Source organism: Heloderma suspectum, chromosome 6 (assembly GCF_057233095.1).
Source record: "Heloderma suspectum isolate Gila_16-S chromosome 6, 16-S_ref, whole genome shotgun sequence".
NCBI classification, from domain to species: domain Eukaryota; kingdom Metazoa; phylum Chordata; class Lepidosauria; order Squamata; family Helodermatidae; genus Heloderma; species Heloderma suspectum.
Window position 1 is genome coordinate 112,784,600 of NC_139463.1, and position 72,089 is coordinate 112,856,688.

Below are 72,089 nucleotides of genomic sequence, written 5' to 3' on the forward strand. Positions count from 1 at the left end.
TCATCCATGTGCATCTGGCACTGAATGTCCACTACCCTCTTGATTAATTTGCCACAACATGGTACCCAAGGATTCATGTGCCCAAATTTATCTGGAATTAAAATTTAATTTTATTCAGCTGATCACCTTCATCCGAAAGCATGAAGCTATCTTGGAGTTCTCTGGCCATCATCCTATTGTGTCCCTTTCCCCCAAATGGTAAATCCTACACAGACTTCAAAATAAAAATGCCTATGTCTCTGCAGAGGAACATTATATAAAAGAGAAGGCATATTAAACATCTTTGAGTGATAGAAAGGTAGGTGTCTGGCTGCTCGGTTTGACAATAACAAAGTTTCTGCCCATAACAGTATTTCAGGTACTATCAAGAATGCAATGGTTTCTTTACAAATGAATGAATGAATGAATGAATGCAGGTTTTATCATTAACTTTCTTCTTCTTCTTCTTCTTCTTCTTCTTCTTCTTCTTCTTCTTCTTCTTCTTCTTCTTCTTCTTCTTCTTCTTGATGATGATGCTTGTAAGTCAAAAGCCAGTCTGATGGAGGGAAGGGGTTTAGTGGAAATTGTGCCAGATTCAGATATGTTAGTTTGAGGAGTTAAGCCAGGTGGGGAAGCAGAGGAGGAAAGATAAGTGCTGACTCCTGCAGGCATGAAAGAACCCTGTAGTAGCCATTTGACTTCTGGCTTAGGTGCCTGATGTAGGATAATCAACAGTAGCTATTCCACGGAAAGTTCAAGAAAGCATTCAAGTCACAAATCAATATTATTGCAATGTTTAAAGGATTAGAAAACAGTGATGTGAAGAAATAAAGAATGGAGTATGTGTTTCTAATAAAGATATCTCACTGGGAACTGTGAAGGGAGGCAGGAGTGTAAGCCCATTTCTATGCCATGTCAAGATGCAATGGGCAAATGTCCTTCCAGCTTCTATGTATGTATGTATGTATGTATGTATGTATGTATCTATCTATCTATCTATCTATCTATCTATCTATCTATCTATCTATCTATCTATTACGTTTATATCCTGCCTTTTTTCCTCCTTAAGGAACCCAAAGCGGCGTACATAATCTTCCTCCTCTCCATTTTATCCTCACAACAACAGCCCAACCCACCCTGTGAGGTGGGTTGGGCTGAGAGTCTGTGACTAGCCCAAAGTCACCCCATGAGCTTCCATGGCTGAGTGGGGACTAGAACCCAGATCTCCCAGCTCTGCACATTGTAACACACACAGCTAATATTGCAGGTTGGCCATGAGTGGAATCTCCTTCATAAACTTATTTCTATAATCTATGGTTTTGTAATGCCATCCCACCAATAGAAACTCAAGGAAAAATGGAATCAGATTTGTTTCTACTTATTGAAGACACACATGGAAACATGGATTGAATCTGCACTGATGATGACAAATGTTACAATTTTACAACTATCTGAGTACACACACACATACACATGTGGCAAGACAGAAAGAGAAACAATTGTTTTGCTTTGAAGATCTCTTTTCTCATCTTATATTCTTTATTTCCCTTAGCTCATATATGGCTCAGCTCCAGTGACAAATAAAAACATCCAAGGAGTTTTCTTCCATCAGATGTTCCCAAATGGGGACCATCAATATAATGGAATTCTCCAGTTGCTGCTACATTTCAAGTGGACATGGATTGGGGTACTTTTTATAGATGATGAAAGTGGAGAGAGGTTAGTACGGAATGTGCTTCCCATGTTTTCCCAGAATGGTATTTGCTTTGAATTCATACAAGAATTCCCAGAAATTTCTTTTACCAGTAACTTTGAACATATTCTAGAGAAATGGATTGACCTAGTCAAGGTTATTATGGGGAACACTGCCAATGCTGTAGTCATACATGGTGAAATTCAGACTATGATATTTTTGAGAATGTTCCCCATAGTACCAAAATATGAGGACAAACCAATGAAGACAAAAGGTAACATCTGGATTATGACAGCTCAGATGGATTTCACTTCACTTCCCTTTCAAAGAAACTTGGACATAGACTTCATCCATGGTGCTCTCTCCTTTGCAATTCACTCAAATGAGGTGTTAGGATTCCAGAAATTTCTTCAGGTCAGAAACCCTACCTTGGAAAAAGAAGATGGGTTTATCAGGGAAGTCTGGGAAGATGCATTTGAATGTTCCTTCACTAATTCCACCATAGATGAGAATGTAGGGAAAATCTGCACTGGGGAGGAGAAGCTGGAAACCCTTCCTGGGTCTGTTTTTGAAATGACCATGACTGGCCACAGCTACAGTGTCTACAATGCTGTCTATGCAGTGGCACATGCTTTGCATACCATGCATTCATCCAAATTCAAGTACAGAAAAATGGCAGAGAGTCAAAATCAGAAGCTTCTGAATCAAGAACTGTGGCAGGTAATGTCCGAAGGAGACCAGTGAAGGAGATTCACCATATCTCTGTATGCAACAATGGGCCCTAGATAGTTTGGAAAACTCTCTGTGTCTCCCGTCTAGAGTTTTGGCATTGAACTACTAGGTCTGTCATAGGTTGCTTTCTCAGTCATTTTCTGCTACTCCTACTTGCATTAGTACTGTAGTGGACTTGATTATTTTGGTCATGCCTGATGTTGACAGTTAATTATAACTAATCTTAAAGTATTATATGCATCTGGCTGTATGAACGCATAACGCTTTAAGATCATAATTTCTTTGTAATGTTTGTGTTTGTTTGAAAATGTAAATACTAGAGCTGTGCACAAATCTCTCAAAATTCTCCAGCCTACTTGTGGGCAAAGAACCTGGGGAGGCAATTTCACCGAACTTCTTCAGCGGGAGGAGAAATTCTCAAAAGTTTGCAACAGGCTCACCATTGACATGGATTATGGCACATCTTCCTTATGTTTACACAATGGATTTGGGCTTGCTTTTGTGGGTGGCCATAATTAGGGGTGGCAGAGAATTCTGCTGTGGACTCAAATGAGGCTGGATTCCAGAGAATCCAACCTCCAAATTCTATGGTAGAATGGCACCACTTACCTCCAGCTCTGGAGGATTTCGTGCAGAGAGGCTCTCCAGCTCCCTATACAAGGCAATACACTAGCAGCGTAAACGGCTGTATTTAGGTCAAAATCAGTGCTTTACAGCCACAAGTGGTGTCCAATATGCCATTTGCATCTGTATTTGTCCCAGCGATAGGCTAATGGCAGCCACCATTAGTGTATCACCTTGTATAGGGAGCTGGAGAGCCACTCTGCAAACTGCCCTGGATATGGAGCAGCTCACGTAGCCTATCACGGGGGCGTTTTTTTTTTTTTTAACTTTTGAGTTTGCGGCCAGGCGAGGCGGGAAGCCTCCTCCCCGGCCTGAATTTCGGCTGGGCGAGGCAAGAAGCCTCCCCCCCGGCCTGAACTTCACGGGGGGAGCAGCGAAGTGCCTCCCCCCCACCGCGAACAAGCTTCGAGGACAGGTAAGTCACTTTCGTCCACCCCTAACTGGAATACAGCAATTGAAGGATATAACTTGTTCAAAAAGAACAGGAGGAACAGAAAGGGAGGTGGGGTTGCACTGTATGTGAAAAATACATATCTCTGCACAGAAATACAGGAGGAGGAGCTTGGTAGCCCCATCGAGAGCATCTGGGTTGAAATAAATGGAGCAAAGAATAAAAGGAACCTAGTGGTCAGAGTCTACTACTGGCCACCCAATCAAGGAGAAGACAAGGATGAAAATTTTGAAAAGCAAATAGCCAATGTGTTAAGGAAGCATGATGTAGTAGTAATGGGAGACTTCAATTTCCCCAATATTTGTTGGGAGACAAATTCTGCAAAACATGGCCCCTCCAGGAAAATCCTGACTTGTGTGGCGGATAACTTCCTCCTACAGAAAGTAGAGGAAGGAACTATAGGATCGGCTATCCTTGACTTGATCCTAACCAACAGAGTGACTTAGTGGATAAAGTAGCAGTTAGGGATGGGGGAGAATTTCTCGCCGAAACTTCGGGGAGAAATTATCCGCACCCCCCCACCCCCCCCGGGATGGGACTTACCTTTCCCGAATGTCGCTCCCGGTGGCGGGTCGCAGCGGCGGTTCGGCAGGTCTTCGACAGGGGCGGGGGCGGCAGCCTGTCTTTCGACTGGCTGCCGCTGCCGCCATTCCAAGAAAAGTAAAAAAAAAAAACCAACGCCCCCGTGATAGGCTACGTGACGATTAACGTAGCTATCACGGCTAGATTTGCAAAGTCAGCCATGATAGGCTACGTAAATTGTCACGTAGCCTATCACGGGTGACTTAAGAAATGAAAAAGCACGTACGGCTAATGGCGGCCCCCATAGGGAGCCGCCATTCGCATTCCTTATTTGGTCGCTGTAGTCTACGTAAAGATTATGTAGACTACGGTGACCAAATAAGAAACGCGAATGGCGGCTCCCTATGGGGGCCGCCATTTGCATATGCGCTTTTTTTTTTTTAAGTCACCCATGATAGGCTACGTGACAATTTACGTAGCCTATCACGGCTTACTTTGCAAATCTAGCCATGATAGGCTACGTTAATCATCACGTAGCCTATCACGGGGGCGTTTTTTTTTCTTTTATTGGAATGGCGGCGGCGGCAGCCGGTCAAAAGACGGGCTGCCGTTCCCGCCCCGGACGAAGACCTGCCGAACCGCCGGCCGGACCCGCCGCCAGGAGGGACATTCGCCAAAGGTAAGTCCTGTCCCGGGGGGGGGGTGTGGGGGGTGCGGAGAATTTCTCCCCGAAACTTGTTCGGGGGGCCGAACATGTTGGTTCGGCCCCCCGAACCAACATGTTTCAGGGAGAAATTCTCCGCCAACCCTAGGAACACCTCATTACTTTGAATGAGTTCAAATCTCCAGGGCCAGATGAACTGCATCCTAGAGTCATAACGGAACTGGCAGAAGAACTCTCAGAACCGCTGTCTATTCTCTTTGAGAAATCATGGAGGACGGGGGAAGTGCCAGATGACTGGTGGAGGGCTAACGTTGTCCCTATCTTCAAAAAGGGTAAAAAGGAGGAACCAGGGAACTACAGACCAGTCAGTCTGACATCAATCCCTGGGAAAATTCTGGAGCAGATCATAAAGCAATCCATCTGGAAGCACCTTGACAACAATGCCGTGATTACTCGAAGCCAACATGGATTTGTCAAAAACAAGTCCTGCCAGACGAATCTGATCTCATTTTTTGATCAAGTAACATCCCTTGTAGACCGTGGGAATGCTGTAGACATCATATACCTCAACTTCAGCAAAGCTTTCGACAAAGTGCCCCATGATATCCTGATGAGCAAACTAGCTCAAAGTGGGCTAGATGAAACAACGATCATGTGGATCCACAGTTGGCTACAGAATCGGACTCAAAGAGTGCTTATCAATGGGACCTTCTCAAGCTGGGGAGAGGTAACGAGTGGGGTACTGCAGGGCTCAGTCCTGGGCCCAGTGCTCTTCAACATTTTTATTAATGACTTGGAGGAGGAGGTGCAGGGAATGCTGATCAAATTTGCAGATGACACAAAATTGGGCAGGATAGCTAATACTTTGGAAGACAGAAACAAAATTCAAAGTGATCTGGATAGACTGGAGCGCAGGGCAGAAAACAACAGAATGGCATTTAATAGGGACAAATGCTAAGTTCTGCACCTAGGAAAAAGAAACCAAATGCACAGTTACAAGATGGGGGATACGTGGCTCAACCACACTACGAGCGAGAAGGACCTTGGAATTGTTGTCGATCACAAGCTGAATATGAGCCAACAATGTGATGTGGCTGCAAAAAAGGCAAATGCTATTTTGGGCTGCATTCACAGAAGCATCGCTTCCAAATCCCGGGAAGTACTAGTTCTCCTCTACTCAGCACTGGTTAGGCCTCATCTGGAGCACTGTGTCCAGTTCTGGGCACCACACTTTAAGAAGGATGCAGACAAACTGGAGAGGGTTCAGAGGAAGGCAACGAAGATGATCAGGGGACTGGAAACAAAGCCCTATGAAGAAAGACTGAAAGAACTGGGCATGTTTCGCCTTTAGAAGAGAAGACTGAGGGGAGATATGATAGCACTCTTCAAGTACTTGAAAGGTTGTCACAGAGAAGAAGGCCAGGATCTCTTCTTGATCATCCCAGAGTGCAGGACACGGAATAATGGGCTCAAGTGACAGGAAGCCAGATTCCGGCTGAACATCAGGAAAAACTTCCTGAGTGTCAGAGCAATACGACAATGGAACCAATTACCTGGGGAGGTGGTGGGCTCTCCCACACTGGAGGCCTTCAAGACGAGGCTGGACAGCCATCTGTCGGGGATGCTCTGACTTGGATTCCTGCATTGAGCAGGGGGTTGGACTCGATGGCCTTGTAGGCCCCTTCCAACCCTACTATTCTATGATTCTATGATTCTATGTAGCCTATCATGGCTAACCCCCCCCCACACACAAAAACAGCATATGCAAATGGTGGTGGTTCCAGCAGCTGCCATTTGTGTTCCCTGTTTTTCACTGTTCTAGCCTACGTAAATATTTACGTAGGCTGTTACGGCGAAAAAAGGGGGAACTCAAATAGTGTATTGGATGCTATTTGCGTTCCTTTTTTTTATCTTGCCATAATAGCCAATGTAAATATTTACGTAGGCTAGAACAGCAAAAAAAAGGAACACAAATATAGCACCCACTATGCTATTTGCGTTCCCCTTTTTTTTCGCCATAAGAGCCTATGTAAATATTTATATAGGCTAGAACAGCGAAAAATAGGGAACGCAAATGGCGGCAGCCGTAGCCGCCGCCGTTTGCATACGCTGGTTTTTTTTGGGGGGGGGTTAGACATGATAGGCTACGTAAATACTTACTTAGCCTATCACAGCTGCAAGGACGCCAATAGCAGCTGCAGCTAGGGATGTCAGAGAATTTCGCCACGAATCATAGGGAGTCTAAATGCCAGCGCATTCAGCCCCCCAAAATTGGTGGAGAAACGGTCTGCCCCCCCCCGGGACGGGACTTAACCTGGGTGGATCCTCCTGGCGGCCGCGGCTCCGGCGGTGGTTCAGCGGCGGTACGGCGGCGGCGGTGGCCGGTCTTCCGACTGGCTGCCTCCGCCGCCATTTCCAGTAAAAAACAACAACAACAACAAAAATGTGATAGACTACGTAAAGATTTATTTAGCCTCTCATGGCAAGATTTTTAAAAAACACCATGATAGGCTACGTAAATGTTTACGTAGCCTATCACGGCTGAGTAAAAAAAAACAAAAAAAACCCCGCGCGTACGGAAATGGCAGTGCCCACGGGCGCCGCCATTTCCATTCCTTATTTTGGCACGTCTAGTCTATGTAAACATTTACATACGCTATGGCAAAAATAAGGGCAACGCAAATAGTGTAGCGTCTACGTAGTCTATGTAAATGTTTATGTAGACAAGAGATGCCAAAATAAGGAACGCAAATGGCGGTGCCCATGGGCACCGCCATTTGTGTATGCGTGGTTTGTTTGTTTGTTTTACTCAGCCGTGATAGGCTAAGTAAACATTTACGTAGCCTATCACGGCTGACTGCAGGGATGCAAACGGCGGCGGCTATGGCCGCCGCCATTTGCGGCCCGGCCGGCCAGGATTCGGGGTTGGAGGGACGGAGCACCTCCCCCCCAGCCAGAATTTTGTGGGGGAGGGACGGAGCGCCTCCCCCCTGCCAGAATTTTGGGGGGAGGGACGGAGCACCTCTCCCCCCACTGCGAATCAAATTTCGTTCAACGTAAGTGAGTTTCGTACATCCCTAGGTGCAGCAGCCCAGCTGCAGCCGGCCAGGAGACCAGCCTCTGCCAGAACTGCCACCAAATCCTCTGCATCCGGCCCAGGTAAGTTCCATCCCTGGGGATTCCATGGGGGGGCGGGGCAGGGGGCCGTTCCGCCACGGATTCTGGGGGGGCGGATTCTAAAGAATCTGGCCTCACTGGAATCCATGGCAGAATTCTCTGCCATCCCTAATTTTTTACTGTTAATTCTAATGAGAAAAGGTGAAATGGAATGGCTTCTAGGAACACTTTTGGCAGTGTTGAAAAGCAACCTTTATTTTGGCAATGTTGTGGGGTGTTGTCAAAAAGGGATGGAAGTATGAGTCCATTGAGATTGAAGCAAATGAGAAGTAGTGTTCTCAGTTCAAATGGGCACATTTTCCCCACAGGGACATTTGCATCTTCTGGAATATCTTTATTAATTGCACTTTTTTGCTATTTTAATTTAGCTCCATCACTATCTAAGAAGGGTCTCATTCAACAACTCTGCTGGAGAAAAGGTTTCCTTTGACCAAAATGGGGAGTTAGTATCTGCATTTGATATTATCAACTGGGTCACATTCCCAAACCAGTCCTTTCTTAGAGTCAAAGTTGGAAAAGTAGATCCCTTTGCTCCCCTAGACAAGCAATTTGCTACCTTTGTGGATGCCATGATATGGCCCAGCATGTTCAATCAGGTAGGGGCTGTACACCTTTTGGAGTGTATCAGATCATTTCCTAATATTTGAATAAGTAGTCTACCATTAAGGTACTTCATATACTTTTCTGTCAATTATATAAACATCCATGCAAATCGATGAAGAATAAACAAAATAAAACTAAATAACTTTGCCAAGTTGTGTCAAATGGTGGAAAATTACAGAAAAACAGGGAAGAAAGCCATTCCATCAAAAATATTACTGGATTTATCCAATTTGCACCTCTTGAGACTTTCAGCAAGCCAAGACCAGGTTATATTCCCAGATCTGCATTTTTGTGAACTTGCTGATACAGTATGTCTTGGGGAAAATGTACATATTATTAGGGAAAAGTACACACAAAATGCAGGTACACAGAACAGCATGTCAACAATATAAAGTTGTGTGTGTCTGAGGGGGCATGTATAGGTTAAAAATGGGAAATTAAACACACACATAAAACTGTCTTTCACCCATCATGATGCTCTAGCCCCTGCATCTATCCTTCTGAAATTGTACCAGTTACTTACTCAGGGGCATTTCTTTAGTGTATACATAGCATAGTATTCAGTGATAGTTAATGGGGATTTCCCAAAGCAAGACTTTGTTTTGAACCCAGACAGGCAGACTCTGGGCTAGTCCAAGATTAACCAGGCAGTTTTCCAGAGAACTGAATAAGAGTCTAGGCTGAATCTTGTGGCTGATACACATCTCTAGATGTAATATCGTATGGACAGTAACAAAAGAGCTTCCAAAAGCTTTTTGGATGCCAAATGCTTTCCATGGGTTATACTGTTATGCCATTTCAGCAGCATATTGTGCAACATCGCTAGGAGTATTGTCATTTTGTCAGGCCAGCATAATAAATATTTGTGTGTGTGTGTGTGAGTGTGTGTGTGTGTGTGTGTGCGCACACACACACACATGTATTTATGTGTGTGGGCATGTACATATGTGCGTGTGCACACGTGAGTGACCCTTGACCTGCCACCTGACATCGTATGTAGCCCTAGGAGTCAAAATGTTTGTGCACCCATACTGTTGATCAACTAGTAAAATATAATGTGCTAGCAATATTCTTTCATTCTTAACATATCCCATATTTCATTTTCACACAGGTACAACCTGTTTCTCTCTGCAATGACAATTGCCATTCTGGTTATAGAAAGGCAAAAAAGGAAGGGAAACCATTTTGCTGCTATGATTGCCTTCCCTGTCCAGCAGGGAAAATTTCCAACAAGAATGGTAAGATATGTCATGAACATGGTTTATTTTTCTAGTTCATTTTTAGTTTTAAATGGTTTGTCCATGATCTATCAGATACAAGTCCGGGTATATCAACGTTCATTTCCCTGAAGGTTAAGTAAATGTTCATAAGTCAGGGGAGCTCCTGGTAACTGGAGAAGACCTGAAATAATAATTGCTCTTTATGTGCTATTCTGTATAGCACCACATTTCACAGAAAGAAACAAACAAATAGAAAATGATTTCATGCTAGGGATAGACGAAAGTCCCTTACCTTGTCCCGCAGCTTTCTTCGGGGGGGGGGGAGGTGCTCCGTTTCTCCCCCTGAAATTCTTGGCGGGGGGGAGGCACCCCGTCCCTCCCTGCCGAAATTCTGGCTGGGGGGGAGGTGCCCCATCCCTCCCTGCTGAAATTCTGGCCGGGGGGGGAGTGCCCCGCCTCTCTGGCCACGAAAGACAAAAAGTAAAGTAAAAAAAAAAAAAGTGATAGGCTACGTAAAGATTTATGTAGCCTATCACGGCTAGATTTTCAAAAAACACCATGATAGGCTATGTAAATATTTACGTAGCCTATCACAGCTGACTTTAAAAAAAAAAAAAAGCTCGTATGCAAATGGCGGCGCCCATGGGCACCTCCATTTGCGTTCCTTATTTGGGCACGGCTAGTCTATGTAAAGATTTACATAGACTACGGTGAAAATAAGGGCAAAACTATTTGTGTTCCCCTTATTTTCGCCGTAGTCTACATAAATCTTTACGTAGACTACCCGTGCCAAAATAAGGAACGCAAATGGCGGCGCCCATGGGCGCCGCCATTTGCGTACGCACTTTTTTTTTTCTTCCAAAGTCAGCCGTGATAGGCTATGTAAAGATTTACGTAGCCTATCACGGTGTTTTTTGAAAATCTAGCCATGATAGGCTACGTAAATCTTTACGTAGCCTATCATGTTTGTTTGTTTTTTTTTACTTTACTTGGAAATGGCGGTGGCAGCAGCTGGTCGGAAGACCGGCCTCCACTGCTGCCGCACCGCTGCCGCACCGCCGCCGGGACCCGCCGCCGCGAGGGACATTCGCACGAGGTAAGTCCCATCCCTAGGGGGGTGGGGGGGCGGACCATTTCTCCACCAATTTCGGGGGGGCCGAATGCATTGGCATTCTGCCTCCCGGAGATTCATGGAGAAATTCTCCGACATCCCTATTCACGCAATATTCCTTCAAGATACGGGTAGTGATAGCTCTTGCTTCCTGAAAGCAGTGCAAATATACCTTCAGTGGTCTCATTTGGAGCTTTCTAATAATGCTTAATTGCTGCAATAGGCCTTCAAGAGAGAAAAAGAGAGACAAACCCACATCTTTTCTTCCAGGCACTTCAAGAACTTGTTTAATGCTTTACTATTTTATTCTGCTGCTGGCTTTAATTTGCTTTTATGTGTAGTAATAATTTTATTATGTGATGCTGATTTTATCTTAATTTTATTCTGCACTGCTTTTATTTTTACTTTAATGTTTGTGTGTGTGCGTTTAAATTAGGGATGGCGGAGAATTCCACCATGGATTTCAGTGAGGCTGAATGCACTAGCATTCAGAACCCCCGAAACCCGTGGTGGAACAGCCTCCCACCCCCCGCCACCCTGCAGCATCCCCCCAGGATGAAGCTTACCTGGGGTGGATGGAGAGGCGGCTCCGACAGTGGCTCCGGCGGCTGCAGCAGCAGCTGGTCTCTCAGCCGGCTTCTGCGGCCGCAAATGGTGGCCATCATAGTGGCCACCATTTGTGTCCTTCCAGGCTGCTGTGATAGGCTACGTAAGTATTTACGTAGCCTATCACGGCAAAGAGAAAGGACACAAACGGTGGCCGCTATGCCATTTGTGCCCCTGCTCTTTCCGTGATAGGCTATGTAAGTATTTACATAGCCTATCATGGCAAAGGCAGCCACACAAATGGCGGCTACTACGCCATTTGCATGGCTGCCTTTGCCATGATAGGCTATGTAAATACTTACGTAGCCTATCACGGCAGCCTGGAAGGATGCAAATGGCAGCCGCTACGATGGCCACCATTTGCGGCTGCAGCAGCCCGGACACAGCTGGAACTCTGGCTGCAGACGGCCCTGGCCAGCAGCTCCACAGAGCTGCCATGGAGCGGAGCTGTCCAAGGAGGATTCCAGGGGGAGAGACGGAGTGCCTCCCCCCCACCGTGGATGCCCCTGCGTGGAGCCAGGTAAGGGATTCGTACATCCCTAGTTTAAATGTACTGTACACCACCTGGAGAACTTCAGTTACTGGGCACTTTAAAAGTAACACTATCAATAAAGAAATAAACATTTTCTTTTTCAGACATGGATGACTGCTTTCAATGTCTAGAAGGTTTTTACCCAAACCATACCCAAGATGTATGCATTCCAAAAGAGATACACTTCTTGTCATACGAACAACCTTTAGGACTCAGTTTGGCAATATGTTCTCTCTCCTTTTCTTTCATGACAGTTTTAGTGTTTGGGATCTTCATTAAGCACCAGGAGACTCCTATTGTAAAAGCCAACAACCGTAATATCACCTATACCCTCCTTGTTTCCTTGCTTCTCTCTTTCCTTTGTGTTTTCTTATTCATTGGCCGACCTGACAAGGTTGCATGCCTGTTTCAACAAACTGCTTTTGGCATTATCTTTTCAGTGGCAGTTTCTTGTGTGTTGGCCAAAACCATCACTGTGGTCCTTGCTTTCATGGCCACCAAACCAGGGTCCAGCATGAGGAAATGGATGGGGAAAAGTTTGGCAACCTTCATTGTTTTTCCCTGCTCCCTTATCCAAGCTGCTATTTGTACTGTGTGGCTGGCAACATCTCCTCCATTTCCAGATTTTGACATGCACTCAATGGCTGAAGAAATTGTACTACAATGCAATGAAGGCTCTCCTATACTGTTTTTCTGTGTCTTGGGCTTCATGGGTTTCCTGGCCATTGTCAGTTTCACTGTGGCTTTTCTAGCCAGGAAATTACCTGACAGTTTTAATGAAGCCAAATTTATCACCTTTAGCATGTTGGTGTTTTGCACTGTTTGGTTGTCATTTGTTCCAACTTACCTGAGCACCAAAGGAAAATACATGGTGGCTGTGGAGATCTTCTCCATCTTAGCCTCCAGTGCTGGATTACTGTGTTGTATCTTTTCCCCCAAATGCTTCATCATTTTGTTGAGGCCCCAGTTAAACAGCAAAACACATATATTAAAGGGAAAGCATTAAAAAATCTCAAACATATGGCCCTTATAAAGCAGAAATTAACTGTGAGGCACACTGCAAGCAAAAATTGAAAGTTTTCTCCATCTATTCCTTCCCATCAAGTCAGACCCTAAACTACATCCCTGATTTCGGAAGGCTTGAAGTTTAGTTGGGTTACTGAGTTGCTCTTTCTCTCTCATTACCTTATTAGAATTAGTCAATTTGAGCTTGAGCCAAGATGGACTCAAGGCCTGTACATACAGGGCTTTCCTCTAGCCCATGATACATTTCTCACAGCTTATTTCAAACATCTTGACATTAACATCATAGAACTTACATTACACAGTTGTTACTTTAAGATAAAACACAATAAAAATGAACGTGTTGACATTTTCTGTATTTTGCTATTTATTTTCTCAAGTCCAACCCCACAAAAGAAGAGCCACATGACAATTAAATGATATTCAAGTGAAGATGAAATCTGTAACAGATCAGTTGGAGCCTGCAAAGAACTGGGATGGGGATTATTAGTTTACATCTCTCTAATCTCAGACTTCACTCTGCACCTTTGGATGGAGAGACCCAACATTTCCTATGGCCCTGGGATGCCCTTCCAGGGAACACAGAATTGCCATATAAAGGGAATTTCAAGTTTGTGAATTAACCAAAATTATCACTCCCCACTGAGGTTTGATTACAACAACACCAGTTACCCAGTTTTGGTAAGGATGTATGAAAGTCACTTACCTTTTCGATGGGGTGATTCATGGTGGGGGGGAGGTGCTCTGCACCTCACCCCAAAATCCTAATCTTGCCGGCTCCGCTCCGCAGCAATTCCGTTAGCCGCCAGCCGGGTGCATTCTCAGGCGTCATGTGGAGCCTGAGTATGCAAATGACGGAAGCTACAACGGCCGCCATTTGCGTTCCTGTTTTTTTGCCGTGATAGGCTACGTAAATATTTACTTAGCCTATCACGGCAAAAAAAGGGAATGCAAATGGCGGCAGCTACGGCGGTCACCATTTGCATTCCTTTTTTTCGTCATGATAGGCTACATATATATTTACATAGCCTATCACGGCGAAAGACAGGGGCGCAAATGGCGTCCCTGCGTTAGCTGTGATAGGCTACCTAAGTATTTAAGTAGCCTATCACGGCAAAAATAGGGAAGCGAATGACAGCTGCAGATGCAGCCGCCATTCGCAAAGCAGTGCGAATGGCACCAGGTAAGTGCCCCGTTTTATGCGCATTTCGCGGGGTGGTTGGGTGGGGGGCTTTGTTCCACCACAGATTTTGGGGGGCTGAGTGCACTGGCATTCAGCCTCACTGAGATCCGTGGTGGAATTCTCTGACATCCCTAAGTTTTAGGGAAAACACTTATTGCCTTGCCTTTTCAAAGCAGGTTGGTGAGATTTGGGACTGCATACAACTGGTGTGAGAGCAGATGAGAAAAGAGTGGCTAACAACCTACCATGTCCTCTTAAAGTGGCCTGGCCTATGGAAGGTTGATGCAGGCAAACTATTTAGGAAAGAGGCCTATCTCCACAACTTTTACTATCCTATGCATATCAACTCAAAAGTAAGTCCTACTGAGTTCAATAGGACTTACTCCCAGGTAAGTGTGTATGGAATTGTAGCCTTAATGTCTTCATTTCTGGTTACAGTCCTAACCTACGTTTCATTCATTAAGGCTTACTGTATTCAATTAACTACAAGAGCTGTGCATGGACCCCCCGATCCAACTCAGCCGCTGCTTCAGCGACATCTGAATTCTTTTTTTAGCTGTGCCCTGGATCTTTTGAGCTGTCCTAATAGCCATTTTTTTTTTACATTTTCCCTTTGAATTGCATTGGAAAACAGAAACTTCCATAACCTTTTTTAGTTTGCGTGGTAACTACATGAAATTTGGAGACCTGGTAGCCCCCACAGAGCTGATTGAACCTGCCCAATTTCAGGCAGTTAGGTTCAGTGGCTGCTGTGGTAGTCACAGGTGAAACTGGCTATTTTCAAGAAAATCTGTCAAAGCAAAGATCTATTTTGTGTGTGTGCTTCCACAGAAGTGCATAGAGGTTGGGGACCTGGCGGTCCCTATAGAGCTGACTGAATCTGCCAGATTTTGGGCAGTTAGGTCCAGTGGCTTTTGTTCTAGTCACAAGTAAAATTTGCTGTTTTCAAGAAAATCTGTCAAAGCAAAGAGAGAGAGAGAGAGAGAGAGAGAGAGAGAGAGAGGTAGAGGTAGAGGTAGAGGTAGAGGTAGAGGTAGAGAGATGGATGGATGGATAGATATATATAGATAGATGATAGATAGATAGATAGATAGATAGATAGATAGATAGATAGATAGAGCTTCCACATACATGTATGGAATTTATATGCTATCAATAGCCTAAGCTCTCTGGGTGGTTCATACCCCCCCAACACACCACAGATCAACCCACTGATAGGGTTCCCCCCATTCTTGATACACAGTTCTTATGAACACGTATTTTCCGAAACTGCAACTTTATAATTTTATTGCATCAAGAAATAATTTTATTTCTTTCAAAAAGAAGTTGGAAACCTCCTGGTTCATAAATACTAACTGCAGAAAAATGAAACTTGGATTAAAGTTCACTTAGTGTTTGATATCCATTCAACTTTGTTTTAAAATGTATATAATCTTTAGCTCATCTATGGCTCTTCTCCCATGGTGAATAATGATATCCACATTGCTTTCTTCCACCAAATGTTGCCAAATGGAGTTCAACAATATAATTATATTCTCCATTTACTCCTGCATTTTAACTGGATGTGGATTGGGGTGCTTTTTCTGAATGATGAAACTGGAGAGAGATTTGTACAAAACATCCTTCCCATATTTGCTCAGAGAGAGATTTGCTTTGATTTTATAGAAAAATTCCACATACTAATCTTCTCTAGTGAGTTCACTGAAATGGTGAAAGAAGGTTTTGAAACAGCCAGCACTGTTATGAAAAGTGCTGCCAATGCTGTGGTTGTGCATGGTGAAATTCATACCATTATGGAGATGTGAATCCTACCCAAGGTGGCAGAAATGGAAGATATACCAATGTCAGTTAAGACAAAAGTCTAGATTATGACAGCCCAGGTGGATTTCACATAATTTTCCTTTCAAAGGAGTGGGGGACATAAACTTCCTCCATAGTGCTGTATCCTTTGCAATTCACTCAAAGGATCTTCTAGGGTTCCAGGCATTTCTTCAGATGAGAAACCCAACCTTGGAAAAAAGAAGATGGATTTATCAGGATTTTCTGGGAAGAGGCATTTAACTGCTCTTTCCCCCATTCTTCTTTAGACAAGAAAGCAGGGGAATTCTGTAGTGGAGAGGAAAAGCTAGAGATTCTTCCTGGGTCTGTTTTTTGAAATGAGCATGACTGGCCACAGCTACAACATCTTCAATGCCATCTATGCTGTTGCACATGCTGTGCATACCATGCATTTATTCAAATTCAAACACAGAGCAATGGTGGATGTTGTAAGTTTGAAATGTCTGAATTCACAGCCCTGCCAGGTAATGTCCTCATCTGATTCATGCAAAAGCGTTCACCATACACATGGGTACAACAGTAGATCCTTCACTGTATAGAAAACTATCTCTATGGGCTTCTCCACACAGAGGCGTTCCTGTGTGGGGGGAGGGGAGGCGACCACGGAACTGCCGTTATGATGCTTCCCATGCTCCTTCTGGCCTCCCCCCTAGGGTTGTACGAAAGTCACTTATCTTTTCGTGGATGTGATTCGCAGTGGGGGGGAGGTGCTCGATTCCTCCCCCCAGAATCCTCGATGGGGTGGAGGCGATCCGGTCCTCCCCCCCAGAATCCTACCTGGCCGACTCCACTCCACGGCGGCTCCACAGAGCAGCTGGCCAGGGCCGTTCGCAGCCGGAGTTCTGGCCACAGACTGGCTGCTGTGGACGCAAATGGCGGCCACTGAAGCGGCCGCCATTTGCATCCAGTCAGGCTGCTGTGGTAGGCTACATAAGTATTTACATAGCCTATCACGGCAGGCAAAACAACAACAGCAACAAAAACAGCATACACAAATGGTGGCAGCTACGGCCGCTGCCATTTGCATTCCCTATTTTTCGCCGTTTTAGCCTACGTAAATATTTACGTAGGCTATTACGGCGAAAAATAGGGAACACAAATGGCGGCCACCATAGCCACCACCATTTGCGTACGCTGTTTTTTGTGGGGGGATTGCTTGCCATGATAGGCTACATAAATACTTACATAGCCTATCACGGCAAACAGCAGACGCTAATGGCAGCCGCAGCAGCCGGTCGAAAGACCAGCCATCACTGCCACTGCCGCCGGAGCCGCTGCCGGAGCGCCGCCGCCGGAGCCGCTGCCGGAGCAGCTGCCGCCGGAGCAGCTGCCGCCGGAGCAGCCACCACTGGAACATCCGCCCCAGGTAAACTTTGTCCCGGGGAGGAATCCACTGGGGGGTGGGGGGGAGGCTGTTCCACCACAGATTTCGGGGGGCCGAATGCCAGTGCATTTAGCCTCACTGAAATCCATGGCGGAATTCTCTGCCATCCCTACTCCCCCCTGCCTTCTCCTCTGAGGTGCCTTAATTAGACAGCCAAAATCAGCTGTCTAGCTGCAAATGCAGGGCAGCCGGTGTGCAGAGAGAAGATCCCCTCCACGTTCCACCCACCGTTAGGGATGGCGGAGAATTTCTCCACGAATCTCCAGGAGCCGAATGCCAATGCATTCGGCCTCCCGAAATTGGTGGTGAAATTCTCCGCCCCCCCACCCCCCCTGGGATGGGACTTACCGCCTTCGAATGTCCCTCTCGGCGGCGGGTCCCGGCGGTGTTTCGGTGGCGTTTCGGCGGGGGCAGGGGCGGCAGCCGGTCTTCCGACCGGCTGACACCGCTGCCATTACAAAGTAAATTAAAAAAAACCAACCACACACACACATGTGATAGGCTACGTAACGATTTACGTAGCCTATCATGGCTAGATTTCCAAAGTCAGCTGTGATAGGCTACGTAAATCGTTACGAAGCCTATCACGGGTGACTTTGAAAAAAAAAAGCGCGTACTCAAGTGGCGGCGCCCATGGGCGCTGCCATTTGTGTTCCTTATTTGGGCCTGGGTAGGCTACATAAAGATTTACGTAGACTACAGCGAAAATAAGGGCAACGCTATTTGCATTGCCCTTATTTTCGCCGTAGTCTACGTAAACCTTTACGTAGACTACCCCTGCCCAAACAAGGAATTTAAATGGTGGTGCCCGTGGGCGCCGCCATTTGCATACGCGCTTTTATTTTTCAAAGTCACCCATGATAGGCTACGTAATGATTTGCGTAGCCTATCATGGCTGACTTTGGAAATCTAGCCGTGATAGGCTACGTAAATCATTACGTAGCCTATCACGTCTGTGTGGGGTTTTTTTAAATTTACTTTTTTATTTCGCAGCAGGGGAGATGGGGCGCTCCTCCCCGGCCTGAATTTCGGCAACAAGGAATGGGGCGCCTCCCCCCCCAGCCTGAATTTCAGCCAGGCAGGGCGGGGCACCTCCCCCCCCGGCCTGAACTTTGGGGGGAGAACCGAAGCGCCTTCCCCCCACCGCGAAGCAAGCTGAGGGACCAGGTAAGGGACTTTTGTCCATCCTTACCCACTGTGCATTGGATAGTCTGCTGCCTCTGAGTTCAGAGGCAGCCAAGTATCCCCATATGATTGTGTGCTAAGCCTTTCTGTATTGCCCAAGGAATCCTCCTATGACTTGACTCATGCCAGTTTGTTGTAAGCAAGCACAATTTATGAGTTTGCAGAACTTCATTACTGATCCTGGGGCACATCTATTAAGGCATTAAGCTTTGTGGAGCCTGAGCCAGGATTAGTTAATCATTTTAAAATGTAGATGTTTCTTTAAAAGAAAGAAAGAAAGAAAAAGTATTGCAAGTAGGGATAGCGGAGAATTCCGCCGGGGACTTAAATGAGGCTGGATCCTTTGGAATCTGGCATCTGGAATCCATGGTGGAACGGCTCACTTACCTCCACTCCAGGAGGATTCTACGCAGAATGGCACACTGGCTCCAGAGCGCAGGCGATACAGTAATGGAGGCCGCCATTACCGTATTGCTGTGAGGAATACAGCTGCAAATGGCATAGTGGACACCACTTGCAGCTGTAAAGCCCTCAGTTTAACCTAATTGCAGCCGTTTATGTCTGTATTTAGGTAAAAAAACAAGGCTTTACGGCTGCAAGTGGCGTCCACTACTCCATTTACAGCTGTATTCCTCCCAGCAATACAGTAATGGCAGCCACCATTACTGTATCACCTGGGTTATGGAGACAGAGTGCAGCTCTGTGGAATCCTCCTGATGCAGAGCCACTCCAGAGGATTCCAGGGGGGAAGAATGGATCACCTCCCCCCGGGGCGGATTCCCTCAGAGACCGGAAGGTAGGGAATCCGCCCATCCCTAGTTGAGAGCAGAGATGGGTAATAAAGAGACTGACACAAATGCTTGGATGCAAATCAGGCCACTTCATTCATTCATTCATTTATTCATTCATTCATTCATTTCATTTTTATACTGCCCAATAGCCAAAGCTCTCTATTTATTGAATATCTGCAAAGGGGAAAACCTAGGACAGGTGCTAAATTGTGTCAGTTACTAGCTGACACTGCAATGGGCTAAAAGCATTCACAGCCTGTAGAGTGGAGTGTCAACATCTCCACCCCATGGGGCTACCCTTTAGGGGGAGGTAGACCTTTCCCATCTCTGCCCCCTGGGCCACAAAACACTGGGTGGGTGAGGTGAGTCGGCCTCACAGGTAACCCTTATCCCTGGATGGGCCACAAAATCCAGAGTGGAGGTCTCAGGAGTCACCTGTCACCAGAACAGTGCCTCTGAATACTCACCATCCCTATTCTCCTCCCCACTGCCCATCCAATCAGCTCTTTGAAAATGCTACCACAACTTCTTAAGAATTAAACCTGATTCACCTAAGGACTAACCCACCCCATTTACAGTGTGAAGTAGGCAAAAAGACACACAGACCAGGCCAATTGGACGATGAGCCAAAAAAATCCTACTTGGTCCCCAAAAGGGTGACCAGTTAAACTCACACTGAATAAGGGAGGGCAGGAGGAAGCCACATGTCCAAGGGGAGTTTGGAAGGGGCATGGAGGGCTAAAAGACACCTCTCTGTCCCCTCCCACCTCTGGTGGTCTGAGCTCCAGGCGGCCAATAGCTGCCAAGCGCATCTCCTCTCCCTTCCCCGTCCACAATGCCCCCCCCGGGCCCAAGCCAGACAGACATGGGGTAGGCCATTTGTCTGCAGTGAGGTCAGAGGGGAATGAAACACAGAAAGTACAGAGAGTTCCACCTACCAACCACTCCATGTTTTTTATAGATGTGCAACTGAGGATAATCCCTTATGCATTTGATGAAGGTTAGTGTAGTCCATTACAGTTTATGCTGTTATAATTTTGATAGACTTTAATGTGCCAGAAAACTTGATACATTTTTTATTCCTGCAATGAATACCCCTCCGGAAACTACCAGTAAAACTACCTTCCCTGAAGCATTTAAATGGACTAGTACTCGGTGTGAACCATGATTATCCTGTTGTATATATTGTTTTTCTTAGTATACATCCTCATTCATTCCTTCCCCTTCTCTGTCCCATTTAGCTCCACCAGTTTCTGAGGTATGTCTCATTTAACAATAGTGCAGGCAAAGGGATTTCCTTTGACCAAAATGGGGAATTAGTTGCTGGATTTGATATTATCAACTGGGTCATATTCCCAAATGAGTAATTTCTTAGAGTCTTAAATTTCTTAAAGTTGGAATAATAGACCCACAGGCTAGGGATGTACGAAACCCCGCTTACCTGGCTCCACCAGGTTCCGCTGGGGGGGGGGGGAGGTGCTCCATCCCTCCCCCCGGAATCCTGGCCGGCCGGATCCACTCTGTGGGGATTCCGCGGAGCCGCCAGCCGGCTCCGCCAGCAGCCAGACATCTGGCCACTGGCTAGCAGGGACATAAATGGCAGCGGCTGTAGCCACTGCTGTTTGCATCCCTGAATTCAGCCATGATAGGCTACGTAAAGACTTACATAGCCTATCACGTCTGGATTAAAACAAAAAAAAGCGTACACAAATGGCGGCGGCTATGGCTGCCGCCATTTGTGCTCCTAATTTTTGGCCATCTTAGTCTATGTCCGCTACGCTATTTGCGTTCCCCTTTATTTTTGCCGTCTTAGGGACGCTATTTGCGTTTCCCCTTATTTTCGCCGTCTTAGTCTATGTAAATATTTACATAGACTAAGACGGCCAAAAATAAGGAACGCAAATGGCGGCGGCCGTAGCCTCCACCATTTGCATACGCGTTTTGTTTTGTTTTTAACCCAGATGTGATAGGCTACGTAAGTCTTTACGTAGCCTATCACGAATGGGGGGGGAGACTGCAAATGGCGGTGGTGGTGGCAGCCAGTCAGAAGACCAGCCACCGCCGCCGAAGCCACCGCTGGAGCCGCCACCACCATCTGGAACATCCGCCCCAGGTAACTCTCATCCCGGGGGGGATCCACGGCGTGGCAGGGGGGTGGCAGGCCGTTCCGCCATGGAGTTTGGAGGGCCGAATGCACTGGCATTCGGCCTCACCGAGATCCATGGCAGAATTCTCTGACATCCCTACCACAGGTTCCTCTAGACAAGAGGATCACCATTCAAATTGACACCATTGTGTGGGCCAGCAAGTTTAACCAGGTAAGGGCCATTCCTGAGTAAATCCAGACATTTTCTCAAGAATTGGTGCATTGTTCAAATACTGAAACAGAGATCTCTCAGGGTCAAACTAGATATGACAGGAGAGAACTATGGAAGTGAGCAAATGTTTAAATTGATGCCAAATATGCCCACAGGCAGGAGAGCATGTCACACACAGACACAGACAGTGGGGTTCATCCAGGTTTAGTCATACTTAGAGTGTACCCACTGAAATGAATGGGGCAGATTACTCATGACTAACCTAAACCCCACTGATTTCTATGGGTCTACTCTAAGCGTGACTACTCTGGATCAAATCCAGTGTCTGAAATGTTCAAAATATTTAAGTAACACTGTCATCTTTTTTGGGACATGCTTTTGAATACTTAGCACAACCCTATGCAAGTTCAGCCCAGTGCCCAGTATATTGGACAATTGTCTAATTCTCCTGATAAACTACATGGTGTTCAAGGTTTTGCACTCATTCGTTTTTCTTAGCATATTTTAATATAAATGGAAAAAAGTTAAACATAGAAGTAATGGAATCATTTTGTGCAGTAACAGAGAACCATTTTGTAGTATTACTTGTTAACCATCAAGATAATTCATTAACACAAAGAAAAGCAGGTAAGTCATGAAACTACATCTATGTTAATTCAACATTTAACAAAACATTTAACACTTAAGATTAAAATATTAACTATCTTAGAGAAATTGTATTTGGAAAATGTGTGTGCTGCTTTTCTGTTTACACAGCTTGCATGATATGTGTTGAAAAATGGTAACCATTCCTGAAACCATTTACAGGATCCAGACGTTTCTATTGATGTTCCTCCATCTAATACTGATCTTCCACTAGGAGGAAAGAAAATATCATCCCACTTTTGTTATGCTTACAAGGAAAGGAATTTCCACATCTGGCTTAGCCACAGAAACAACTTTACCTAGGGTTGGCGGAGAATTTCTCCCCGAAACTTCGGAGGGCCGAGCGCCAACGTGTTTGGCCCCCCGAACAAGTTTCAGGGAGAAATCCTCCGAACCCCCCCCGCCCCCCACCCCCCCCCGGGACGGGACTTAACTTCGCCGAATGTCCCTCCCGGTGGCGGGTCCGGCTGGCGGTTGGGCGGGTGTTCGAGTGGGGCGGGAGCGGCAGCCGGTCTTTCGACTGGCTGCCGCCGCCGCCATTGCAATAAAAGAAAAAAAAAATGCCCCCTGATAGGCTACGTAACGATTCACGTAGCCTAGAACGGCTAGATCTGCAAAGTCAGCCATGATAGGCTACGTCAATCGTCACGTAGCCTATCACGGGTGACTTTAAAAAAAAAAAAAGTGTGTACGGATAATGGCGGCCCCCATAGGGAGCCGCCATTCCCGTTCCTTATTTGGTCGCTGTAGTCTACGTAAAGATTTACGTAGACTACGGCAAAAATAAGGGCAAGGCAAATAGCGTTATTTTCCTTATTTTCTCCGTAGTCTACGTAAACATTTACATAGACTACAGCGACTAAATAAGGAACGCGAATGGCGGCTCCCTATGGGGGCCGCCATTATCCGTACGCGCTTTTTTTTTTTTTTTAAAGTCACCCGTGATAGGCTATGTGACGATTGACGTAGCCTATCACGGCTGACTTTGCAGATCTAGCCGTGATAGGCTATGTGAATTGTCACGTAGCCTATCAGGGGGCGTTTTTTTTTTTTTTTTTAACTTTCGCGTTCGTGGCCGGGCGAGGCAGCAAGCCTCCTCCCCGGCCTGAATTTCGGCTGGGCCGAGGCGGGAAGCCTCCCCCCCGGCTTGAATTTCGGCCAGGCCGAGGCGGGAAGCCTCCCCCCCGGCCTGAACTTCGTGGGGGGAGCAGCGAAGCGCCTCCCCCCCACCGCGAACGGCCTTCGAGGACAGGTAAGGGACTTTCGTCCACCCCTAACTATACCTTTTCCAGTTTTCTTACCACAGAATACCTTTTCTGTTATTCTTACCTGAATACCATAGAAAAACAAAATTACCAGATGACACTATCTGGGTCCCAACCCGGGTGTTCCATTAGTTCTAGTACAGGCTCAATTCAAATAGGGATGTACAAGAATTTTAATAATGCTTGAAAAAGTGGTGAAAATGCCTAACTCATAAACCTGAACATGAGCACAAGTGCAATTACAACTTGGGGGCGGGGGGGGGAGTGTGCACATTCTAAAGCTCGTGATTGTGTTCACAAAATGCATCATTTTTAAAAAAAATGCACGTATTAAAAGGCACGTTTCAAAAAGGATGCATTTTCACAATTTAATCAAGGGAGGAAAGCACACATTTTGGTGCACACATGGAAAAGTGTGCATTTTCCATATTTGAAAATGTGCACGTTTATGTTTTGGAAAAATGAAACAAACCAAAACAAACAAACAAACAAACAAACATGATTCCGTTTGCAAGCAAGAATGAGGTGAAACAAACATTGGAGTAGGAAAAGGTGAGGCTTTGTTGTTGTTTATTCGTTCAGTCGCTTCCGACTCTTCGTGACTTCATGGACCAGCCCACGCCAGAGCTTCCTGTTGGCCGTCACCACCCCCAGCTCCCCCAAGGTCGAGTCCGTCACCACCAGAATATCATCCATCCACCTTGCCCTTGGTCGGCCCCTCTTCCTTTTGCCTTCCACTTTCCCTAGCATCAGCATCTTCTCCAAGGTATCCCGTCTTCTCATGATGTGGCCAAAGGACTTCAGTTTTGCCTTTAATATCCTTCCCTCAAGTGAGCAGTCTACCTTGATTTCCTGGAGTATGGACTGGTTTGATCTTCTTGCAGTCCAAGGCACTCTCAGAATTTTCCTCCAGACCAGCAGCACCACAGTTCAAAAGCATCTATCTTCCCTTGCTCAGCCTTCCTTATGGTCTAGCTCTCGCAGCCATAGGTTACTACGGGGAATACCATGGCTTTCACTATGTGGTCCTTTGTTGTCAGTGTGATGTCTCTGCTCTTCTCTATTTTATCAAGATTTGTCAATGCTGTCCTCCCAAGAAGAAAATGTCTTCTGATTTCCTGGCTGCATTCAGCATCTGCAGTAACCTTTGTGCCTAGAAAGACAAAGTCTGTCACTGCCTCCATGTTTTCTCCCTCTATTTGCCAGTTATCAATCAAGCTGGTTGCCATAATCTTGGGTTTTTTGAGGTTGAACTGCAACCCAGCTTTTGCACTTTCTTCTTTCACCTTCGTCATGAGGTTCCTCAGTTCCTCCTCGCTTTCAGCCATCAAAGTGGTATCATCTGCATATCGGAGATAGTTAATGTTTCTTCCAGCGATTTTAACTCCAGCCTTGGTTTCATCAAGCCCAGCACGTCACATGATGTGTTCTGCATACAGATTGAATAGGTAGGGTGAGAGTATACAACCCTGCTGTACTCCTTTCCCAATCTTAAACCAGTCCGTTGTTCTGTGGTCTGTTCTTACTGTTGCTACTTGGTCATTATACAGATTCCTCAGGAGGCAGACAAGATGACTTGGTATCCCCATACCACCAAGAACTTGCCACAGTTTGTGATGATCCACACAGTCAAAGGCTTTAGAATAGTCAATAAAACAGAAATAGATGTTTTTCTGAAACTCCCTGGCTTTCTCCATTCTCCAGCGGATATTGGCAATTTGGTCTCTAGTTCCTCTGCCTTTTCTAAACCTAGCTTGTACATCTGGCAATTCTCATTCCATGAATTGCTGGAGTCTACCTTGTAAGATCTTGACCAGCATGTGAAAGAAGTGCCACTGTTTGATAGTTTGAACATTCTTTGGTGCTTACCTTTTATTGGTATGGGGATATAAGTTGATATTTTCCAAACTGTTGGCCATTCTTGTGCTTTCCAACTTTGCTGGCATATGGCATGCATCACCTTGACAGCATCATCTTGCAAGATTTTAAACAGTTCAGCTGGGATACTGTCATCTCCTGCTGCCTTGTTATTATCAAAGCTTCTTAAGGCCCATTCAACCTGACTCTTCAGGATGTCTGGCTCTAGCTCACTGACCACACCGTCAAATCTATCCCCCATATTATTATCCTTCCTATACAGATCTTCCGTATATTCTTGCCACCTTTTCTTGAGCTCTTCTGCTTCTGTTAGGTCCTTGCCATCTTTGCTTTTGATCATACCCATTTTTGCCTGGAATTTACCTCCGATGTTTCTAATTTTCTGGAAGAGGTCTCTTGTCCTTCCTATTCTATTATCTTCTTCCGCTTCTGCGCATTGCTTGTTTAAAAATAATTCCTTATCTCTTCTGGCTAATCTCTGGAATTTTGCCTTTAATTGGGCATATCTCCCCCTATCACTGTTGCCTTTTGCTTTCCTTCTTTCTTGGGCAGCTTCCAGTGTCTCAGCAGACAGCCATCTTGCCTTCTTGGTTGTCTTTTTCTTAGGGAAGGCGGAGAATTTCTCCCCGAAACTTCGGGGGGCCGAGCGCCAACGTGTTCGGCCCCCCAAACAAGTTTCGGGAAGAAATCCTCTGCACCCCCCCACCCCCTGCACCCCCCTCCCGGGACGGGACTTACCTTCACCGAATGTCCCTCCCAGTGGCTGGTCCGGCCGGCGGTTCAGCGGGTGTTCGAGCGAGGCGGGAGCGGCAGCCGGTCTTTCGACCGGCTGCCGCCCCCGCCATTGCAATGAAAGAAAAAAAAAAACACCCCCTGATAGGCTACGTGACAATTCACGTAGCCTATTACGGCTAGATTTGCAAAGTCAGCCATGATAGGCTACGTGAATCGTCACGTAGCCTACCACGGGTGACTTTAAAAAAAAAAAAAAAAGACTGTACGGATAATGGCGGCCCCCATAGGGAGCCGCCATTCCGTTCCTTATTTGGTCGCTGTAGTCTACGTAAATGTTTACGTAGACTACGGCGAAAATAAGGGCAACGCTATTTGCGTTGCCCTTATTTTCGCCGTAGTCTACGTGAACATTTATGTAGACTACAGCAACTAAATAAGGAACACGAATGGCGGCTCCCTATGGGGGCCGCCATTCGCGTACGCGCTTTTTTTTTTTAAAGTCACCCGTGATAGGCTATGTGACGATTCACGTAGCCTATCATGGCTGACTTTGCAGATCTAGCCGTGATAGGCTACGTGAATTGTCACGTAGCCTATAGGGGGCGTTTTTTTGTTTTTTGTTTACTTTTGCGTTCGCGGCCGGGCGAGGCGAGGCGCCTCCTCCCCAGCCTGAATTTCGGCCGGGCGAGGCGGGAAGCCTTCCCCCCAGCCTGAATTTCGGCCGGGCGAGGCAGGAAGCCTCCCCCCCGGCCTGAACTTCGCGGGGGGAGCAGCGAAGCTCCTCCCCCCCACCGCGAACGGCCTTCGACGACAGGTAAGTGACTTTCCTCCACCCCTACTTTTTCTTTGGGATGTTTTTTGTTGCCACCTCCTGAACAATGTTGCAAACTTCTGTCCATAGTTCTTCCAGAACCCTATCTACTAAATCTAGTCCCTTAAATCTATTCTTCACCTCCACTGCATATTCATGAGGAATATTAGTGAGTTCATATCTACCTGATCTGTGGTCTTCCCTATTCTCTTTAGTCTGATTCTAAATTGTGCAATAAGAAGTTCGTGATCTGAACTACAATCAGCTCTAGGTCTTGTTTTTACTGACTGCATAGATGTCCGCCATCTTTGGCTACAAAGGATGTCGTCAATCTGATTTCAGTGTCGATCGTCTGGTGAAGTCCATGTATAAAGTCGTCCCTTAGGTTGTTGGAAGAGAGTGTTTGTTATGCATAGTGAGTTGTCTTGGCAAAATTCTATCAGCCTTTGTCCTGCTTCATTTTGTTCTCCCAGACCATGCTTGCCTGTAATTCCAGGTGTCGTTTGACTACTCACCTTAGCATTCCAGTCTCCTATAATGAAAATAAGATCTTTGTTTAGCGTACTATCCAGTAGGTGCTGCAGATCCTCATAGAACTGATCTACTTCTGATTTTCAGCATCTGTGGTTGGGGCGTATATTTGGATCACTGTGATGTTAAATGGTTTACCCTGAATTCGAATTGAAATCATTCTGTCATTTTTTGGATTGTATCCAAGCACTGCTTTAGCCACTTTATTATTAATTATGAAGGCTACTCCATTTCTTCTGTGGTCTTCTTGTCCACAGTAGTAGATCTGGTGGTCATTTGATGTGAAGTGGCCCATTCCAGTCCATTTCAGTTCACTGACACCCAAAATGTCTATATTTAATCTTGACATCTCCCCAATAACCACATCCAATTTGCCCTGGCTCATAGAGCAGTCATCTGAAAATGATGTCATTATGCCATCACAGCATCTATTTCTTCTTAAATATATATTTCTTATTTGTAGACATGCCAGTGTGATGCAAACTACCATACCATTCTGTTATTTCATTTATGGACAGACACAGCCCCTTTTTCTGTGTAATGACAGTTGCCATCCAGGTTATAGCAAGACAAAGAAGGAAGGGAAGCCATTTTGCTGCTATGGTTGCCTTCCATAACCAGAAGGGAAGATTTCCAACCAGAAAGGTAGGAAATATATTATACAGTATACATAAACTATATTAGGTATGGTCATGTATGTGCACATTAGAAACTCATTACCCTGATGTTTACATTGTTGTCTAAACCATTTAGAAGTGGCTAATAAAAGGATACTGTCTAATACAGCATCCCTCAACATGGCACCTTCCAGATGTGTTGGAATACAATTCCATCATTGGCTATGACGGCCGGGGGTTATACGAGTTGTAGTGCAGAACATCCAGAGGGCACCACGTGTGGGAAAGCTGGTCTAATATTACCACTTAGATATGTGAGGCCTTGTGTATAGCACCTAACATGGTGTGGTGGGGCAGGAAGAATTCAGCATATCCAGAAATGATGGAGGTCAGGATAATTCCCAGATGGTTTTATCCAAGGAGATATACCAGACGTTTAGCCCCTCATTTTTAAACAATGTGTTAGTGCATGCTTATATCTTTGCACTGCTGCTGGCTTTTATCTTCAAAAAGGGTAAAAAGGAGGAACCTGGGAACTACAGACCAGTCAGTCTGACATCAATCCCTGGGAAAATTCTGGAGCAGATCATAAAGCAATCCATCTGGAAGCACCTTGACAACAATGCCGTGATTACTCGAAGCCAACATGGATTTGTCAAAAACAAGTCCTGCCAGACAAATCTGATCTCATTTTTTGATCAAGTCACCTCCCTTGTAGACCGTGGGAATGCTGTAGACATCATATACCTCGACTTCAGCAAAGCTTTCGACAAAGTGCCCCATGATATCCTGATGAGCAAACTTGCTCGAAGTGGGCTAGATGAAACAACGATCCGGTGGATCCACAGTTGGCTACAGAATCGGACTCAAAGAGTGCTTATCAATGGGACCTTCTCAAGCTGGGGAGAGGTAACGAGTGGGGTACCGCAGGGCTCAGTCCTGGGCCCAGTGCTCTTCAACATTTTTATTAATGACTTGGAGGAGGAGGTGCAGGGAATGCTGATCAAATTTGCAGATGACACAAAATTGGGAGGGATAGCTAATACTTTGGAAGACAGAAACAAAATTCAAAGTGATCTGGATAGACTGGAGTGCTGGGCAGAAAACAACAGAATGGCATTTAATAGGGACAAATGCCAAGTTCTGCACCTAGGAAAAAGAAACCAAATGCACAGTTACAAGATGGGGGATACGTGGCTCAACCACACTACGAGCGAGAAGGATCTTGGAATTGTCGTCGATCACAAGCTGAATATGAGCCAACAATGTGATGTGGCTGCAAAAAAGGCAAATGCTATTTTGGGCTGCATTAATAGAAGCATCGCTTCCAAATCCCGGGAAGTACTAGTTCCCCTCTACTCAGCACTGGTTAGGCCTCATCTGGAGTACTGTGTCCAGTTCTGGGCACCACACTTTAAGAAGGATGCAGACAAGCTGGAGAGGGTTCAAAGGAGGGCAACAAAGATGATCAGGGGACTGGAAACAAAGCCCTATGAAGAGAGACTGAAAGAACTGGGCATGTTTAGCCTTGAGAAGAGAAGACTGAGGGGAGATATGATAGCACTCTTCAAGTACTTGAAAGGTTGTCACAGAGAAGAAGGCCAGGATCTCTTCTTGATCATCCCAGAGTGCAGGACACGGAATAATGGGCTCAAGTGACAGGAAGCCAGATTCCGGCTGAACATCAGGAAAAACTTCCTGAGTGTCAGAGCAATACGGCAATGGAACCAATTACCTGGGGAGGTGGTGGGCTCTCCCACACTGGAGGCCTTTAAGACGAGGCTGGACAGCCATTTGTCAGGGATGCTCTGACTTGGATTCCTGCATTGAGCAGGGGGTTGGACTCGATGGCCTTGTAGGCCCCTTCCAACCCTACTATTCTATGATTCTATGATCTTGGTTTCATCTTTGAGTTTATTCTCCCTAAACTTACTGTTTTATATTATGTTTTACTATTTTATTGCATTTCTTGGTTTTGTTCTGTGAACCACTCAGAGAGCTTTGGAAAATAGGTGGTATTGAAATGCAATTTAGAAAACAGAAAATAAATCTTCATTCATGGAGATCAGCTTCCCATCTTCACATTCAGTCCAAGACTAACATTGCTTGTGACCATAGCTGGTTGATACAGGCATACTTGGAAATACTTGTTGAAGCTGATCAGATATGTCAACCTACAATTCATGTTGTGACCTTAGCTGAATATGGCTTCTGTTGTATAGTGAGAACAAAGCACAAGACTAGCTAACAATAACAAGGCTTTAATAACTGTCCAACAAATAAACAGTAGTTAACCTTAAATCTGTAGGAGACATCTAGGTCTTGCTGAGGTCTAGTCCAGCCTGCCAGGAGAAGAGCTGTTGTCTGCTTAGCCACTTGCTCGGAACTGAAGCCCTACCCCAGTAGTCATGTGATAAGCCTCTAACAACTGTAGGAGGGGGAAATCATTTAAAGGGGCAGTACACCTCAATTACACAACACCCCTCCCCCTTAGACTGGATAGTCAGACAACCATGCTGGCTGACTATCTCTGAGGTCTTTCCATCAGCCTTGTCAATTCAGGGTTCTCCGGGGCCACTGGCTGTGTAAAACCATTCAATGGTTCAATGTCTTCTCTTCCTGCTAGTATGGCAGGTGGTACCTCATCATCAACTGGATCAGAAGAACAAGCCCCAGCTACATCGGCGTTAAGTGGAACTGGACTGGTACTTGTGGTATTTCCCACAGACCGTCTGTGTAGTTGGTCTGTGTGTTTCCTCCAATACTCTCTGTCTTCAGTCTGCACAGAAACGGGCCCTGTGCATTGTTCAATTATGGCCGGAACCCACCAAGGATCATTTCCATAGTTCCTGGCAAAAACAGGTTCCTGAAGAGAGAAAAAAGTGTAGATTAGAGGATGCTAAGGCAGAATCCAACCCCTCTTCCTTTCTCAGCTGCTAGTCTCTAGTTAGGTCAGGGTTGATCAGATCTAGACATGTTCTAAGGTGCTGGCCCATAAAGAGTTCAGCGAGACTAGATACTGTTGACAGACAGGGTGTAACATGCTGAGTGTACAGGAACCTTGCCAGCCTGGTTTCCCAGTCTCCCGTCAAAATTCTTTTCAATGCATCCCTTGTGGTCTGCACCATTTTCTCAGCTTGGCCATTTGCCTGGGGTCTGCGCAGCGCGGCCGACTGTGACAGCCCTAATGTGGTTGTGACTTGCAAATTCTTGGAACTCACTGGAGGTGAAAGCTGTCCCATTGTCAGACACAATGGTGTCCTGTAGTCCCTGTGTTGCAAACAGCTTCCTGAGGGTCATTATGGCAGCCCTTGAAGTGATATTCGGAACAACCACAACTTTGAGCCATTTGAAATCAAGTCTACCACAGTCTGGAAATATTTGCCTTGAAAAGGCCTGGTAAAATCAGTATGGATGCACAGCCATGGGTTCTTTGTTGTTTCCCAGGGGAAAATTGGTGCCTTAGGTGGATTGTGGCATGTAGTTTGACAGGTGCTGCACCTCCTCATGGTATTTTCTATGTCATCATCCATCTGTGGCCATCACACATAGCTCCTGGCTAGAGCTTTCATTCAGACTCTGCCTGGGTGTGCAGCATGTAGGGTTTTCAGAATCACCTGCCTTCCTCTTTCTGGCACTACGAACCCATAGAAGGCAACCTTTATGAGCCGACAGTTCATGTCGGTGTGATGCGAAAGGTCTAAACTGTTCAGCCAATTTCTCAGGCGGCCAACCCCTTAGCACACAGTTGAGTATACATGCCAGGAGTGGATCTTTTGCTGTAATTCGAGCTATCTGTGATGCTTGAAGAGGAGGATCAGACATGGATTCAAGCCTGAGGACCTCAGCTGGGGGAGGAGTGGAACAGCCACAATGGCAAACAGCTCAATCCATCTGCATTAGCAATTGTCTTCCCGGGTCTGTATGTAAGCCTGAAACCATATGTGTGTAGCATAACACTCCAGCGCTGCATGCAGGGAGAAAAAAAGTAAGTGGTGTTGACTTGTCTTTCATGAAGAGGCCTAGAAGAGGCTAGTGATCAGTGTGGGTTTCAAAAGGGTGACCATAAACATAATTGTGGAACTTTTTAATTCCCGCAATGACAGCCAAAGCTAGGGGTGTCGTGAACATTCATTTCCTGCTTCGTGTTTGACGATCATCTTGCAGTTTAGCCTCCCGAACTGGAGTTCACGAATGCTCCCTCTCACCCGGCACTGTTCAGCTGCAGCTGAGCAATCCCCCGAAGTCTCAGGCACTATGGCGCTCCTGTTTGCATGCTTTCCCTGGCCTTCACCGAGCACGTGCTCAGCAAACCACTCCAGTGGCTATCCCTTCAATTTTTTAGGGATGGCAGAGAATTCCACCACGGATCTCATTGAAGCTGAATGCCAGTGCATTCGGCCCTCCAAAATCTGTGGCGGAATGGCCTGCCACCCCCCTGTCCCCCCACTGATCCCCCCCGGGACGAGACTTACCTGGGGTGGATCTACTGGGTGGCGGCGGCTCCGGTGGCGGCTCCGGCGGCAGCGGCTGCAGCAGATGGTCTTCCGACCAGCTGCCGCTAGGGGTGGACGAAAGTCACTTACCTTTTCTCGCAGCTTGTTCGCGGTGGGGGGGAGCGCTTCGCTGCTCCCCCCACGAAGTTCAGGCCGGGGGGGGAGGCTTCCCGCCTCGCCCGGCTGAAATTCAGGCCGGGGGGGAGGCTTCCCGCCTCGCCCGGCCGAAATTCAGGCCGGGGAGGAGGCTTGCCGCCTCACCCGGCCGCCAACGCGAAAGTTAAAAAAAAAAAAAAAAAAAAGCCCCCTGATAGGCTACGTGACGATTCACATAGCCTATCACGGCTAGATCTGCAAAGTCAGCCGTGCTAGGCTACGTGAATCGTCACGTAGCCTATCACAGGTGACTTAAAAAAAAAAAAAAAGCGCGTACGCGAATGGCGGCCCCCATAGGGAGCCGCCATTCGCGTTCCTTATTTAGTTGCTGTAGTCTACGTAAATGTTTACGTAGACTACGGCAAAAATAAGAGCAACGCAAATAGCGTTGCCCTTATTTTCGCCGTAGTCTACGTAAACATTTACGTAGACTACAGTGACCAAATAAGGAACGGGAATGGCGGCTCCCTATGGGGGCCGCCATTATCCGTACACACTTTTTTTTTTTTTTTTTTTAAGTCACCCGTGATAGGCTACATGACGATTGACGTAGCCTATCACGGCTGACTTTGCAAATCTAGCCGTGATAGGCTACGTGAATCGTCACGTAGCCTATCAGGGGACGTTTTGTTTGTTTTTGTTTTATTGCAATGGCGGGGGCGGCAGCTGGTCATTTATGTAGACTAAATGTAAACATTTATGTAGACTAAGATAGTGAAAATAAGGGGAACGCAAATAGCGTAGCGGACAAATAAGCGTTGCCCTTATTTTTGCCATAGTCTACGTAAATCTTTACGTAGACTACCCAGGCCCAAATAAGGAACGCAAATGGCGGCGCCCATGGGCACCGCCATTTGCGTACGCGCTTTTTTTTTTCAAAGTCACCCGTGATAGGCTACATAACGATTTACGTAGCCCATCATGGCTGACTTTGGAAATCTAGCCGTGATAGGCTACGTAAATCGTTACGTAGCCTATCACGGGTGTGGTTGTTTTTTTTTTTTAAGTCACTTCTTTATTTTGCAGCCGGGGAGACGGGATGCTTCTCCCCGGCCTGAATTTCAGCCGGGCGAGGCGGGAAGCCTCCCCCCCCGACCTGAATTTCAGCTGAGAGAGGCAGGGCACCTCCCTCCCCGGCCTGAACTTCGGGAGGAGAACCGAAGCGCCTCCCGCCCACCACGAAGCAAGCTGTGGGACCAGGTAAGTGACTTTCGTACATCCCTACGTAGCCTATCACGTGTTTTGTTTTGTTTTTTACTGGAAATGGTGGCGGTGGCAGCCGGTCGAAGACTGGCCGCCGCAGCCACTGCCGCCGAACCGCCGCTGAACCGCGGCCGGAGCCGGTGCCGCCAGGAGGATTCGCTCAAGATAAGTCCTGTCCCGGGGGGCGGGGCGGGGGAGCAGACAGTTTTGCCACCAATTTCAGGGGGCTGAATGCGCTGGCATTCAGCCTCCCCGAGATTCGTGGCGAAATTCTCTGACATCCCTAGCTGCGGCTGCAAATGGCGGCTGCTACGCCGGCCACCATTCGTGTCCCTGCTAAGCCGTGATAAGCTACATAAGTATCTACGTAGCCTATCACGGCTAACTCAGGGATGCCATTTGTGTTCCTGCCTTTTGCCATGATAGGCTACATAAATATATATGTAGCCTATCACGGCTACGGCAGGGACGCAAATGGCAGCTGCTACGGCGGCCGCCATTTATGGCCGCAGCCCAGCAGCGGATGGAGGTCCGTCTGCAGTCGGCCCTGGCCAGCAGCTCCACGAAGTCGCTGCAGAGCGGAGCCAGCCAGGGAGGATTTGGGGGGGGGGACAGAGTGCCTCTCCCCCGCACCGCAGATGACCCCAGTGGAACAAGGTAAATGTTTCGTACACCTCTAACTGTCACACGTTTTTGCAGCTCCATATCTTCACAACGGTTGCTTTTGGACTTAGTGCTCAGTTGGGGGAGGACTAACTTTGCTCTGGCCACCATTTTGGAGTGATGGGTAAGCACATACCTCTCATGCCTTGTAAGTGCAAACCATCACAAGAGTGCCAGGCTGGGGAACTGCCAAACAGTTGGTGTGGAAATGAAGGAGCACAGATCACCCATATTTTACCCAACGAAGGATGGACAGACACAACAGAATGCTCAAAATACACAACAGCCAATGAAGTGTCACACCCCCAGGCTCACGGGACTATGCAGCAGTGCATGAAAGTATAATGACAAAGAAAAAAGGAGCACAGTGCATTCTGTTGGGGAAGTACGCGGTAAATTGTGAGTGTATCCAAGCGGAAGGTAATTCGAAGCTGAAATGCTGCTCAGTTGCGATGAAGGGTGAAAGCAGTGTCATGGAGATGGGGACCATGGCAGAGTAGGCTCTGCAACCTCCATAATACTGGCAGTCATAAACAAAGTACCCCTAAGAGAAATTTGGCTTTAGTCAAAGGGCGGGAAACTCTGCTCTTAACAAAAGAGAATACTCAGAAGGTTAAGGTAAGAACTCAAGTCAAGATCTGGTATTACCAAAGCAATCTAAATGGCAGAGATGCAAAAAAAAAAAGCAATCACACAACAACAACAACAACAACAAACCCAAGGCAGGTGAAAGGTAAAATTAATTTTACATGCAAGTGATTTTCCATCCTGATTAAAATAAAGACATTTCAGGTGTAAGAACAGATTTAGTTTGCAAATACTGTCATGAGGGTTTTTTTTGTTTTGTTTTTCTTTTTCTTCCCAAAATAGCTCAGATACCTCCCCTTACAATGGAGCACTCATCACAAGATCCAAGCAGTTATTTGAGAAGGGTCACAGATATGTCTTTTAGATATTCACATATCAGATATCATTCAGAGCTTTTTCACAGTTATGATTTATTTCTACCAGACACAATACAGAGGACTTCCATGCAAATACAAGCATCTTTTCTATTTCAGACATGGATGTTTTGAATGCCCTGCAGATCAGTATCCTAATAATGAGAAGGATGGGTGCCTTCTAAAACAAATAACCTTCCTCTCTTCCACAGAACATCTGGGGATAACTTTAGCTGCTTTTGCTCTCTCCTTTTCCTTCATCACAGCTTTGGTGCTTGGAATCTTCATGAAGTACAGAGAAACTCCCATAGTCAAAACCAACAACTGGAACCTCAGCTTCACTGTCCTCATCTCCCTCCTGCTCTCTTTCCTTTGTGCTTTGTTATTCATTGGCCAACCTGAAAAGTTGGCATGCCTCCTTCGACAAACAGCTTTTGGCATGATCTTCTGAGTGGCGGTTTCTTGCATTTTGGCCAAAACCACCATTGTGGTTCTAGCTTTCATTATAGCCACCAGGCTAGGGTCCAGTGTGAGGAAATGGGTCAGGAAAGGGTTGCCTAACTACATTGTCCTTTCATGCTATTTCATTCAAGCCATGATTTGCAGTGTATGGCTGGCAATTTCTCCCCCTTTCCAGACTTTGACACAAACTCCATGGCCAAAGAAATTGTACTAGAATGTAATGAAGTTTCAGCTGTAGGGGTGTCAGAGAAATCTGCTGTGGATTCAAATGAGGCTGGATTCTTTGGAATCCGGCCTCAGGAATCCGCAGCAGATTGGGACCACTTACCTCTGCTCCAGGAGGACTGGAGGCGGAACGGCACTCAGCTGCTTCTTCCAGCCAGAGCCATTCGCCTCCTCCCTGTCCCTGCCGATTGACATTAAAAAAGTCTTAAAAAAAAAAAAAGATGGCGATCGGGAGGATGTGCCCATAGACTTATATGCAAATTGAGTCATGAATCGTGAGTATAAGTCTATGTGTCCATAGGCTTATATGCAAGGTTCATGACTCTATTTGCATATAAGTCTATGGGCACTTCCTCCGGATCACCATCTTTTTTTTAAGACTTTTTTTAAAAGGCAATTGGCAGGGACAGGGAGGAGGTGAATGGCTCTGGCTGGCAGGAGGGAAGGTAAGCACCCCCAAGCCAGTCCCCCCCCCCGAATCCGAGTGGAGCAGAACCTCTCTGGAGGATTCTGGGGGGGAGGAATGGATCGCCTCCCACCCCCCACAGATTACCCACCAGAACAGATGGTGGGGAATCTGTACACCCCTATTCAGCTGTCATGTTTTACTCTGTCCTGGGCTTTATGGGGTTCCTAGCCATTATCAGCTTCACTGTAGCTTTCCTAGCCAGGAAATTACCAGACGGCTTTAACAAAGCCAAATTTATCACCTTCAGCATGTTAGTCTTCTGCAGTGTGTGGCTGTCCTCTGTTCCAACCTACCTGAGTACCAAGGGAAAACATAAGGTGGCAGTGGAAATCTTCTCCATATTGGCTTCCAGTGCTGGGTTACTTGGTTGCATCTTCTCTTTCCCAAATGAACTGGAGAGGAGCTGACCAGGAGACGACAGCTTATAACCAGAAAAAAAAATACAGAATAGATAAGTGCCTATCTGTTAGAATTTGCCAGTAATGAAGTGATATTGTATTTACTACATGTACTTAGAAATTAGAGATACTGACTTCCAGATCATTGCCACAGTTGGACAGGGATCCCATGAGATGGTGGGGAAATGGACACTGGGGTGCTTCAGAAACAAAAATTCTCAATTTCAAACAGGAGAATGCCACCACAAGCTGAGCCCCAAGCCTTGTATACTCTGTGCCTGATTTATAGCATCCCAAAATAGCACTCGCCTTCATGGATCACTGCCTTCTTGTGGCGAAGGGGCTTGCGTAACTCAGTGAAGCCATAAGCTATGCCGTGCAGGGCCACCCAAGATGGACAGATCATGGCAGAGAGTTCTGACAAAATGTGGTCCACTGGAGAAGGAAATGGCAACCCACTCCAGTATTCTTCCCAAGAAAACCCAAAGGAACATATCACAAGGCTAAAAGATATGACGCCGGAAGATGAGCCCCTCAGGTTGGAAGGTGTCCAATATACTACTGGGGAAGAGCAGAGGGTATTTCCAAGTAGCGCCAGAAAGAGTGAAGCGGCTGGGCCAAAGCCGAAAGGACACTCAGCTGTGGATGTGTCTGGTGGTGAAAAGAAAATCCGATGCTGTAAAGAACAATATTGTTTAGGAACCTGGAATGTCAGATCAATGAATCAAGGTAAGCTGGAGGTGGTCAAACATGAGATGGCAAGATTGAACATCGACATCTTGGGAATCAGCAAACTAAAATGGACAGGCATGGGCGAATTTAATTCAGGTGACCATCATATCTACTATTGTGGCCAAGAATCCCTTAGAAGAAATGGAGTAGCACTCATAGTCAACAAAAGGGTGGGAAAAGCAGTACTGGGGTACAATCTTAAAAATGATAGAATGATCTCAGTACAAATCCAAGGCAAACCATTCAACATCACAGTAATTCAAGTCTATGCCCCAACCACTGAGGCCGAAGAAGCTGAGGTTGATCGGTTCTATGAAGACCTCCAACACCTTCTAAAACTAACACCAAAAAAAGATGTCCTCTTCATCATAGGGGACTGGAATGCTAAAGCAGGAAGTCAAGAAATCACCGGGATAACTGGCAGGCATGGCCTTGGTGTACAAAATGAAGCAGGACAAAAGCTAATAGAGTTTTGCCAAGAGAACACTCTGATCATAGCAAACACTCTTTTCCAACAGCATAAGAGACGACTCTACACATGGACATCACCAGATGGTCAATATCGAAATCAGATTGATTATGTCCTTTGCAACCAAAGATGGAGAAGCTCCATACAGTCAGTAAAAACAAGACCTGGAGCTGACTGTGGCTCAGATCATGAGCTGCTTCTTGCAAAATTTCGGCTGAAATTGAAGAACGTAGGGAAAACCACTAAACCATTCAGGTATGACCTAAATCATATCCCTGATGAATATACAGTGGAGGTGAGGAATAGATTTCAGGGATTAGACCTGATTAGACAGAGTGCCTGAGGAACTATGGACGGCGCTCCGTAACATTGTTCAGGAGGCAGCAACGAAATCCATCCCCCAAAAGAAGGAAGGCAAGAAAGACAAGTGGCTGTCTGATGAGGCTTTACAAGTAGCTGAGGAAAGAAGGGAAGCAAAAAGCAAGGGAGAAAGGGGAAGATATATCCAACTGAATGCAGAGTTCCAGAGAATAGCAAGGAGAGACAAGAAGGCCTTCTTAAATGAACAATGCAAGGAAATCGAGGAAAACAACAGAATGGGAAAGACTAGAGATCTCTTCAAGAAAATTGGAGATCTCAAGGGAACGTTTTGTGCAAAGACGGGCATGATAAAGGACAAAGAAGGCAGGGACCTAACAGAAGCAGATGAGATTAAGAAGAGGTGGAAAGAATACACAGAAGAACTATACAGGAAAGATCTTAATGTCCTTGATAGCCATGATAGTAATGTCCCTGATAGCCATGATAGTGCGGTCACTGAACTTGAGCTGGACATCCTCGAGAGTGAAGTCAAGTGGGCCTTAGGAAGCATTAGTAACAACAAAGCTAGCGGAGATGACAGTATTCCAGCTGAGCTATTTAAAATCCTAAAAGATGATGCTGTTAAAGTGCTGCATTCAATATGCCAACAAATTTGGAACACTCAGCAATGGCCGCAAGACTGGAAAAGGTCAGTTTACATTCCATTTCCAAAGAAGGGCAACGCCAAAGAGTGTTCAAACTACCGCACAATTGCACTCATTTCACATGCCAGCAAGGAGATGCTCAAAATCCTACAAGCTAGGCTTCAGCAGTATGCGAACCGAGAACTACCGGAAGTACAAGCTGGGTTTCAAAGAGGCAGAGGAACTAGAGATCAAATCGCCAACATTCGCTGCATCATGGAGAAAGCAAGAGAATTCCAGAAAAAACGTCTATTTCTGCTTCATTGACTATGCTAAAGCCTTTGATTGTGTGGATCACAACAAACTGTGGCAAATTCTTAAAGTGATGGGAGTACCAGACTACCTTACCTGTCTCCTGAGAAACCTGTACGAGGGTCAAGAAGCAACAGTAAGAACCGGACATGGAACAACCGAGTGGTTCAAAATTGGGAAAGGAGTACGACAAGGCTGCATATTGTCACCCTGCTTATTTAACTTATATGCAGAGTACATCATGAGAAATGCCGGGTTGGATGAATCACAGGTTGGAATTAAGATTGCTGGGAGAATTATCAACAACTTCTGAGATGCAGACGATACCACCCTAATGGCAGAAAGTGAAGAGGATCTGTAGAGCCTCTTGTTGAGGGTGAAAGAGGAGAGTGCAAAAGCTGGTTTGAAACTCAACATTAAAAAAACTAAGATCATGGCATCTGGCCCTATCACTTCCTGGCATATAGAAGGGGAAGAAATGGAAGCAGTGACAGATTTTACTTTCTTGGGCTCCAAGATCACTGCAGACGGTGACTGTAGCCATGAAATTAAAAGACGCTTGCTCCTGGGGAGGAAAGCTCTGGCAAACCTAGACAGCATAGTAAGAAGCAGAGACATCACCTTGCCAACAAAGGTCCGTCTAATCAAAGCTATGGTTTTCCCAGTAGTAATGTATGGCTGTGAGAGCTGGACTATAAGGAAGGCTGAGCGCTGAAGAATTGATGCTTTCGAACTGCAGTGCTGGAGAAGACTCTTACGAGTCCCCTGGACTGCAAGGAGGTCAAATCAGTCAATCCTAAAGGAAATCAACCCTGAGTGCTCATTGGAAGGACAGATAATGAAGCTGAAGCTCAAATATTTTGGCCACCTAATGCAAAGAGAAAACTCTCTGGAAAAGACGCTGATGCTGGGAAAGACTGAAGGCAAAAGCAGAAGGGGACGGCAGAGGATGAGATGGCTAGATAGCATCACCGATGCAATGAATATGAACCTGAGCACACTCCGGGAGAGTGCGCAGGACAGGAAGGCCTGGCGTGCTATGGTCCATGGGGTCACGAAGAGTCGGACACGACTGAACGACTGAACAACAACAACAACAAAATAGCACTATTCCTCCCAACATCAAATATAGCACTCCATCTTTCTTATCTCCTTGGTACTTTTGCCAAATCTACAATGACAAAGGGGAGCAGTGGCATGTACTTTGTTGTAGAAGATTTAAACCTGAAGTAGTTGAGCCGATTTCAATGGATCAACTAGTTCCGTTATTCTCTAAATAGATATCATTTCCTAAGTCCTGTCCAGGACTTCTGCAGAATCAGTAACACTTACATATTTCAGCCAGCTAGGAATACCTCTGCTTTGTTAATACAGGCTTTATGGAGAAATAGGGTGAGTGTAGGGTGGTGAGAGGTACTTGAGAGGGGAAATATTGGGCAGATAATGATGTAGGCAATTTTAAGGCAGTTGTCATATCAGGCATATCAAAGAATATAGCTAAAATGGCTGTCTGAACCAAAGTGTCATTTCTGACCTATTACTGAAAGGAAGCATGACCTTGGAAAAAAGAGAACATTACAAGCAACATTCTTGCTCAGTAGGGTTCATACCCAAGACATGTCAAAACTACAAAAGACAAGTTGTGAAATCTATAGAAGTGTAAAATTCAAAAGAAAAGAAAAGAAATGTCATCAAATATGAATGCATATGAAGATGTGGGATTAAAGCTGTCAAGTGGCCAATCAGAGTACAGTAAGCAATTTCATCACATATTACATTTTTGTGTAGAACTATCAAAGCAAAGGGAAGATACGGGTGGGGACAGGGATTAATCTCTGGTGGCAGAAATCTGCATTGGTAATTTTTGCACTCTGCTTCATCTCATTTTCTTTTCCTATTGTAACCTTTGCCAATAAATACCATGGTATCAATTTCTTTTTATAATTGCCTTAAATACACTGATGGTCTTTGTGGTAATAGATGCTTAAGATATAGTCTATGGACATCTATTCATAAAGTAGCTGCATTGAGTGTAAAATGAGTGAGTCCTTCTCAGAATCAGAAAAACACACACATCTGTATGGACCTAGATATTGGCTGCCTTCACCCAAAAGAAAAACCAAACCAAACCACAGTCCTACCATTGTGGAGCCTTTCTGCATTTACAGTGGGCTCCTAGACGGCGACCATGTGATTGCTGACGGGAGTTCTTTTTTAAAAAAAACAATGTTCCATAGAACTCAATGAAACAGAGCAATCTAGTGGCAGTTTTAATAGCACACAATCCAATGTATTTTAATGCTTCAGTATTTCTGGATCTATTCAACAGGGAATAACAAGGAAATACCTCTGGATGTCCCCTGGAGGTAGACAATATCATGAAAAGGACCCACAAACATCCGTGAGGGAGCAATCTCAATTGCAGGATAAAACCTTCTTGTGAAGAAGCCCATAGACAGGAAATAGGAGCCTGTCAAGATAACAAGAGGCCTGATTAATTGGATTTATTATCCATAAATTATTTATCTTACAATGATATTTGCCCAGATGGGTTTGTTAAATATATATTATTTGAGTACCATTGCCCACTACATCTCTCATTCTCAATCTTGGGTCTTATACTGACTTTATGTTTAAATAACGCACATACACTTTTAGGGTATACCAAAGAATTAACAGAAAGAGGAACTCCATTGCTCTTCTTCCTTTTTGGGAGTCTTATTACAACTTTACAAGTAAAGCAGAGCTATGAAAACTGTGGGCCTTCTAATTTCTTCAGGAGATCTCAGACATGTTCACGTTAACATGAGGGACTGGGACTTCTATACGGGACTTGGAACGTCAGCTGATACACACACAGAGAGACAAACACACACAAACTGCAGTGCAGCATATTCAGTCTCTTGCATGGCGTGTTCTTAACTCTGATGCCATTGAATAAACCAGGGTTGTGCAGGCACATTTCCTTAGCTGTTGTTGTTGTTTTACCAGAACCATGAGAGCCACCAACCAGAGCTAGGTGTAGAAGCCATACACCTAGAATTAAAAACAAAAACACACTCTGAGCCAAGGAGAGCAGAACTGAGGCCACCATCATTCACACAAAATCCCATTTCTGTTTAGCCCAAGCTTTCTTTATCTCAGCCAACTTTAGGTGGAAATGGTGATGCTCTTGTTGTTCTTGTTGTTCTTGTTGTTGTTGTTATAGAATTTGGAGTCCATAACCCTGGCCTATCTATTGTAAATTACCCAGAGTTCTACCTGGAGATGCCGGTATACCCAGTCCACCTCTGTAAAAAAGAAAAGACATCCATTTAAATATGAATTATATTCAGCTGGGATTAATTCTCTAGTACAAGGGTATTCCAGTGTTGAAGAGAACCCATTAAGAAGACCCATTTCCTTGTCTTTGGGACTGTGAGCCCAAACCTGGTTCACAAATTGGATGGTGAAGATTACACTGAGCTTTGGTTCTCCCAGATACGTTGGATTTGGCTTGGAAGACAGATGTGGATCCAGTAGAAACAGGAGAGGGATGGACAACTACCTGTCCATTCATTTCCAGAATCAATTTAGAATGCTGGTTTTGTCCTTTAAAGCTCTAGATTCTTTGTGAACAGCTTACTTGAAGGATTCCCTGCACCCCTGTGAACCTGCATAGTCCCCCATAACAGTTGACCTCAGATGCCTTCTTCTATGGTTCACCATGAAGAACTGTCAGATTGGTGGGTCCCACAACAGGGCCTATTCAGTAGTGGCCCAAGATCTTTGGAAGTGCCTCCTCCTGAAGTGTGCATAGGCCCCACATTGATTATTTGAAAATGGATTCTTTTGTGCATTTTATCAATTTAATGTGTGAGTGTGTGTGTGTGTGTGAGAGAGAGAGAGAGAGAGAGAGAGACTGAGAGAGGAAGAGCATTATTGACCATACTTTTGGAAGATACAGTGTATGACAATATGACCACACAAGTTACAAATAATAACACCTTAACAAAGAAATTAAAGTAATTAAAAATGAAAACCATTATCACTATCAATGCTTGATTTTCAAATGGGCTGCTTTTATTCTCCTGAGCATGAGATAAAATGAGGGGAAGGGATCTCCAGGCATGAGAAAATACATTAGGATGGTTTTTAGCATGTTATTTTATATATACTATTTTGTATCTGTGGTCCAAAAGGAACATAAACATAAGAATGTGAGAAGAGGCATTTTTAAAAAAGCCTGAAAAGATGCTAATAGTTACTACGACTTCTTTTATTTCTTTTTTTAACCATTAGGGTACAGAGATTTCCTGGAATATGATGTGGGACAGTTTAAACCTCCCCCCCCCCCGAACAGGGCCACACACACTTACAATAGACTAAAAAATCAGCTAACCTTCAGTTACATGCTAAACAATTAGCCAATTAGCATAACATGTAGTTAGTCTCTAAGGCCTCAGTTTTCATGAGGTGGACCAGAGAAGACTCTGGCTGAGATGTGATAATCATGTTTTGTTTCACAATGTCACACAGAACCTTTGGTTCTGAATATGTGATTAACTCCCCTGTTATTATCAAATTAATCATAATTACATCTATTGCTTCTATACATCTGCCAGTTCCCAGGGAGTTCTAGTGGCCATATGCAAAACTATGAACCTAGACTGGAGCATTTTTCTTAATATGTTTGTCTATAGTCACACAGGACTCTGTCAGTTTTATCACTGCTTCTTAGCACAACAGAGTTCTGACTCTGGGTCAGCTGAATGTGTGATCATTCCAGTGAATCTTTACTACTTAGGAGCACTTGAATAAAAATGCAAGAACAGATGAACTGTAGTCTAAAATGGAGATTTTTTTTTTCCAGATGGCCATATTTCTAGTATTAATTCTGCTGCCCCAAGTGTTAGGCAAACATCCAATTGTTCAATGTTCCATCAGAGACCATTTTACAATTCTGCACAAATCTTATCAATCAGGGGACCTTATCATTGCTGGCATTATGTCTCAGGTCTATATATATTCAAATACCATCACATTTGAAAAACATCCATCTCTGGATCTTTCTGATAACCATATGTAAGTAGTTTGGTATTTTAACCATATCACACAACAATAATGAATATATTTCCACATTTTCCATATTGCTGCTGCTGCTGCTACTGCTACTACTAGTACAACTGCTACTAGTATTACTACTACACATCTTTTTTATTCTCAGTAATTCTGGTATCTTCTGGCCAAGGGGGAACCAGATGTTCATCCTGCCTTTCTGTGAGTTGCTTCCATATTTGAAGAATTTCCTGGCTATACCACAATTCTCATCTGCTACAGCTTTTCCCAATGTATTTAATAGGATGTGTGGCAGATGGGTTGTATCTCTGGTTTGTATAAGGCTATTTTAATAATTCCCATTAGCTCACAGTAAGAGGGGCTCTATATGCGTGTCCTGAAATACCAGCCACACTTTATATCAAAGTCCAGATTGTCATATTTCTGTAATTATTCGTTCTCAGTTCTTTCAGAGTTATAGGTGACAGGTACTGCAACTTATATTAAAATAGCTTATTTTCTTGTTTATGTTCATGAGAATTAGATCTGTTCTATTGTAATATATCCCCCCTCAATAAAAGCTTACATTGGTATAAGACATCATAATTATAATTAAGAACTAGATAGATACATATTGGTCTAAGAATGTAGTTCCAAAGTGAATGATCAGTCCTACAAACTGCAGTGATAGATATGAGAGAAAGAGAGAGAGAGAGAGAGAGAGAGAGAGAGAGAGAGAGAGCAAACTGGATATCTGGAAATATCACACCTGGAAATATCATATCATGTAGCTGACCTATGCCTTCATCACCTGTACACCTTAAGTATGAGCTGAGGAGGCAACTGACTTCCTCATCCCACATTTATCAGAAAATTCTGTGTAAGCAGCTATGGCCAAACTTCTCCTGTATCTGCTCAAGCCATCCAGCAATAAGAGGTGGGTTGGTTACAATCAAGCTGCTGTAGAGCATCCCCCAGGGCAGCCCATCTTAACTCGGGATGTTAGAAAATTCTTCCACGGACTCCAGTGAGGCTGGATTCTTTAGTATCCGGCCCCCCAGAGTCCGTGGCAGAATGGAGCACCCTCCCCCACTACCCTGTGAAATATTCCCAGGACGGACCCTACCTGGTGTCAGCCAGTCTGGTCCATCTGCTGCCTTGCTCTGCGGCCGCGAATGGCTGCCCCGGTCTGCAGCTGCCATTTGCGTCGCTACTCTAGCCGCGATAGGCTAAGTAAGTATTTACGTAGCCTATCACAGCAAAGAGCAGGGACGCAAATGGAAAAGAAATGTAAGAAAGCAAAGTGGCTGTCTGATGAGGATTTACAAGTAGCTGAGGAAAGAAGGGAAGCGAAAAGCAAGGGAGAAAGGGGAAGATATACCCAACTGAATGCAGAGTTCCAGAGAATAGCAAGAAGAGAAAAGAAGGCCTTCTTAAATGAACAATGCAAAGAAATCAAAGAAAACAACAGAATGGGAAAGACTAGAGATCTCTTCAAGAAAATCGTAGATATCAAGGGAACGTTTTGTGCAAAGATGGGCATGATAAAGGACAAAGAAGGCAGGGACCTAACAGAAGCAGAGGAGATTAAGAAGAGGTGGAAAGAATACACAGAAGCAGAGACATCACCTTGCTGACAAAGGTTCATATAATCAAAGCTATGGTTTTCCCAGTAATAACGTATGGCTGTGAGAGCTGGACTATAAGGAAGGCTGAGCGCCGAAGAATTGATGCTTTCGAACTGTGGTACTGGAGAAGACTCTTACGAGTCCCCTGGACTGCAAGGAGGTCAAATCAGTCCATCCTAAAGGAAATCAACCCTGATTGCTCTGACTCATTGGGACAGATACTGAAACAGATACATTGGGACAGACACTGGGACAGATACTCAAATATTTTGGCCACCTAATGTGAAGAGAAAACTCCCTGGAAAAGACCCTGATGCTGGGAAAGATTGAAGGCAAAAGGAGAAGGAGACAGCAGAGGATGAGATGGCTAGATAGCATCACCGATGCAATGAATATGAACTTGAGCACACTCCGGGAGAGAACGCAGGACAGGAAGGCCTGGCGTGCTATGGTCCATGGGGTCACGAAGAGTCGGACATGACATAACGACTCAACAACAACAACAACAAGCCATTATCAGCTTCTTTGTAGCTTTTGTATCCAGGAAATTACCAGACAGTTTTAATGAAGCCAAATTTGTAAACTTCAGCATGTTAGTCTTCTGCAGCTTGTGGCTGTCCTTTTTTCCCACCTACTTGAGTACCAAGGGGAAATATATGGTGGCTGTCGAGATCTCCACATTGGCTTCCAGTGCTGGGTTACTTGGTTGCATCTTCTTCTCAAAGTGTTATGTCATTTTGCTGAAACCAGAGCTGAACAGCAGAGGACAGCTAATAAAAAGGAATAATTAAAGGACAGACCAGTATCTGAAAGAATTTGCCAGTTGCTAAAACAAATCTTATCCAGCTTCATGTAAAGATACTGCCTTTGAGACCATTGCTCAACTCTACAGGGCTTACATGAGATGGTGGGGAAATTTACAATGTATGCTTAAGAAACAATGAACTTCCATTTCTGAAAAAGCAAACTTGTTCAAGCTGAGCCCCAAGCCTTCTATAGTCTATGCCTGAACTAGGGATGCTGGAGAAATTCGAGATGGACTAAAATGAGCTTGGATTTCTAAGAATCCAACCTGCGGAATCCGCTGTGGAGAGACCCCTCAGGCCACTCGGAGTCCATGGACTTTCGGATAGGGATGTCAGAGAATTCCGTGACGGATCTCGGTGAGGCCGAATGCCAGTGCATTCGGCCGCCCAAAATCCATTGTGGAATGGCCTGCCACCCCCCTGCCCCCCGCGGATCCCCCCCGGGATGAGACTTATCTGGGGCAGATGTTCCGGACGGTGGCGGCTCCAGCAGCGGCTTCAGCGGTGGTGGTGGCTGGTCTTCCGACTGGCTCCCCCCGCCGCCATTTGCAGTCTGTGTTCCCCCCCCTCCATAGTCATGATAGGCTATGTAAAGACTTACATAGCTTATCATGTCTGGCTAAAAAAAAAAAAAAAAGTATATGCAAATGGCAGCAGCTACGGCCGCCGCTATTTGCGTTCCTTATTTTTCTTCGTCTTAGTCTACGTCAATATTTACGTAGACTAAGACAAAGAAAAGAAAGGGGAAAGCAAATAGCGCCCACTACGCTATTTGCTTTCCCCTTTCTTTTCTTCATCTTAGTCTATGTAAATATTGATGTAGACTAAGACAAAGAAAAATAAGGAACGCAAATGGCGGCGGCCGTAGCCGCTGCCATTTGCGTAAGTGTTTTTTTGTTTGTTTGTTTTACCCAGAGCCCTCCATGGCCAGAAATCCAACTGCGGACGACCCTGGCCTATGTCTGGCCAGCTGCTCTGCGGAGCCGCCACGGAGCACAGCTGGCGGTCGAGGATTCCAGGGGGGAGGACCGGATCGCCTTCCCCCCTTGAGGATTCCGGGGGGAGAGACGGAATGCCTCCCCCCCCACACCATGAACAGAATCCGTGGAAAGGTAAGTGACTTTTGTACATCCCTACTTTCGGATGATTTTTTTTTTACTTTCCCAAAATTTACACATATAAGATTGTAGGAGAATAAGTAAGTTTCTGCTGAGGAAACGTTGACTGGAATGAGGGACTATATGCTAAAAGTTACGTACCAAGGGAAATTATATAAATAATTACATGCATACTTGCTTAATTATTTATGCATTTTTCTGCATAATGAAAAAAAAATGCATCCATCTGTGAGTGGATGACAGAACAAAAGGCACCTGACAATCTGTGAAACATGGATTTTACACAGTCCATACATCCCTACTCAGAACAGCACTGTTGCTCTGTAACTAAATATTATCCTCTTAGGTAAGTGTACAAACCTATGCACAAAGTATAACACACCAAAACATTAGCTAAAAGGGACCTTTAGACATTGGGAATAAGATGCCTTGTGGTAAAGGAAGCAACTCCAAATCACACACACATACACGCACACCTCAAATAAAACCAAACGGCACATGTCTTGATTACAAGCACAAATGTAAAATGTACTCATTGTTTGTGGTGGAAATGACTTGGTATAGCAAGAACAATTAAAATACAAGAATAATAATCCTTTAATCTTTCAATGGGGATTGATTTTGTGGGGAAATTAACTGATTTCTCATAGAGATGGTCTCTTGAAGCTAAACTAGTCTACTGACATGCACTGACTGTCAAGGAGAAAGGGTTTGTAGGGGTCTTAGGTTGCAATTAGTTGATATGGAGATTGGAAGCCTCTAACACTCTTGGGAAGAAAAAAGTTAGGGTTGGGGTGAGTGTAGAGAGTGAAGAAGATGGAAGAGGGGAAAAGGGGATTTATGTTGAGGTGTGGTGTGGTGCAATCAGACTGGTAACTAAGTTGCAAAGGGAGTGAAGAAGGGGTCTATCCAAAGTTATACACATAGTCACTTTGAATGTGCCTTGCACACTTGCCTCCATTTTACTCAAACCCATCCAAGTATCACTCCCCTATTTGTGGAACTTCACAGTTAACCCCCTCTTTTAGAAGAATGGGCTGACTGTGAGATCCATATCTAGAGCAACCATGAAGAAGGTACAATAGAGGTCTCAGGTACAGCCCTTTCCAGTAGCAAACCAGGAAAGGATACACTCAATGCTGATGCTCCAACGAAACAAGCTTAAAGAAAGAGCCAATCAACAATATAATTAATGATATCATTGTCAGCAAAGAGGGGTGAAGGATATGGAGGCTTCACATGTAGAAAAATCTCTGAAGACAGGGAGGTTTAAGATACCTTTCCCTGCCTGAAGCACATTCCTATAGACCAATGCATTAGAGTGTTTTGAAATTTCTGGTCTGATCAGTAACAGGAAAAAATATGTCTTTTTAAAATGAGGGCTGAGATGGACAATGGCAGTGCATGGACCAAAACAGCCAGACTAATGTTAACCTGGATGAATTTATGCAGTTGGAAGAAGACAGAACCTTGGTGTCCTGTACCTTTTTGTGGGAGCTCTGCTCTATCTGGAATTGTCTGATGGTGAGAAGGATGCTAGCCAAAGTTTGGACTGGCCAAAGTTTGGATATCGAACCTAATGGAACCAGGAGTCCTAATGTCCTGTGGCAGGAGTGGGTGGAAATGATCTACCAGCCATGGCAGACACTGACCCCCCCCAAAAAAAACACCCCAACAACAATACAGCACACCTTGCTGTATAAAAACCTGAGTTTTTATACAGTTTGAACAGATGATTTAAGATCATGCTTGAATACCACACCACAACAGGTACACCAAAACTCTTAAGTAGTAAGAATGGCCATTCCTGCCTAGGAAAAGACTGAAATGTGATACTTTTGTTATCATAACCATGCTAATAACAAAAGGGGAATATTGAGTGTGAATGGGTACTCTGTCCTGCAAATGGGTTGCATCATATAAAGCCCTGTTTGGTCCATTTGGTTTCATACCTACACTTGGCAGAAGTGGGGGAAATGCGGGAGGAAATGACTTCAGAACTGGTTCTTTGCATATTTTATTAATTTTGCATACTGCCTAGCACAAGATTCTCAGAATATCATTCAGCTTTGATTGTTAAGTTGATGTCAAGACTCGCTTTCCTGTACCTGATCGAGGGCTGATGGGTATCCTCTTTCACTTGTCCTTGTGTACATGGTTGTCAATGCTGGAGGGGGCTCTCTCCAGCCAAGTCATCTGCTAACAGGACCCAGCATCAAATATAGCACTGTTCTTTTCAACATCAAATATAGCACTCCATCTTTCCTATCTCCCTGGCCTTTTCCCCAAATCTATGTTATTGAATTAGGGATGTCAGAGAATTCCACCACGGATCTCAGGGATACCGAATGCCAGTGCATTCAGGCCCCCGAAATCGGTGGCAGAACGGTCTGCCACCCCCCCTCCCGCCGCCCCCGGGACGGGACTTACCTTGGGCAGACTTATGCATAAGGCTTGGTCATTCTTGAAGTATACATGAAATATACATTCTTCATGTATGAGATTCTGGGAAAGCATCAGGCCTTAAAGAAATGATGCCTAAGCAAATGCTGGGATTCCTCAGCCATCACTCGCCACCACAGCATCACCCCCTGTAAGTTTTAGGCAAGGAGGGTGACCGGTAGGGAGAGTTTAGAAAAAGCTGCCCAATTCTAGACATTTCTCAGGGTTCGAAAGTAAATGGATACAAGCTTTTCCTGAGAATTTTTCAATAAAGCTCAAGGCCTGGAGGGGGAGGATCTAAGCCATTCCTTGGAATTACAAGATGCACTTTCACTTTAAACCTAAAGTAGCTGAGCTAATTGCAATGGATGAACTACTTCTATCCTTGTCTTAATAGACAGCAGTTTCTCAGACCTGTCCAAAGAAAATGACAGATTGATGCACATCCCTGATTCTTAGCACTGACCCAAACTGTGAAGAATACACAGTTTTAAGAGGCAGATAGTTTATTTACAAGGGGGAAAGGGGGAATTGGAAGTTACAATGCCAAATTGGTTACAGATAGATTATGGAATATATATCAGGCAGTTGGAAACCCAATATGGTTCCAATAACTAAAAAAACAGAAACAATCCAAGGCTACCCTATGCATACCTTCATGTGGGCCTTCTCATAAGGTGCACCAGAAGTGACACCTCCTGCATCTGAGGCAAGATGAGAACAAATGAAAGGGGCATGGTGGACTTGTCCAACTACATACCATCACTGTGCCAGTCCCTGGTACTCCCCCCTTCCCTTCAGAATGAGAGATCAAAAGGAGAGGTGACATGTTTTCCTCAAAGGCCCATCTGAAAGCATTCTACTCCCTCCCACAGAACTAAGCATTTTATGACCTTGAAGCCAGAGACAGCCAGAGCCACCCATTGGAGATAATCCACACCTATCCTCCATTCGGGTGCTCAAATGCCGAATGGAGCACTCCCTTCTGGGCCTCCCACATGCTCCAAGATGATCTACTAAAAATGGACACCTAATCGAGACAATGAAGTCACCTTGGTTGTTTACAGTGATAAAAAGGCAGGAAGGCAGAGAGGCATTTGAAAGAAAGAAACAGGGAGGAGGAGGAGGGGAAGAAGGGGAGAAGAAGGGGGAAGGAGAAGGAGAAGAAGAAGAGGAAGATGTCTCTAGGCCTGAGAAAATATATTATTATGGCTTTTAGCATGTAATTATATATGTACTATGTTGTCGAACTGTGGTGATGGAGAAGACTCTTACGAGTCCCCTGGACTGCAAGGAGGTCAAATCAGTGCATCCTAAAGGAAATCAACCCTGACCGCTCATTGGAAGGACAGATACTGATAGGGATGTACGAAAGTGACTTACCTTTCTGCAGATTATGTTGATGGTGGGGGGGAGGTGTTCCATCCCTCCCCCCGGAATCTTGGCCGGGGGGGGAGGCGCTCCATTCCTCCCCCCCAGAATCCTGGCTGGCCATCTGTGCTCCACAGCGATTCTGCGGAGCCGCCGGCCGGCTCCGCCAGCAGCTGGACATCCGGCCGCTGGCTAACAGGGACGCAAATGGCGGCGGCCATAGCCGCCGCCGTTTGCGTCCCTGCAGTCAGCTGTGATAGGCTACATAAATGTTTACGTAGCCTATCACGGCTGATTTTAAAAAAACAACAACGCACGTACGCAAATGGCGGCGGCCATGGCCGCCGCCATTTGCATTCTTTATTTTGGCATGTCTTAGTCTACGTAAACATTTACGTAGACTAAGATGGCGAAAATAAGGGGAATGCAAATAGTGTAGCGTCTACGCTATTTGCGTTCCCCTTATTTTCGCCGTCTTAATCTGCGTAAATGTTTACGTAGACTAAGACATGCCAAAATAAGGAACGCAAATGGCGGTGGCCATGGCTGCCACCATTTGCGTACGCACGTTGTTGTTGTTTTTTTAAGTTAGCCGTGATAGGCTACGTAAAGATTGACGTAGTCTATCATGGTGTTTTTTTTAAAAATCTAGCTGTGATAGGCTATGTAAATCTTTACGTAGCCTATCACTTTTTGTTTGTTTGTTTTTTTTAACCTGGAAATGGTGGCGGCGGCAGCTGGTCGGAAGACCGGCCGCCTCCACCGCACTGCCGCTGGAGCCACTGCCGGAGCCACCGCCGCTAGGAAGATCTGCCCAAGGTAAGTCTCATCCCGGGGGGGCGGGGGGGCAGGCCATTCCGCCACCGATTTTGCGGGCCGAATGCGCTGGCATTCAGCCTCCCCGAGATCCGTGGCGGAACTTTCGTACATCCCTAGATACTGAAGCTGGAGCTCAAATATTTTGGCCACCTAATGCGAAGAGAAAACTCTCTGGAAAAGACCCTGATGCTGGGAAAGACTGAAGGCAAAAGGAGAAGGGGATGGCAGAGGATAAGATGGCTAGATAGCATAATTGATGCAATGAATATGGACTTGAGCAAGCTCTGGGAGAGAGCACAGGACAGGAAGGCCTGGCGTGCTATGTTCCATGGGGTCACGAAGAGTCTGACACGACTAAACGACTGAACAACAACAACAACAACTATATTGTATTTTGGGCCTGGAATACATTGATTTTGTATTTATTTGTAATAAAATATATCGTTTGTGTCATTCTGACTTCTCTTTTCTATTGTGCTGATATTTGGTGCTTCCTTTTTTCTTGGACCCATATTTTCTTGGAGCCACAGTCTTGAATAATTATATTTATTTTGGATTTTGTAGCATTCCCCTCTGGATGTGGAGTGAGAATGTTCCACCTCATTGAATAAATATCTTGCAACACCGGCATTCATAGGTTTTCTTTTTAAGTGCCAAACAACATATTATGCTAATCAGTTAGCATGTAGCCGAGGGATGGCATTTTCGAGTTAAGTGTGTATCAACCTGATTAGGGTTGGGACCACTGCACACTGGGAGGGAAGGATTGCACCCACAAAATTCTTTCCCCAAATTTGGGATGGGTGGTTAAAAACCTGACAGCCATTACTAAAAAGAAAGAGAGAGAGAGAAAAAAATGATCTATTGATGCAAATGAATAGTTTTGGTTTTTTTTAACTTTTTGCCCATATTGGGGGGTGGGTAGTGTAGTGGAAGGTTGAATCCTCCTGATTCTGTGCACATTTATCCTAGAATAAAGAAAACATTAACCTTCAGCGATATGCTATGCAAGTAGTGTAACTGCACCACAGAAGGACTGGAGAAGACTTTGGCTGAGATGTGACAAACAGGGCTGTACACGGATCCTCTGCTTCACTTCAGATGCCACTTCAGATCCTCCTAATCAGCCCTGCTTCAACTTGGACTGATTTGGACCCCCTGTGCTTCGACTTGGTTCCAGATCCGAAGTGAGATTCAGATATCCAGATCACTCAGTTCGGGTGTTTTCCCATTGACTTGCATGGGAAAACACAAACGGCCATATCTTTTTTTTTCAGTTTTCATGATAAATATACGAAACTTGGGGACCTCTCTGCCGATATGGAGGGGATCCCACCTGCCACATTTCAGACAGTTGGGCCCGGTACTTCTTGTGCTAGGTGGAGCTGAAATTTGAGTTTTTCCACAAAAACTCACAAAGCAAATAACTATACCTCCCCGTGCCACGCTGCCAATGCTTCCTGCCTACACAGCTGTCTATGGCACTGTTTCCATGACAACAAAAGGAGAAGCTAATGGAGGAGTACTGGATTTTTTAAAAGGAATCAGCTTTGCTGCATTGTGGTCCATGTAGGGCTCCATGAGCAGGTTCTCCGGAGCTGTGAAAATTGCTTCACAGAACATACTTCCTGGTGGGGGTGGGGGTTGGAGTGAACGTCATCTGACTGGCAGGGGCTGCTCAACCAATAAGAGTGGCTCCCCCTGCCTTTTCTTCTTTCCCCTGAAAGTCCAGATGCACCTGCATTTCAGGTGCAAACCTCATTGAGCACAATGGGAGTTACTTCTGAGTAGACACACATACGCTTGTGCTGGGAAAGAGAGCAGTAAAACACAAAGGGGACTAGGTAAAATGAGGATCCATAAAATCAAAAAGGGGTCCTCATGATATCATATGATTTTTAAAGGGGAGACCAATAAAACCACCATCCAATCACAAGGCACATCTGCCTCCATGGACTGAACCAGAACAATTGTTGATCTGCCACTCATGGGTATAGCCATGGCTCAGAAACATGGATCCTTGACAGGGATCCTCTTGATTTCATATGATTTTTGCTGAGCAAACCCCCCAAACCACCATCATATCACAGAGCACATCTGCCTCCACAGACTGAACCAGAAAAATCATGGATCTGTCACTCATGGGCACAGCCACGGCACAAAAACAGGGATCCAAGGCAGGGATCCTGTTAATTTCATATGATTTTTACACAGCAAACCCCCAAACTATCATCATATCACAGAACACATCTGCCTCCATGGACTGAAAGAAAAAAATCATAGATCCACCACTCGTGGGTGCAGCAGGCCACTGTGGAAAAAAATGGATTTGAGGCAGGGATCCATATAGCTCCTCATGATTCTTACAAGAACGATACCCCCAAACACCGTCATATCAGACAGCACATCTATGCCCACAGATTGAGTGACAGAAAACAGATTTGGGGGCTTCATAGCACCATCATGTTATAAAGCCATGGATAAGACACCCAATTCAATATGGATCCTGTGAATTTTTACTTTGGGTCCCTCCTGCACAACACCCCCCCCCCTCAAAGCACAAAACTCATCTTTGTCCAAGTATGCACACTAAGAATCCCAGATCTGCTGATTCCCAGCAGATCCCAGGTCTTCTGTTTCACCTCAAATGGTACGAAAAATGATATGAAATCAAGAAGATCTCTGCCTTGGATCTCTGTTTTTGTGTCATGGCTGTGCCTACGAGTGGCGGATCCATGATCTTTCTGGTTCAGTCCATGAAGGCAGGTGTGTTCTGTGATAGGATGGTTTTGGGGGGTATGTGTCTTGTAAAACTCATGAGGAACCCTGGGGATCCCTGCCTCGGATCCCTGTTTTTGTGCCATGGCTGCACCCATGAGTGGCGGATCCATGCTTTTTCTGGTTCAGTCCATGGAGGCAAATGTGCTCTGTGATTGGATGGTGGTTTGGGAGTCTCCCCTTTAAAAATCATAAGAAATCATGAGGATCCCAGTTTGATTTCATGGATCCTCGTTTTACTTTCTTCCAACACAAAGACGGAAACCAGCACCCATTTTAACCCACAGGATCTCTATAAGGAAGGGATGCTGTGACTTGTCAATTGAGGGGGTAAATCGCTGGTGAAAACACCCCTAAGGACTGCTAGCCATCTCCTGCTCATGAGAAGGAGACAGCTAGTGAGCTGTGGCATGCGCTGACCAGGTAAGAGGAGGAAGAGGTGTGTTGCATGCACACGCACCCCGCCACCACTAGCTGTCTCTGGCTTGCACAGAGGAGACACCTTGCTGCCTCCTCCTTCTGCCTGGGTGATTTACAGCACTTTTTGCATATATGTCTATGTGCACACCTAGACTTATATGCAAAAAGTGCTGTGACTCGCCCATATACTCAAGATTCACGGCGGGGTTTGCATATAAGTCTATGTGCACATAGACCTCCAGTCGCCATGTTTTTAAAAAAAGATGGTGCAGGCAGAGGGACTAGGGATGGACGAAAGTCCCTTACCTGTTCTCAAAGCTTGCTTCGCGGTGGGGGGGAGGCACTTCGGTTCTCCCCCCAAAGTTCAGGCGAGGGGGGGAGGCGCCCTGCCTCGCCCAGCCAAAATTCAGGCTGGGGGAGAGGCGCCCCATCCCTCGCTGGCGAAATTCAGGCTGGGTAGGAGTGCCCCATCTACCCGGCCGCGAAAAAAATAAAATAAAACAACAACAACAACAACACACACCCGTGATAGGCTACGTAACGATTTACGTAGCCTATCATGGCTAGATTTCCAAAGTCAGCCGTGATAGGCTATGTAAATCGTCACGTAGCCTATCACGGGTGACTTTGGGGAAAAAAAAAAGCATGTACGCAAATGGTGGCGGCCCATGGGTGCCGCCATTTGCGTTCCTTATTTTGACACGTCTAGTCTACATAAAGATTTACGTAGACTACGGCAAAAATAAGGGCAACGCAAATAGCGTTAATGTTAAATGTTTACGTAGACTAGACGTGCCAAAATAAGGAACACAAATGGCGGCACCCATAGGCTGCCGCCATTTGCGTATGTGCTTCTTTTTTTTTTCAAAGTCACCCGTGATAGGCTACGTGATGATTTACGTAGCCTATCACGGCTGACTTTGGAAATCTAGCCGTGATAGGCTACGTAAATCATTACGTAGCCTACCACGGGTGTTTTTTGTTTTTTTTTACTTTACTCTTTTTTTTTGCAATGGCGGCGGCGGTGGCAGCCGGTCGGGAGACTGGCCGCCGCCCCCGCCCCCACCGAACCGCTGCCGAACCACCGCCAGGACCCGCCGCCGAGAGGGACATTCGCTGAAGGTAAGTCCCATCCCAGGGGGGGGGCGGGGGGCCGGCGGAGAATTTCCCCACCAATTTCGGGGGGCTGAATGCATTGGCATTCGGCCTCCCGGAGATTCGTGGAGAAATTCTCCGCCATCCCTAAGAGGGACCGGAGAGTGGAGCTGGGGGGGGGAGCATCTGGAGAACCTGGGTGGGGGTGGGTTCTCACTTTTCACATCCCTAAGTAACACCACCAGAATGATCTTTGTCTCTGAAACTCAGCCATTTTTCTCCAGTTATGCAATCTCTCCCCTCCTCCATCACTGTCTGATTGGAGATTGCTGGGTTATATTCAGCCCTGATTTGGCAACTAGAGTTTCCATTCACCAAAGCTCCTTCCCTCCTCCTCCTCCTCCTCAACCCCTCACTGAAATTTCTGAAGTTGATACTTCTGGCTCCAGGCTATCTGGGTTGCTCAAAACAAATCACCCAGTAGGACAAGGCGCTTTGTGTACAAGCTGCTTTGCTCAGGGTGCCTCGTTGCTGTTCTGCTCCACTTTGTATCACATGGAGACACCTCTGAAGCAGCCTTTTTCAACTTGTTATTTGGGCTTTGGACCAAAGTGGTGCACAGCTCTTAGCGATGTTAGAGGAATCTACCGCGGATTCAAATGAGGCTGGATTCCAAAGAATCTGGCCTCTGGAATCCACGGCGGAACTGCTGAACTTACCTCCATATCCAGAGGATTGTCTGCATAACTGCACTCAGCTGCTTCCTTAACCAGAGCAGTTTTCCTCTGCGCAGATCACTTTAAAAAAAAAAAGGCGATCGGCAGGATGTGCCCATAGACTTATATGCAAAATAGAGCTGTGAATCTTGCATATAAGTCTATGGAAACATAGACTTACATGCAAGATTCATGGCTCTATTTTGCCTATTGCCTATTGCCATTAAAAAATAATCGCGATCGGCGCAGAGGAAAATGGCTTCAGGTAAATGGCCCTCAAGCCGGGCGGCTCCATGCAATCCCCAGGGTGGATTCCCCACTGGAATGGACTGCGGGGAATCACATCCCTAACAGCTAGGGATGGGGGAGAATTTTTCCCCGAAACTTCGGGGGGCCGAGTGCCAATGCATTCGGTCCTCTGAAGGTTGTTCGGGTAGAAATTTTCCGCCCCCCCCCAGGATGGGACTTACGTTTCACGAATGTCCCTCCTGGTGGCGGGTCCCGGCGGCGGTTCAGCAGGTCTTCGTCAGGGGCAGGGGCGGCAGCCGGTCTTTCGACCGGCTGCTGCTGCCGCCAATACAAGAAAAGTAAAAAAAAAATAAAACGCCCCTGTGATAGGCTACGTAACGATTAACGTAGCCTATCATGGCTAGATCTGCAAAATCAGCCATGATAGGCTACGTTAATCATCACGTAGCCTATCACGGGTGACTTTGAAAAAAAAAAAGTGCGTACGGCTAATGGCGGCCCCCATAGGGCGTTGCCCTTATTTTCGCCATAGTCTACGTAAATCTTTACGTAGACTACAGGGACCAAATAAGGAACGCGAATGGCGGCTCCCTATGGGGGCCGCCATTTGCGTACGCGCTTTTTTTTTTTTCAAAGTCACCCGTGATAGGCTATGTGACGATTAACGTAGCCTATCACGGCTGACTTTGCAGATCTAGCCGTGATAGGCTACGTTAATCATTACGTAGCCTATCACAGGGGCGTTTTTTTTTTCTTTTGAAGTTCACGGCCAGGAAGACGGGGCGCTTCTCCCCGGCCTGAATTTCGGCCGGGCGAGGCAGGAAGCCTCCCCCCCGGCCTGAATTTTGGCTGGGCAAGGCGGGAAGCCTCTCCCCCCAGCCTGAACTTCGGGGGGAGCAGCGAAGCGCCTCCCCCCCACCGCAAAGCAAGCTGCGAGACCAGGTAAGTGACTTTCATACATCCCTACTAACAGCCCTAGTGATAAACACGATTTCTTTTGCAATGTTTCAGAGAAGCTACAGTTGTGAGTATGTGATTCACTCCCCTGTTATTATCAAATTAATTGTAATTACATCTATTACTCCTCCCCATCCCCAGGCAGTTCCAGTGGTCACATGCAAAAGAATGAACCAAGACTGGAGCATTTTTCTTAATATACCCAGTGCTATTCAGAACTTAGTCAATATTCACTTAGGGCTCTGTCACTCTGATCACTGGTTCTTTGAACATCCAAGTTTGACTTCGGAACTGCTGAATGTGTGCCCATTCCAGGGAAGCTTCACTACTCAGGGACACTTGAATAGCAGTGTAGGAAGAGATGAATTGTTGTCTAAAATGACATATTTATTTTGCAAGATGGTCTTGTTTCTGGTCTTAGTGCTGCTGCCCCAGGTGATAGGCAAACATCCAATTGTTCAGTGTTCCATCAGAGACCCTATTCCTATCCTTCACAAATATTATCATTCGGGGGACCTCCTCATTGCTGGCATTATGTCTCAGATCTATATATTTTCAAATGCCAGGAGCTTTGACAAAGAACCATCTCTGGAGCTTTCTGATGATCATATGTAAGTAGTTCAGTATTCTAATCATTTCATACAAGAGTAATGAAAGTATTCCAACATTTGCCATATTACTGCTAGTAGTGGTATTACTTACTACTATTGCTAACCTTTTATTCTCAGAAATTCTGGTGTCTTCTGGCTGAGGGGGACCTGATGTCCCCAATGCCTTTCTGTGAGGATTTCCATTCATTTTTTAAGAACATTGTTGCTATTCGGGATGTATGGATTGTGTAAAATCCATTGCATTTGTGTATCGCAGATTGTCAGGTGCCTTTCATTCTGTTGTCTGCCCATTGACAGAACTGCTTGTTTTAGTTTCCGAATTTGTGCAAATTTGTATGTGTGAAAATGCACAATTCCCCCCAAATGTGCAAAATCCCCCAAAGTATACATTTTCATGCATTAGCCTATGGGGAAATGCACATTTTCCATTTTTCTTTTTTACTTGCATATTTTTCTACATGAAATTTGTGCAAAATTGGGAAAGTTAGAAAAACAGTCCACAAGTCCATGGAATCTTCCTGACAGTGGGAGAAACTGATCCACTGCAGATTCTACCAGCTGGATTCATCAAAATTGGAACTCATTTGGTTCCATTGCTGATTTTTCCAGCATCCCTAATTGCTATTATGGATGTACGGATTCCCCACCTTCTGATCCAGTGCGGTATCCGCCCGCGGGGGAGGCGATCCATTCCTCCCCCCCAGAATCCTCTGGAGCGTCTCACTATGGGAGGATTCTGCAGAGCAGCACTCCAGCTCCTTATACCAGGCGATACGGTAATGGCAGGTCATCCCTCTTCTACATGCCAGCTGGCAAAGGTTAGTATGGGGAAGAGAGGCCTTGGAGCAGCCCCCCCCATGCACCCGCCCTGTCCTTCTCAGGGCAAGAGCTCGGGGGGGGGGGTGCTGTCGACGTCCCTGTTCTGCATGCTGGCTGGCAAAGGCCAGTGTGGGGAAGAGAGGCCTCGGCTCAGCCCCCACCCCCAGAGCTCTTGCGCTGTCCTTCTCAGGGCAAGAGTGCTGGGGGGGGGGTGCTGTCGCCGTCCCTCTTCCACACGCCAGCTGGCAAAGGCTGGTGCGGGGAAGAGGGGCCTCAGTGCAGTCACCCCCCAGTGCTCTCGCCTGGTCTAAGGAGTACTGCTCCCTCGACCAGGCAATACGCTAATGACGGCTGCCATTAGCCTATCATTGGGAGAAATACAGACGCAAATGGCATATTGTACACCACATGCGGCTGTAAAGAACCATGTTTGACCTAAATACAGCCCTTAATGGCTGCAGTTAGGTCAAAGTCAGGGCTTGACAGCCACAAGTAGCATCCAATATGCTATTTATGTCTGTATTTCTCCCAGCGATAGGCTAATGGCAGCTGCCATTAGCACATTGCCTGGTCTAGGAAGCCAGGGAGCCACTCCATGTGAAATCCTCCAGAGCCGGAGGTAAGTGGAGCCGCTCCGCTGTGGATTCCGGAGGCTGGATACTTTGGCTCCACTTACCTCCAGCCTCATTGGAGTCCAGGGATGATTTCTCTGCCATCCCTAGTTGCTATACATCGGTTCTCATCTACCACAGCTTTTTCCATTGTATTTGGTAGGAAGCATGGCAGATGTGTTCTGTCTCCGCTTTGTGTAAGGACATTCGAAGAACTCCCATTAGCTCACATTAAGAGGGATTCTGTATGCAGTGTCCTGAGATACCAGTCGCACTTTATATCCAAGGCTAGATCATCATATTTTTTTTGTAATTATTCATGCTCAGTTCTTTCAGGAGTAAAAGGTAGTGCAGTATATATTAAAATAGATGACGGGGGTGGGGGAGGCTTTATGTTTATAAGAACTTTATCTCTTCTATTGTAATCTATCCCCCCCACCCCAGGAATACAATGTTTGTATTAAAATAAGATGTTACAACTATAATAAAGAACTCGTTAAATCTATATTTGTAGTAAGGGTTCAGTTCTGAAGTGACTAATGTGGCCTGCCTGAATACTGCAGTGAACATGTCTACAGATGTGTATATATATATATGATAGATGAAAGATAGATAGATGATAGATAGATAGATAGATAGATAGATAGATAGATAGATAGATAGATAGACAGACAGATAGAATGATAGATAGATTCTGTGCAAACTGGGTGTCTCTGGAAATATCATGTTCATTTGATAGGACAGGGCAATCAGAACTTACATTATTTCTATTTCTATTTAATTTTGAATTTTCTACAATATCTGTTTTGCAGACATTTTAAAAGTTGCCCATGCAAACTGAGTATCCAGCCAAGCAGCCACACCTGTATTTTACTTGTAAGGATTGCCAATAAGTAATTCCCTATACCTAATTAACCCATTTTTAGGGCATCCTGTAAGTAGTACAATTGAGAAGAAAACTGTCAACATCATACAGCCCTTATACAAATCTTTGGTGCAACCACACTTAGAATATTGTGTTTTGTCCTGGTCACCTCACCTACAAAAAGATATTGCAGAGCTGGAAAAAGTGCAGAAAAGGGCAACTAAAATGATCAAGGGTCTAGAGCAACTCCCCTATGAGGGGAGGTGACAACAGCTAGGATTGTTGAGCTTGGAAAAAGGCAAGTAAGCAGGGATATGATAGAGGTGTAGAAAATGATGCATGGTGTGGAGAATGTGGATAGGGAGACATTTTTCTCCCGCTCTTGTAATACTAGAACCTGGGATCATCCCATGAAGCTGATTGGTGGAATCTTCAGAAGAGAGAAAAGGAAGTGCTTCTTCATACAGTGCATAGTTCAAACTATGGAATTTGTTACCACAAGATGTAGTGATGGCCACCAATTTGGATGGCTTTAAATGCAGATTAGACACATTCCTGGATGAGAAGGCTACCAATGGCTACCAGTCTTGATGGCTATATGCTTCCTCCACTATCAGAGGCAGTATGCCTAGGTACACCAGTTGCTGGGGAATTTAGGTGAGAAGGTGCTGTTTCACTCATGTTCTGCTTGTGGGTTTCCCATGGGCAGCTGGTTGGCCACTGTGTGAACAAAATGCTGGACTAGATGGACCCTTGGTCTGATCCAACATGGCTCTTCTTATGTTCTTAAGTAGAGAGCTAGATTAATTTGCTGCTATCTTCCTTAATTGGGCAACACCACCCCAAGAGCTACATCATGTTGTTTAACTAATATGTGCCCTTTATCACCTGTTCACTGTAAGGATGAGCTGAAGAAGCAACTGACTGCCTTATTCCACCCTTACTAGAAAATTCTGGGTAAGCAACTAGGGCCCAAATGGCATATCCTTTTGTGGATCCCCTGAAGCTATCCAGCTGTGAGAGGTAGCCTGAGTAAATGAACCTTCACCATCAAGATGTTGTACAGTACTCCTCGGGGCAACCTATCTCAACCTCCCCCTGTATTCACACAAACCTGACAGCTGTGTCCAAGAGTTTGCTTTTTGTTTATTTGCTGCAATGAAATGGGTACCAATTCTACACTTGGTCTAATACTGCAGAGTATTGAAAAAAGGTGCTCATATATCAATAGAGGGCATCACCACAAAATGTCAAACTCAGCCACTGATGGTAATCCCATCGTGCTGCCTTCGGACTGAACTGGCCCTTGGAGGGATGGCACTGCCCTATAAAGACTGGACACTGTTTCTCCCTATTGGCCCACACTTCCATCATATGCTTATGTGACTCCATTGTGGCAATAAGTGTGGGGCAAAATAATTCCTGATGCAAACCTGAGGAGCAATCTATGAAAACTCTGATACTGGTTTCTATCATTTTAATGTTAGTAGTAGTGGTGGTGGAGGAGGAGGAGGAGAAGCAGCAGCAGCAGCAGCTGTAGAAGCAGCAGAAGCAACAGTAGTTGCACTAGTTTCAGAGATGGAGGCAGTAAGTTCAGCTTTCTTTCTGCAAACGTATATGCAAATCTTCATGGACAAGATGGGCTTAATGTACATTCCAGTGTGTGAAGCATCCATAGAAATTCTGAACAGCAACTTGTGGTGATGGAGGCAAAGAAAAAAGCACAATGGCATCCTCTCACTGTCTTCCAGATGACCTTTTCTGGGTGGTATGGGCCTTTTTATATCTTGCTGGGAGTTGGGGTGATGTAGTAAATCCCTCAATAGCATGCTATGATGGATTTTCAAGTCACTTTGAGGCTAAAGTTGCCCATATTTACTAACACTTGAACTCCACAGTTAATGAAATATCATCAGTGGATAGATGTGCAGAGCATTTTCTGGTCCATTTTGTTGGGTGAATTTAATTTACTTGAGGCTGAGGATGTGGGGAAGATGCTTTGTCAAGTGCGGCTGACCACCTGTATGCTATACCCTTGCTCTTGGTGGGTATATCTATGAGGGAGGGAATGTCTGTTTGGGTCCAGGAATATCCTGTTCTGTGGTTACCCTGAAGCTCACAAGGAAAGCTAATGTCATCTGACAGGGTCAGATCTGAGCAAGGAGATCCAGTCTATGTCAAAGAGTCAGGTCAAGGCAGGAGAGTTTGAGTCAGATAGGTAGAGACCAGTCAGGGTTTGTGCACCAGTCACAGCAAGCTAGGTAAAGGCACAGGCCCTCTTGTGTAAAGGGCATCTGCAACAGAATAACTCAGAATGAGCTTTCCTGGATGGAGCCCTCTCCTACTAGAAATGTAGGACTCTTCCCCTGTACCCCAAAAAGCCTGAGGGTTGGGAGACATGACAATGAGGTTGTAAAGACCTTATGAGAGAGCAAGTTGTTCCAGTTTCTTTAAAATAATTTCTAATTTGATGACTCCTGAAGAAACATGGCTTGGATGCATAAGATGTTAACAAGTATATGCCAGCTGCCAGTCGATCCATATTGTCATGCTAAATTCACTTTATGGGAGAATCTGGTCTTGAAAATATAGAGATGTGGAGGAGTTGGGCTGATAATGGAATTTATACTTTAGATCATAGAATCATAGAATCATAGAATAGTGGGGTTGGAAGGGGCCTATAAGACCATCGAGTCCAACCCCCTTCTCAGTGCAGGAATCTGAGTCAAAGCATCCCTGATAGATAGCTGTCTAGCTTCATTTGAATGCCTCCAGTGTGCCAGAGCCTACCACCTCCCTTGGTCATTGGTTCCATTGTGGTATTGTTCTAACCCTCAGGAAGTTTTTTCCTGATGTTCAGCTGGAATCTGGCTTCCTGTCACTTGAGCCCATTATTCTGTGTCCTGCACTCTGGAATGATAAAGAAGAGGTCCCAGCCTTCCTCTCTGTGACAAGCTTCCAAGTACTTGGAGATTGCTATCATATCTCCCCTCTGTCTTCTCTTCTCAAGGCTAAACATGCCCAGTTATTTCAGTATCTCCTCATGGGGCTTTGTTTCCAGTCCCCTGATCATCTTTGTTGCCCTCCTCTGAACCCTCTCCAGTTTGTCTGCATCCTTCTTCAAGTGTGGTGCCCAGAACTGGACACAGTACTCCAGAGGAGGCCTAACCAGTGCTGAGTAGAGGGGAACTAGTACTTCCGGGGATTTGGAAGCTATGCTTCTATTAATGCTGCCCAAAAGAGCATTTGCCTTTTTTGCAGCCACATCACATTGTTGGGTTGTATTGAGCTTGTGATCTACAACAATTCTAACATCCTTCATGCTTGTAGTATTGTTGAGCCAAGTATAACAGGTTTGGATGATTTTTTTTTCTTTTTCCTTTTTTTTACGATTTTCAGTATTGCAAACTAGATAGTATTTACTCTCTAGTACAAGTTGGTGGTATACTCAGCTTCAGCATTTGTTGAAGTCCACATATGGGCCATCAGGAATGCATGCTTCAGTGCTTCCTGTACCATTGGAGGAATTAATTGGTTCCTTACACAAAGCTGAGCCTGCAATAGTTGCTTATAATTGTATTTTGGAATGCTGTAAAGTAGATGTTCAAAAGGTCAGAGATGAATGGAACAAGGAATTGGAATGTTTTATATAGTCTACTCAATGGAAGGTTGCCTTAGCTTCCATATGTACTATTCCTGTGGACTTAATACTGAGACTAGTTCAACAAAAAAAGATGTTTCCTGTACTCCACAGAGGCTTATTGAGAAGAAGATGGCTAGCTCTGCTAGATGCTGGAGATGTAATAAGGACAATGTTTCACTGAGTCTTATGATATGGGCATCTCCTGTAGTGGCATCTTTTTGGTTGGGAATTATTTACTGTATAATTTTTGTTGTTGAAAAAAACCTGTGATAATAGAGGATGTACAAATGCTTTTAAATTACAACTCTGTGATGCCGGGATTAACAGTTGGACATCAAAAGTGGATACTGAGAGCTCTCACAGTTCCAGAGAGACTTAGACTTCCAGCTAAGAAAGAAAAACACCCAACACTTATCATGGCATCCCCTACATCATTTGCGTCCCCGCTTTAGCTGTGATAGGCTACATAAATATATACATAGCCTATCAAGGGCTGGCATAGGGTTGCAAAAGGCGTCCCTACGCTGGCTGGAGCCGGCTGGAGCTGGCTGGAGCCTCCACCATTGCTGCCACTGCCACCAGAGCTGCCGCCACTGCCACTGCCGGAGCTGCAGCCAGGTAGGCTGTGTTTTGCAGGGCTTTCGCAGTGTGGTGAGGTGAGTTACTGCATTCTGCCACGGATTCCAGGGGGCCGATTCAGAGGAATTCGGCCTCCCTGGGATCCATGGCAGAATTCTCTAACATCCCTACTCAATGGAATGAAGATCTCACTGCTGTTGTGACAGCTGAGCATCTCTGAAGCCCTGAAGACTTCTTTACTCTAGACTTCCCTTGATTATGTTTTAACAGAATGGGTTACAGCTAGGGATGTATGGATTGTGTAAAACCTGTTCCATCTCTGTTTTGCGGATTGTCAGGCGCCTTTCATTCTGTCATCCACCCACTGATGGAATCAGATTTTTTTTGTTTCCAGCTTTGCACAAATGTGCATTTGTGCAAATGTGCACATGCAAAAATGCACAAATCCCCCCATGTGCATTTTTACACTTTAGCCCATAGGGAAAATGTGCATTTTTGGCCATTTTTTTAATGTGTATTTTCCTACTACAACATTTGTGCAAAATCTGGGAAAGTTAGAAAACTGGTCTGTGATTCTACAGAATCTGCCGAAAAGAGGAAAAGCTGGTCCGCTGCAGAATCCATGAGTCATATTCATAAAAATATGAACTCATTTGGTTCCATTGTGGATTCCTCCAACATCCCTAGTTACAGCTGCAGTTGTCTTGTAGGTTCTCTCTTATCCTGATGTTTGTGGTTTTGTGGAATTTCTTCTGCCTTTATTATTGCATTGGGTTTTTATTATGAATTTTATTATATGCATTTTAATGTTGCACACTGTTTTGGGATGGTTCTTGCCCTGAAAGTCAGCCAATAAATATTTAAAAATAAATAAACAAACAAACAAATAAATAAATAATATTATTTTCTACGGCTATTAACGTTGTATGGATGCTTATTTAGATACATGGAATGCTTATATTAATGTATATATTTGAAATGGAAGTGTTAATTTTTTTTTACCCTCTTTGTGTTTTGTTTCCTTTTTCCTATACCAAGGGAGATGTTAATATTACTGTATATTGACATGTTTTATCTTATGAATTCCCCCTTTTATGGTTGTTGTTATTGTTATTGTTGTTGTTCAGTTGTTAAGCCATGTCTGACTCTTCATTACCCCATCGACGATAGCACACCAGGGCTTCCTGTCCTCCGCTCTCTCCCGGAGTGTGCTCCAGTTCATATTCATTGCATCGGTGATGCTATCTAGCCATCTCATCCTCTGCCATCCCCTTCTCCTTTTGCCTTCAATCTTTCCCAGCATCAGGGTCTTTTCCAGGGAGTTTTCTCTTTGCATTAGGTGGCAAGTGGTATCTAGGTTTGCCATAGCTTTCCTCCCAAGGAGCAAGCGTCTTTTCATTTCATGGCTACAGTCACCGTCTGCGGTGAAATTGGAGCCCAAGAAAGTAAAATCTGTCACTGCTTCCATTTCTTCCCCTTCTATATGCCAGGAAGTGATGGGGCCAGATGCCATGATCTTCGTTTTTTTAATGTTGAGTTTCAAACCAGCTTTTGCACTGTCCTCTTTCACCCTCAACAAGAGGCTCTTGAGATCCTCTTCACTTTCTGCCATTAGGGTGATATCGTCTGTGTATCTGAGGTTGTTGATAATTCTCCCAGCAATCTTAATTCCGACCCCTGATTCATCCAACCTGGCATTTCTCATGATGTACTCTGCATATAAGTTAAATAAGCAGGGTGACAATATGCAGCCTTGTCGTACTCCTTTCCCAATTTTCAACCACTCGGTTTTTCCATGTCTGGTTCTTACTGTTGCTTCTTGACCCTCGTACAGGTTTCTCAGGAGACAGGTAAGGTGGTATGGTACTCCAATCTCTTTAAGAATTTGCCACAGTTTGTTCTGATCCACAGAATCAAAGGCTTTAGTGTAGCCAATGAAGCAGAAATAGACATTTTTCTGGAATTCTCTTGCTTTCTACATGATCCATTGAACATTGGCGATTTGATCTCTAGTTCCTCTGCCTCTTTGAAACCCAGCTTGTACTTCCGGCAGTTCTCGGTTCACATACTGCTGAAGCCTAGCTTGTAGGATTTTGAGCATCACCTTGCTGGCATGTGAAATGAGTGCAATTGTACGGTAGTTTGAACAATCTTTGGCATTGCTCTTCTTTCAGATTGGAATGTAAACTGACCTTTTCCAGTCTTGTGGCCACTGTTGAGTGTTCCAAATTTGTTGGCATATTGAGTGCAGCACTTTAACAGCATCATCTTTTAGGATTTTAAATAGCTCAGCTGGAATACTGTCATCTTCGTTGGCTTTGTTGTTAGTAATGCTTCCTAGGGCCCACTTGACTAGGGATGTACGAAAGTCACTCACCTGGTCTCGCAGCTTGCTTCGCGGTGGGGGAGAGGCACTTCGCTTCTCCCCCCGAAGTTCAGCCTAGGGGGGGAGGCTTCCCAACTCGCCCGGCCAAAATTCAGGCCAGGGAGAAGCGACCCGTCTCCCCGGCCGCGAACTTCAAAAGAAAAGTAAAAAAAAAGAAAAAAGAAGCCCCGTGATTAGGCTACGTAATGATTTACGTAGCCTATCACGGCTAGATCTGCAAAGTCAGCCATGATAGGCTACGTTAATCGTCACGTAGCCTATCACGGGTGACTTAAAAAAAAAAAAAGCACGTACGCAAATGGTGGCCCCCATAGGGAGCCGCCATTCGTGTTCCTTATTTGGTCCCTGTAGTCTACGTAAAGATTTACGTAGACTACAGGGACCAAATAAGGAATGCGAATGGCGGCTCCCTATGGGGGCCGCCATTAGCTTACATGCTTTTTTTTTTTTAAGTCACCCGTGATAGGCTACGTGACGATTAACATAGCCTATCACGGCTGACTTTGCAAATCTAGCCATGATAGGCTACGTTAATTGTTACGTAGCCTATCACAGGGGCGTTTTTTTTTTTTTACTTTTCTTGTAATGGCGGCAGCAGCAGCCGGTCGAAAGACCAGCAGCCGCCCCCGCCCCTGACGAAGACCTGTCGAACCGCCGCCGGGACCCGCCGCCAGGAGCGACATTAGTGAAAGGTAAGTCCCATCCCGGGGGGGCGGGGGGCGGGGGGGCGGAGAATTTCTCCCCGAACAACCTTCGGAGGACCGAATGCATTGGCACTCGGCCGCCCAAAGTTTCGGGGAGAAATTCTCCCCCATCCCTACACTTGACTTCACTCTCGAGGATGTCAGGCTCAAGTTCAGTGACCGCACTATCATGGCTATCAGGGACGTTCAGATCTTTCCTGTATAGTTCTTCTGTGTATTCTTGCCACCTCTTCTTAATCTCATCTGCTTCTGTTAGGTCCCTGCCTTCTTTGTCCTTCATCATGCCCGTCTTTGCACAAAACATTCCCTTGAGATCTCCGATTTTCTTGAAAAGATCTCTAGTCTTTCCCATTCTATTGTTTTCCTCAATTTCTTTGCATTGTTCATTTAAGAAGGCCTTCTGGTCTCTCCTTGCTATTCTCTGGAACTCTGCATTCAGTTGGATGTATCTTCCCCCTTCTCCCTTGCTTTTCGTTTCCCTTCTTTCCTCAGCTACTTGTAAAGCCTCATCAGACAGCCACTTGGCTTTCTTTCATTCCTTTTTCTTTGGGAAGGATTGAGTTGCTGCCTCCTGAACAATGTTACAGACCTCCATCCATAGTTCCTCAGGCACTCTGTCTATCAGGTCTAATCCCTGAAATCTATTCCTCACCTCCACTGTATATTCATAAGGGATATGATTTAGGTCATACCTGAATGGTTTAGTGGTTTTCCCTACATTCTTCAATTTAAGCTGAAATTTTGCAAGAAGCAGCTCATGATCTGAGCCACAGTCAGCTCCAGGTCTTGTTTTTACTGACTGTATGGAGCTTCTCCATCTTTGGTTGCAAAGGACATAATCAATCTGATTTCGATATTGACCATCTGGTGATGTCCATGTGTAGAGTCGCCTCTTGTGCTGTTGGAAAAGCGTGTTTGCTATGATCAGCGTGTTCTCTTCGCAAAACTCTATTAGCCTTTGTCCTGCTTCATTTTGTACACCAAGGCCATGCTTGCCTGTTATCTCAGTGATTTCTTGACTTCCTACTTTAGCATTCCAATCCCCTATGATGAAGAGGACATCTTTTTTTGGTGTTAGTTCTACAAGGTCTTGTAGGTCTTCATAGAACCGATCAACCCCAGCTTCTTCGGCCTCAGTGGTTGGGGAATAGACTTGAATTACTCTGATGTTGAATGGTTTGCCTTGGATTCGTACTGAGATCTTTCTGTTGTTTTTGAGATTGTACCCCAGTACTGCTTTTCCCACCCTTTTGTTGACTATGAGTGCTACTCCATTTCTTCTAAGGGATTCTTGCTCACAGTAGGAGGTATAATGGTCACCTGGATTAAATTCACCCATGCTTGTCCATTTTAGTTCGCTGATTCCCAAGTAGGGATTGCAGAGAATTTCTCCACGAATCTTCGGGAGGCCAAGTGCTGACGCATTCGGCCCCCCGAAAGTGTTGGGGAAATTCTCCGCTGCCCCCACCAGGATGGGACTTACCTTCAGCGAATGTCCCTCTTGGCGGCGGGTCCCAGCGGCGTTTTGGCGGTGTTTCAGTGGGGACAGCGGCCGGTCTCCCGACCGGCTGCCGCTGCCGCTGCCGCCATTACAAAATAAAAAAGTACAGTACAAAACACACACACACACACACACCCTTGATAGGCTACGTGATGATTTACGTAGCCTATCATGGCTAGATTTCCAAAGTGAGCTGTGATAGGCTACGTAAATCATCACGTAGCCTATCACGGGTGACTTTGGGGGAAAAAAAATCGCATACGCAAATGGCGGCGCCCCATGGGCGCCGCCATTTGCGTTCCTTATTTTGGCACGTCTAGTCTACGTAAAGATTTACGTAGACTACGGCGAAAATAAGGGCAACGCAAATAGAGTTCCCTTATTTTCGCCATAGTCTATGTAAATCTTTATGTAGACTAGACGTGCCAAAATAAGGAACGCAAATGGTGGCGCCCATGGGGCGCCGCCATTTGCGTACATGCTTTTTTTTCCCCCCAAAGTCACCCGTTATAGCCTACGTGATGATTTACGTAGCCTATCACGGCTGACTTTGGAAATCTAGCCGTGATAGGCTACACAAATCGTCACGTAACCTATCACAGGTTTGTGTGTGTGTGTGTGTTTACTTTTTTTTTCACGGCCGGGGAGACGGGGCGCTCCTCCCGACCTGAATTTTGGCCGGGCGAGGCGGGGCGCCTCCCCCCCTCACCTGAACTTCGGGGGGAGAACCGAAGCACCTTCCCCCCACCGCGAAGCAACCTGCAGGACAAGGTAAGTCCCTTTCGTCCATCCCTATTCCCAAGATGTCGATGTTCAATCTTGCCGTCTCATTTTTGACCACCTCCAGCTTACCTTGATTCATCGATCTGACATTCCAGGTTCCTAAACAATATTGTTCTTTACAGCATTGGACTTTCTTTTCACCACCAGACACATTCACAGCTGAGTGTCCTTTTGGCTTTGGCCCAGCTGCTTCACTGTTTCTGGCACTACCTGGACATTCTCTCTGCTCTTCCCCTATAGTATATTAGACACCTTCCGACCTGAGGGTCTCATCTTCTGTTGTCATCTCTTTTAGCCTTGTGATACGTTCCATGGGGTTTTCTTGGCAAGAATACTGGAGTGGGGTGCCATTTCCTTCTCCAGTGGACCACACTTTGTCAGAACTCTCCGCCATGACCTGTCCATCTTGGGTGGCCCTGCGCGGCATAACTTATGGCTTCACTGAGTTACGCAAGCTCCTTCGGCACAACAAGGCAGTGATCCATGAAGGGGTTGTTGTTATTGTTCTGTTGCAAATAATAATAAAAAAAGGATTGACCCCCGCAATATATATTGTGAGCTT

General features: G+C 45.5%; 2 protein-coding genes across 2 annotated transcripts in view; one reads left to right on the forward strand and one right to left on the reverse strand.

The window, feature by feature from the left end:
• LOC146342566 (vomeronasal type-2 receptor 26-like) overlaps nucleotides 1–13,285 on the forward strand; it is a 13,945-nt gene extending 660 nt beyond the window's left edge. The window contains exons 2-5 of the mRNA XM_084808599.1: nucleotides 1,532–2,392; nucleotides 8,211–8,438; nucleotides 9,557–9,683; nucleotides 12,019–13,285. Coding sequence (XP_084664725.1) covers nucleotides 1,532–2,392; nucleotides 8,211–8,438; nucleotides 9,557–9,683; nucleotides 12,019–12,920 — 2,118 coding nt within the window. The 3' untranslated portion in view covers nucleotides 12,921–13,285. The remainder of the gene's footprint in view (nucleotides 1–1,531; nucleotides 2,393–8,210; nucleotides 8,439–9,556; nucleotides 9,684–12,018) is intronic.
• A 17,077-nt stretch (nucleotides 13,286–30,362) lies between these two features.
• Nucleotides 30,363–57,918, reverse strand: LOC146342567 (uncharacterized). The gene is made up of 4 exons (XM_084808601.1): nucleotides 57,823–57,918; nucleotides 41,937–42,059; nucleotides 37,028–37,155; nucleotides 30,363–30,985 (listed from the first exon to the last, which is right to left on the reverse strand). Exons 1-4 carry the CDS (start codon nucleotides 57,826–57,828, stop codon nucleotides 30,931–30,933), a joined length of 312 nt encoding a protein of 103 aa, XP_084664727.1. The 5' UTR covers nucleotides 57,829–57,918; the 3' UTR covers nucleotides 30,363–30,930.
• Between the last annotated feature and the right edge of the window lie 14,171 nt (nucleotides 57,919–72,089).

Excerpts from the sequence above, each read along its gene's own strand:
- LOC146342567 (XM_084808601.1), bottom strand. Across the intron at positions 37,156-41,936 it reads CCTCCAGGGGACATCCAGAG|CTGTCGTCTCCTGGTCAGCT; the intron begins GTATTTCCTTGT and ends TCTGGTTATAAG. Across the intron at positions 30,986-37,027 it reads TGTTTTCCCTTGGTACTCAG|GAACCTGTTTTTGCCAGGAA; the intron begins GTAGGTTGGAAC and ends TTCTCTCTTCAG.